Source organism: Lactuca serriola, chromosome 4, assembly GCF_051521515.1.
Source record: "Lactuca serriola cultivar US96UC23 chromosome 4, Lser_US96UC23_V15, whole genome shotgun sequence".
Lineage (NCBI taxonomy): Eukaryota > Viridiplantae > Streptophyta > Magnoliopsida > Asterales > Asteraceae > Lactuca > Lactuca serriola.
Genome location: NC_136411.1, coordinates 48,195,899 through 48,267,987, shown reverse-complemented (window position 1 = coordinate 48,267,987; position 72,089 = coordinate 48,195,899). Strand labels below are relative to the sequence as shown.

The 72,089-nt window shown below is 35.9% G+C and overlaps 2 protein-coding genes and 2 non-coding genes across 4 annotated transcripts; 2 read left to right on the top strand and 2 right to left on the bottom strand.

Moving 5' to 3' along the window:
• Positions 1 to 19,678: 19,678 nt before the first annotated feature.
• Positions 19,679 to 22,575, bottom strand: LOC145101515 (cycloartenol-C-24-methyltransferase-like). The gene is made up of 13 exons (XM_079038722.1): positions 22,411 to 22,575; positions 22,174 to 22,302; positions 21,774 to 21,840; positions 21,615 to 21,688; positions 21,376 to 21,516; positions 21,233 to 21,287; positions 21,089 to 21,136; positions 20,910 to 20,993; positions 20,647 to 20,763; positions 20,476 to 20,559; positions 20,236 to 20,361; positions 20,059 to 20,156; positions 19,679 to 19,927 (listed from the first exon to the last, which is right to left on the bottom strand). The coding sequence occupies exons 2-13, from the start codon at positions 22,254 to 22,256 to the stop codon at positions 19,876 to 19,878; spliced, it is 1,029 nt and encodes a 342-aa protein (XP_078894848.1). The 5' UTR covers positions 22,257 to 22,302; positions 22,411 to 22,575; the 3' UTR covers positions 19,679 to 19,875.
• A 35,340-nt stretch (positions 22,576 to 57,915) lies between these two features.
• On the bottom strand, positions 57,916 to 58,434 carry LOC145098336 (uncharacterized). The gene has a single exon (XM_079035974.1). The coding sequence runs from the start codon at positions 58,432 to 58,434 to the stop codon at positions 57,916 to 57,918; it is 519 nt and encodes a 172-aa protein (XP_078892100.1).
• Positions 58,435 to 59,363: 929 nt separating this feature from the next.
• Positions 59,364 to 59,470, top strand: LOC145103585 (small nucleolar RNA R71). Its single transcript, XR_013706668.1, has one exon. It is a non-coding gene; the product is annotated as a small nucleolar RNA R71 (small nucleolar RNA).
• A 7,400-nt stretch (positions 59,471 to 66,870) lies between these two features.
• LOC145103595 (small nucleolar RNA R71) lies at positions 66,871 to 66,977 on the top strand. Its single transcript, XR_013706678.1, has one exon. It is a non-coding gene; the product is annotated as a small nucleolar RNA R71 (small nucleolar RNA).
• The last annotated feature ends 5,112 nt before the right edge of the window (positions 66,978 to 72,089 follow it).

Here is a 72,089-nt window from a genome sequence, read left to right as displayed (position 1 = left end):
TGTGAAATAGATATTTCTATATATTTTTATATAAAAACATTTATATATATTTTATAAATTCTATATTTATACATCTTTTTTGGAAAAATGTGTTTATTTATAAATGCATTTAATATAAACTATGATATATTTTTTTATAGAAATATGTTTGTGTATATTGGAACTTAATTAAATAAAATACGTACAATGTCAAATTATAAGGACTTTTTTGCTTTTTTTTATTAAAATGACCAAAAATTAATAACACGGAGGGAATCGTTCTAAAGTCATATTTCGAATTGATAAATATTTTTGTTAGACAAAACTTAACTCGAATCAAATTAATTTAGTTATCTTCCTATAAACACATGTTACGCATAATATTAAACTAGAAAAACCAGAAATAATGACGTTACCTTAATTTAATAATATTATATTTAAACTGTTAAATAAGATTCTTTTGTGATTATATATAATAAATTGAATTGAAAGTCGTAACAACTATTTTTATTAATTTATGCAATAGTTTGTGGAATTTGTTTCATAAATATTCTAATAAACACATAAACTATTTATCCATTGATAAATATATTTAATTCAAGAATTATTAATAATATTAAACAGTATAAAAGTTATAATAAAGAATAATATAGTTCTGGCGTAAATCACCGTCAAACTGCACCAAGAATTAGTATCAATAGAATTCAAAATTTTCAAGATAAATCTGCAACCGAAACAATTAACAATCTCACTATTCCTTCTTCTCTCAGACAGATGAATAAAGAATAACTTCAGCCGGGCTAAAGAATCCTGTTTTACTGGACGCCTCCGCACCACCGCCACTGCCGCCGTAGATCGTCTTCATATTTCCACCGTGCGAATGGTTGTCCGCCGGTGGATGGTAGTACATCCGAGCAGTCTGTGGACAGTGTGAATGGACCCTGCAAGCGATTCTGAATGCATCCAAAATCTCTGTATACTTCCCCATCGCTAAGTTTTTCTCTCTCTAGAAGAAGAACAACAACAAGAGAGAGAAAAACTTTGGAAGAGAAATTGAAGAATTGAAATGGAATTGAACGAATGAAGAATCTAGAAAACTGGCCAAACGTCGGAAGAGCCCATAAAATTGGGGAGATTGCTTGTAGAGAAGGCGAGGCACGTTATAGTTTGGGGTTGGTCGTCTATTTATATATACACAAGCCGCGGCGTTTAGGGCAAGCAGTTTCTTTATGCTTTTTGAAATGTTTCACTTTACACCCTTGGAATATTGAATAGGTCAGATTCTTACCCTTGATTGTTTAGAAGCTCATTGTTAGGACAAGGTGAGTGTTGTTTTATGCAAAAATACAAAACAAGCAAAAACAAAATGGTATTAACTTTTTGAACGATTATATCTGTTTTTGGTTGTGAATAAATTGTTGTCATTGAAACGAAAAAAATATGTTTTATAAGTATAAATAATTTTAAACAAAAAAATATGAAGAATCGTTACGTTTTCAATATGTTTTCAATGTTTATAGATTTATATACGATCTTAATATCAATCGGGAAAAAGAATCAATGATTACAAAATAATAAGAGTTTAAATGTTTTTTTTTGTGAAAAAGGGATCAATAGTCATCATACGTAGCATCCTATATTTTGAATCCTGATTAAAGCAAATATAATTTTGTGTATTAGAAACTTAAAAAAAATGAGCAATTATATACAAGATAAAAATTATGGGTAAAAGATGTAAAATTATAACCAACAAATTAGATGTTAGTGTAAAATGAAAAATCTCACTTTTCTTACTTTTCTTCTTCTAGTATTTATTATTTTTTTTATTGTCAAGCAAAGCTACTTGGAGCTTCTAATCTAAACAAAATAAACAAAAGTTGTAGAAAAATTCATAAGGGATCAAACCAATGTTTGAAAAGTTGAATCGATCTAATGGTCTTTTCTCAGTTCAACCGACTCGACTGTCAGTTTAACCGTCAGCCTACGTCTAACGGTGATGTATGCCGACCTTCAAGTTGTGTACATTTCGGTTAACCTAATCAATCGAATTATTCAATTTGCTTTGGAAATGAACTGTTTTTTAATAGATTAAATGAAATTCAATTATCCAAGTTCAATAAATTGGTTCAAACTGTTTTTTATCCATTCTATCACACTGGTTCAACCTAGTTTTTGAAAAATATCACCGGTTTCGAGAAGCGTGGGAAGACGAAGACATGATTGTACACACATACATCAGTTGTTTTTATGATTTGAAATTCCATGATGTTTTCTTATTAACTATGATTTGGATTTTGGTTTATAAACACATGTTTTTAATTTGATTACAACTTTAATTTGATTACAACTTTATAAAATGGGGCATTTATCTTGATTTTAAGAATGAAAAAATATTATTGTAATAATTGGGACGTAACAAATAATTGTAACTAAAGTCGTCCCCACAAGGATTTAGATTAAAAAAATATGTTTGAAACCAATTAAAATGAGGAAATTTTGTTCATTCAGTGTAAGTGTAAAAGTTAGGGAAAATGTCATTATGACCCAATAAACTAACAATTTTTGTTTAAAATCTGATCTATTTTTTTGCATCTTAGGGATGTAAACTTGATTTTAACTTGTTAATTTAGGTAACTTACCTCCTACTACCGGTTTCCCATGCTATATATAAATAATATTAAATGATGTGGCTTGCTTATTTCCACTGTGGATTCCCTTTGCCTGCTGACATTAGGACCTAGAATTTAAATCACTTCAAAATTCAACCATAACCTATGTTTATTGTACTCCTCTATCCACCTTCATCTTCGACACTCTCCTTAACGACCAACCACCACCACAACTAATATGATCCCCCTCCCCCCCCCCCCCCCGCGACCAGCTTATCAACCATCGAAAAATCGATACCATTGACTATGCATCCATTACACATAATTGTATATGATTCAGAAAGATTTCAATTCTAGCCTTAGTTTTACCAGATCTGAAGGACGGAAACGATGGCGCTGATGCTTGTTGATCTGCCACCAACGACGGTCATGGTTGTTGATTTGCTACAAAATGAAGATGACGATGGTTGTGATCAACCACAAACAGAAACGATGGCGACGCTAGTTGTTGATCCACCACAGACAACAACAATGGTTTTTTATCCGCTATAAACGACGGTGACGATGGCTGTTAATCTGCCATAGATGGTGGTCGCTAAGAACCTAGTCATGGTCATGGGACAAGTATCAAAATGTTGGTTTTTGTTTCACCCCTTCACTTCCAAACAATAGGTTTATTGGTTTGGTTTTTCTTAAAGACGGTAGTGGTTTGGATTAATGTTTGATTGCAGATGATCTGAATTTTTTCTGGGCTTTTTAGTGTTATGGGTTTATTAGATTTTCAATATGTGTTCATAGTGATTGGTGGATGGTGGTGGGAGAGGTAGGTGTCCGATGGTGGTGTTGGTGGTGACCTAAAACTTTCATGTAGGTGTAGATTGATTCCACTACAAATCTTTCACGTCCTTCCCATAGAATCATTTATGATTAACGATTTTGTTGCAGATTGATTTCGGATAGTTGGAATTACCAAGTTGCATGTCTCTGATACCATTAATATTTTCTTCATCGTTGTTAGCTTCTGGTAGTTGTTAGCTTCAGGTGGTTGTATATGGTGGCTTCAGTGGTTATGGATGGTGGTGTTGAAATCATTTAATGAAATGAATATTAAACTTGCTGACTAGACTTCTTACCGGTAACAAGTTAAGAAATTCAAAAATAAGGACCTTTTAAAACTTAAAAATCAAGTATAAACCCCTAAGATGCAAAAAATAAGATAAAGGACCTTTTAAAATAGAATGTGTTGGTTTGTTGTGTCACAGTCACATTTTCCCTAAAAGTTATAAAGGAAGTGTACATGCAATGATATGACATCATGCTTAGGACATCTACTTCGCGACAGGAAAGGTACCATTGTAGTAGATTCCTCTAGACCTCTTATGAGGCATCATTGCCCGAACAGTTTTCTTTTCATTAATTTCCAATTATTTTCATTACTTTCCATTTCTTGTCATTACTTTCCAAGCTTTACACATTTTATACGTTAGTATCAAAATACTCATTTCAAAAGTAAAACATCTATATTTAAAAACATTTCAAACACATTTTCAAAACATTCGACCTTCCAAATTGTTCTTTGCTTTCAAAAACATTCTTTCCTTCAAGGCATTCATTTAAATTATCCTTTCCAAAAACATGTGACACTTTCATTTCATAACATTTCATATATCAAACATTAGTGCTTCATTATCATTAAATCATTTTTTCATGTACTCTAAAGTGGGAAAATTCCAACACATACTCACCTAATTTTCTAATGAAGGTTGCTACCCCCTTCTAGCTTAACTTCACTAGCAATCACCCCTTAGACATAACCTAAACACTATAGACATAAGTCACTAAAATGACCAAAATACCCCTCATGGGTTCTATTACTAAATTTTATTGTTTCATCTCATTCCTTATGTAAAAATATGAACGTAGGTGAAAATCGCGCGTAAATCTGAGTTCTTATGAAAACGTTATGAAAAAATACACGGCATTGATCAGGTCATTACACGCCTGTTCCACGGTCATGGAATGAGGTCTGGACACACTTAACTCTCTAATTTTCTCATTATAACACTTTGCTTTGCATAGTTCTTGAAGACCTTTTTCCTATTCACTTTGTGCCATTTTTATAGGTTCTCACACATGATTAGGAGGTGTTTTATCATCTTAAAACACTCCAATTAATCCATTAAGTTCTCACTAAAACCAATAAGGATATGATGATTCTTAAGCTTAAATGAAGGTTTATTTAGGCTAGTTTCCAATTGCAAATTCCAAATCTCCCAAAACTCCCAAAGCTTGTTCTCAACTTATTAAACACCCAAATGAATGTCGTTACGTACATGAAACCATAACCAAACTCATTGTAATTATCTAATTTGACTTTGGAATCCTTAATACCATTCCTTGTTCCCAAATTTCCCTTTTGGACAATAATTCCATTTATCAATGTAGGAATCAAGTAAAACCTTATTATTTGAATTCCAATCATTCTAAGAGTATCCATTCATGCTTATGAACTTTCGTTACTCATCAAATGTCCAATAATCAAGGATTCCATTGCTTTCATCACTATTTTCCCAAAATCTATTTTAACCCAATCTCATACATGATTCTACCATCATGGATGAGTTTGAGCATTCCCAAAGGGTTTATTGTTATTAAACATCATCTAGGTCATTGAATCCATTCCAATATAACATACAATCATGAAATCCCCAATATGACTTTCTAGGGTTCATGAGGGTTTTCACCTAATTAAACCCTCAAATCCATCAATAGAATGATTGGATTTAGGTTGAGATCATCAAAACAACGTAAGGGAGGTTAGAAACCAAAACCTTAATCAAGGAATCACATAAAAATTGACATTGGGGTTTAACCCACTGCATAATTTTGAATTTCTAGGTTACAAAGAGAATAAATTATACCTAAAGCCTTTGATTCATCATCCTTTTGCTTGGACATTCAAATCTCTACATGCATCGATCCTAAAAGCTCTTGAGAATCAAAATCGCCATTAGCTCTCTCCCGTTCTCTGAATCACGTTCTTCCTAAGCAAGTGGGAGAGAATACCATTAAGTAGCTTTGAACTTCCCCAACGTGTCACCTTTTCTCCCTCCATGCAAAAAGGTCTTTCAAAGTAACTCCAAACTAACTTAGAAGCTTCAACTAACTTCCAAAATGACCCCTCTCCATCCTAATCTTCACAAAATTAGTTCAAGTTATTAAGTTGGTCAAATCTCTATTCAAACATATGTTTCACCCGATTGTCAAAAATAGCCCTTTAACTTTTAACATGTTATTATTTTCACTTATAATTTTCTAAACTTCATATAGATTAATGACATAACTATCCCTTGGTGATTTATCCATATAAATCATCTATCATTTATTTAATTTGTTAATTTAAGAACCTGATCTTAAATTTTAGGATGTTACACCTTGTTTCCTTGCTTTATCTCATATTTTTATCTTTTGTTGAAAATGTGAGTCTCTTTACTTTCCAGGTCGTTCATATAATTGATATAGGTCGAAGATAAGGATCTCATAACCGAATGTCAAAGTTCATGCATCCTAATTGGGTTTGACTTCCAATATAAGTATACTTGATCGAATTGGCAGTCTGACAAACTAGAATGACGTTTGCATGGGATTGTTCGGGTTTTGCCCGGCTCGAAAAATATGCTTCTGATTTCACCAAACATAGGGGTTTAGTTGGTCATGGATTGGGCTCGGGAAGGTTCAACACAACTTCAAATTACACTCTCTTTTTTTAGCCATTGTGGACCTGCATTCTTATACAAATGGGCATGTACACGTTTAACTCTTGTTTGGATTCACCAACTTTTTCCAAATCTCCCGTCTTCCATTTGTTTTTCTTAGAATTTGTTCCTTACACCCCTTTAAGTCTCCAAACCACTCCAACCTACAAGCAATCCAAAAGTTCACTAATAAACATGTACAAACCTCAAAATACATAAAAAAAAAGAGTATGAAATCCATGAATAGATGCATAAATATGCATCTATCAGTTAGGATCCATTATGAGAGCTCATTTTAATGTTTTTTCTAATGTTTTTGCATCAATTTAATCTTTAAGCCATGAGTTTCAACATAAAGTAATAGTAAAAGCGTCTTACTCTATAGTAAACCTTGAAAAGCCATTATTGAAACAAATCCAAAAAGAGTTATTATTAAGATTAAAAATATGTTTTAAACCATAGATTTTTTTTAATATGGTTTCATAAGTTCATTTGTGGCTTGTTTGGTAGGAAAATGGATTATGAAGTTGTGGGAACTTCATGTTTGTCCCAAAACCGTAAAACTAGTCTGTACATGTGACATATATTGCAAGCCAACATAATTTTACATTGGGCGGTGTGTATTGTACGCAATGTTAGATGAAGGGTTACAATGAGTGTTAAATTGGTGATTGAAGGTTTACTATTTTTGTACATCAATGACTATAATAAATGAAAATAGTTCTTTACTTACCAATACTTTATATGTTTATTTTGTGTTGATTTTAAGATGTTACACCATAGTAGTTTACTATATTTATAAATTTTATAATTAGATACAACAGACAATATCATAGTTATTTTTTTCAAACACTGTTACACAAATAAAAGATACATCTTCTGGTTATCAACTATTTTTGTCACGCATATCCTTAGTCTGTTAGAAATATTTTAATATACATTATAGGGTATGGATTTCATATCAAAATATTTTAATAAGATAATCAACCATGTTAGAAATATTTTAAGGAAGTTCTACACTGATAGATTGCTAACACAGCCGCTCCAAAAAAAATTTGAGGCCCGGAGTAAAAACCAAAAGGACCCATACAATAAAAAACAAGTCAAATTAAGAAAATTAAAGCTAAATACATTGACTCATCAAGTCTCAGTTGTTCTACATAAAACTGATTAAGCAACATATCAACAATGTTAACATTCGTGTCCACTGAGAAAATATATTAGTTTTTATTGGTCCTTCACAACACTAGAAGTACAAGATGTCCCTGTAAATGCTTGAATAATCTCCAACACAACTCTAATTTTTTTAAGAACCATAATCTTGTTTTAAAACTATTGATTTCTCAGAGTTCTTGATGAAATCGATATGATATTATCATTAAAGATTAAATATCTTGAAGTAGCTTTACTAAATACAACATTCACTCCGATCTAGCTTTTGCCTTTGGGTGATGGACATGTGTTATTATCTATTTGTCAAGTATTATGATACACACTATAATAGAATACATTTCTATATCGGGTAATGTTCATCTTTTTATGCTTGTAAAAGGATATGTAAGACTTAGATTAGAATAAATAATCCAAGTTTCATGATCAATCATACAATTTGGCTTTAGAATTTTGACTTCTTTGTATACATATAAAAAAATAAGAAAAAAAGTGCAAAAATGTCATAATTTTAGGCCGTTAAATTGAAAAGAAAAAAAAAACTATGTTTCTATTATAATATATTTGGTGAATATTATTTACTGCTTTCCATCACCGTTGTTAGAAATAAGTAACTGCAAAATCAGAAAAGTAGATAAATCAGAATAAGAACAGATGTCAAAACTGTTACCCAAATAAGTTTATCAGACTCTTTTAGTATTGGAAGTTTTTTTTATCCCTTTATCTAGGTTAAAATTAAATTGTTTTCTGTACTTATAATTTTATTTTCTCTTCTTTGTAATATACACTTTTCTTTCAATAATGAAATTGTAGTCATTTTCTTTCTAGATTGTTATTAGTTTACATGGTATTATAACGTTACTCGATCCAATTTTTTTATTTGCATTTTGTAGATCGATTTGTTACTATTTGTTGAAAGATAAAACAATCTGTATTGTTCGTCGACTCGACACTGTTCATTGCTGTTATTATTCATTCGAACTGGCACTATTCATTGTAATTTTTTTATGGTGCCATTTACACATTTGGTCATTGCTTATTGTTGTTCTATTAATTTTCGTCGTCTTTCTTCATTCGTTTGATTGTTGTTTGTTCGTTTTGTACTCGTTCGTTGTGTTTATTGTTGGTATTTATCCTAATTTGCTACCAATGTTCATCTGTTTTGGTTACTATTAATATGTCTCATGGATCACCATTTCATTCATGTTTGCCAATGTTATGTCTACGAGTGTAGAGGATGTTGGTCATGTTTTCACCCCTCATATATAACTTATTAATGTCTATTATATTCCAACTCTTGCTTTAAACCTTGCTTCAATTAGTCAGTTGTTTAAAACTTTTTTTGGGTTTCTTTTCTTATTTTGTGTGTTATGTACATGATCCATGCTCCCATAGATTAATTGGGGTTGGTCATAAGATAGGATAAATATGTGTCATGGATCAACTTAAAGCTTCTGATATCGCTGCTACTAGAGTAGATTTGGCTTTTTTTGCTTGATTCATTCGCCTTCTGGTTTTTAGCTTTGATATTCTCAGTTAGGACATGTGTCAACATCATGGTTACAATATTTTAGCCTCTACTGGTGTTTTAGGGCCTTTAAGTAGTCATGATATTTCCGACTGTTGTGACTGTATACTAGAAAAAATGTTTTCTTTACTATTTAACAAAAACGTCACTCGTTCTTTTGCTTCCTTTGATCTTATACATTATGATGTTTGGGGTCCATACCCACTATCCTATAGAGGAGGTTCGAATTACTATATATGATATAGCCATAATTAGTCATATGATTTGGGCAATTATGTAACACCCTATTTATTTATTAGTTAAATTAATTAATTAATGATCGAATAGTGGCCCTAAAATAAATAATTATATATCAAAGGATGATCTCCAATAACCCAAATGCCAATTTTAGAGATTTGAGGGTTAAAGTGTAAAATCCGGACTTAATTGTAAGTAATATTGAAGACAGGGGCTGCTTGGTAACAATTTGGACTCAAAATGAAAGGAATTATGGAAACAAGCGATAACATGTAAATTTGGGATTTATATTGCAAAGATTTATGGGAATAGGGGTCAAAAATGTAAAATATGGACTGGGTTTCTAAGAAAATTGAGAAGGAGGGGCCAATTATGCCATTTTCGTTATAATTTGTATAGAGGCGGGATTTAAACCCGATGAGCTCTCTACCCTCCTGTTACATTGCCCTCATCCCTAACCCTAGCTGTAAGGTGGCAGCCACCCTTATACCCCCTCGTCTCCAGTCGTCGCTTCCAATTCCCTCGTCACCACCTTGCACCACCGCCATGATGAGCGTCGCTGCTGCTGCCCTTCAATGACGAACGCTGCTGCCATTGCTCCTTCTCTACCGTTCTGTTACAGTGCTACTCCTTTGCCGAAGACGACGCGACCCCCGCCGCCACCTCCCTCGTTTCCTGTTGCGTCTTCACAAGTCCGTTGCCGCCGTCGTCATGTTACTCGCACCTGTTCATGGCAGGGCTGTGTGGGTCGTTCCACATATGGGAGTGTGTTCCAGATCGTGTTTTGTGTTGTTGCGTTATTGGGTGCCAAAAAGGAATCACTGCCACCACCATGAGATGGCGGTTGCCGACGTGAAATCACCACTGTCGCCGCCTTGTGTCACATAATGGGTGGTTGGGCTCACTTTTTCAAGTAAAGGAGTGAAGAAGTGCATGTGCAGTCGATGTGTGTGTGGATGTATGGTTGGAGTCCTCAAAAAAGGCATCACCACCACCATAGGGTGCTGGCTGCCACCACGTGCCACCGCCGGCCGCCATTAGGTTGTTATACATGTGCTTGTATTAGTGTGTGTGTGTGTGTGTGATTATTTGGGGTTTTAGAATTGTAAAATGTAACCGGAAAGAAAAATAATGAAAAGAAACTCAAACCACCACCGTAGGGTGGTGGCCGCCGCCTCCGGCCGCCGTGTCGGGTGGCGGTGTGCTTTGCCTCGTTGTGATTGATTCGTTTGGGGTGCTAGAAACCCTAATGGGCCCAAATGAAGTCTAATGGGCTTAGTGAAAACCCTAATGGGTCTAATGGACTCAAATTGACCCAATGCAAATCCTAATGGACTTAATGATATTCTAGTGGGCCTAATATGCCCAATAAACACTAATTGACCTACAAACCCAACAAGTTAATAATGGGCTAGTATTTGAGTTGGAAAACCCTAATGCCAATAAAACCTTAATTTGGGGAATTAATCAGGACACACAAGAATTATTTAATAACTAGAGATATTAAATAACAACCATTGGCAAAATCTAATCTAAGCAATATTGGACTTAATGGATTAAGTCCTTAACGGGTTAAGTAGGACACTTAACCCTAATCATTATTTTATGAGAAACCCTAATTCCGCTTGGGGTTATTTTTGGGTCTTTCTATTGGGCCTTGATGATTGAGTTATTAATGGGCCATCCAAAGCCAAGCTATTGGACTATAATAATTAATGGGCTATGAGGTAAGACCCATATGAGGTGTTAGGCCCAATTTGGAAAATTAGGCCATAGATGGGCCATAGTTTGGACCTTAATGACTATATGATGTTGGGCCTCATAGTAAGACCATGTATAGGCTTGGGCCCAATTTGGAAAATTGGGCCATATGTTGGGCTTTGATTCCTAGTTGGCTTTGGGCCTATGGATTGGGCCTTGGGCTTGAATAAGCCAAGCCTGGGGTAATGTAGTAATTATCTAAGTATGTATTATGGTTATGTGTTGGGACCCAATTATTAATTGGGTGTTGTTTTGGTGTTGACAGTTCAGGAATTTGTCATCCAGCAGCTGGGGTTGAGCTTGCGAGACTTCAGCAGTGTGGGATTGTGTCTACGGGACTTCAACAGTGTGAGGTGAGTTACCTTCCAGTAGCGGTGGGTCTACGGTCACAATGCTGGCCCACCAGTAGGAGTTGTATGTTAGATGATTGTCTTTGTGATATTCATATAGGTTTGCTCCTACCTGATATGTTATATGCTGGCATGATATGTTATATGTGATAGTGGTAGTAGGGGAGAATAGTCCCCAAGTTCGGTTGTTAGGATCGGAGGGTAGGTCGGACACCCCGGATATGTCTGACAATATGTTATGATATGTTTATATGTCGGTATGATATGTTATATGTGATAGTGGTAGTAGGAGGGGAATAGTCCCCAAGTTCGGTTGTTAGGACCGAAGGGTAGTTCGAATACCCTAGATATGTCTGATAATATGTTTATGTTATGATGTATGTGATAGTGGCAGTAGGGGGTGGAATAGTCCCCGAGGTTCGGTTGTTAGGACTGATAGGTAGGTCAGCACCCCAGAACGGCTTGACACGGGTTGGTCAGCACCCCAGAATGGCTTGACACGGGTAGGTCGACACCCCAGAATAGCCGTACCGGGTAGGTTGGCACCCCAAAATTTCCCGACAGTATGTATGCTATGTGATTGTAAGGTATGTGGTATGATGGGGGAACTCATTAAGCTTCGTGCTTACGGTTTTCGGTTTTGGTTTCAGGTACTTCATGTTTAAAGGAAAGGAGCCGACTTGATCGCAGCACATCACACTATGTTTTCCGCACATGAGATCTTTGGGAATGCACTCTGATATGTTTTTATGATGATATGTTTTGATTAACTTATTTAAAAATGAAATTTTTGGCCTTGAAAATTGGGATGTTTCAAATTATCTTAATATGTACAAGCTTAATTAATACCTTTGAAGATAAATGATACTAATAATGCTTAAAAATCTAATTTTGTAGATAAATTTCTGAGCTAAAGAGATAAGGAAGAAACTGGAGCTGAGTGTAGCTGATAAGGATAAAAATTCAAAATTTGCCTAATTTTTTGAAGAGGTAACGCGAATTAGAAAAGAATGCGACGCGACCAAGCCTAAGAGTTTGATTCGGATAATTATACATGATAACCCATGATGCGACCATACACCTTACACATCACGCATTCTACGATTTCCAACAACTATAAATAGACTTTATCCTTTATTCCAAAGCATGTCAATTTGAAGAGATAAATCAAGCTACAATTTTTTTGAAGTCAGAGCCTTTTTAGAAGCTGAAGAACGCGTTGAAGCAAACATTAGAAGATCAAAGCACAAAATTTCTAGATTAATCATTCGGTTTGCATTATGTATTCTCTTATGATCTATTTTAGACAAAATTGCACAAATGGTCCCTATGGTTCGCTGGAAATTGTCACTTTGGTCCAAAAAGGTTTGGACTAGCACCAGAGGTCCAAGCTTTTCATTTTGTTGCGAATTTGGTCCATTTTGATTTTAACTTTTTTATAATGACGAATTTGTCCTTGATATTTACTTTTTTTTTATTACTTTTATATTACAATAAATAAAAAAACAAAAACAATTATTTTTTGAAATAACCACCAGAAAACAAAATTCTTACAATAATCTCTCTCTCTCTCTCTCTCACTAGGGTTGTGTTTGATAAACACTTAAACCGAAGAATATCTTCTAGGTTCGATCTGCAAAACATATACCCCATAACCATTGATTTTGAAAACCATTAGTCACCAACACCATCCTCCACCTCCATCTCCAAGTAGATTTTTCTGCCACTCAAGAACATCCCTCTCCATCGCGAGATCTAAAGCATCTCTCCTTCACCAGTCTCGTCACCTACCCAAAGAACCTTCACAAACGTCGATTGGAAAACCCAAAAACTCTGTTGTCGATCTGAAAAACCTCACCTTCACCGCCGACGAGAAAAACCGCACCTTCATCGCCGATCTTAAAAACCTCAAGAAACAATTCAACTTCGCATTCCCATATTCTTCAACTCACACTCTCATCACCAAAATTAGAGCTTCGATTGTTATTCACCATCACACACCTATAACATACATCAGATTAGGGATAGTTTTTGGTGAGATGAGAAAAAAAACCCGCTGATACGTCATGTCTCCGTCTCCAACCGCTCATACGCCATGCCTCCATCTTCAACGACTCTGACGTCTGGCACGAGAATGTCTTCGGCAACTCCGGCGTATGGCAACCGATATTGCTGACGTATCTGCCTAGATTGAGTGGTTCCTAGCATCATCTTCATCTTCCCCACTAAGAAACCTTCGACCATAAGTGTTGCAACCACTGTCATGAAACCCTAACGCAAATGTGAAAACCCTCAAAGGAAAATCCGTTTCTCTATCCTTCTCTATCTTCCTTAGAAAACCCTAGATCTTTCATATCTTCGTTCTTCTCTATCAATTATGGGTTTGTTCGATCGACGCACAAAAACCCTATCTTTCCATCTCCAATTCCCTATACTCTTTGTACTCTTCTCATTTGGACCTGAAACCTAAAATAGAAAGGGAAAGAGGGTGATCTTTGAAGTCTTTTAGTCTAAACCAACAGAAACTACACATAGGGGTTGCAAAAAAGCAAAGCATACATGTAGATGATGAACGGTGAATCGATGCATAGAAGGGTGGGATGCAGAACATGCTATGGTGGTTAATTATTTTCTTCAAATGAGTGATTTTTGTTAAAATGAAAGAAAAAAGGAATTGTTCTCTTATGCCAGAGAGAGAGATAGAGAGAGAGAGAGAGAGAGCTAGCGAGAGAGAGAGAGAGAAAGAAAGAGAAAGAGAGAGAGAGAGAGAGAGAGAGAAAGAGATTGCATATTTTATTTATTTATTTTTATTCCTTTATAAAAAAAAAACTATGTTACAACCCGTGGAAACCACGGATAAAAAGTTTATAAAACATTTATAATTATTATTAAGTGTTAAGTTTTTTTAAAACTTTTTGTATTGCTTATTTAAAATTAATATACATTTATAAAACATAATATAAAATTGAGTATATTGTAAATGATTTATAAAACAGAATATAAATTTGAATATAGTTCAAAGAGAAACACAATGAATAATATAAATGACATTGATATATAAATATAAAAAATAAAATATAACAAAAATGTAATAAAAACAATAGTTTGACTTTAAAAACTACAAATCATTTATAAATTTCTAAAAACGTCCTTATAAACAACATTGAAAGTTTTGTTTATAAGTATATCATCCTTATCTAAAATTAACAATTTCAATCCTTCTCTATTTTGAACTCTAGATAAGGCAACATACAACTGTCCATGTGAAAAAATAGGAACTTTGAGATACAAACCAACATTCGATAACGACTGCCCCTGACTTTTATTAATTGTCATTGCAAAACATACAACCAATGGAAATTGTCTTCTTTGAAATTTGAAGAGAATTTTTTTTTTCAGAAGGAGTTAAAGACATTCTTCGAATAAAAGTTCGGTTTCCAATATTACTTCCAGATATGATAACTGCCTCAATAACACGTTTGCCCAAAGATTTAACTTGTAGTCTTGTGCCGTTAAATAAGTTATTTTTCTGATCAATGTTTCTCAGTAACATAACTGGAACACCGACCTTTAAAATTAACTTGTGATTTGGAAAACTTGATGCTTTAAGACCATTTAAAACATCTGCGGAGTATAAATTGGAATCAAACTGATCATGAACAAACTCAGATTGACAGAGATTATCTGAACTTAAATATTCTACTTCGTCTCCAGGAAACAATGATAACAAACGATCATTTATTTGTTGGACAACTTCATTTTTTATAGCAAACTAGCAACAAAATAGAAATTTTGAAACTGTGGTGCTAGTCCAAACCTTTTTGGACCAAAGTGTAAGTTTTAAACAAACCACAAGAACTATTTGTGTAGTTTAGTCTTTATTTTAACTATGGGCTAATAGCTCTTTAATTTTGCTTAGATCTAGATGAACCATTTTGATTCTATGGTTTGATTAATTAAATCAGATTTATTAGTTTATTATTATTATGTTTGTTTGATTGAAAATCATTATGTGTTTAAGTTTAATTATCTTTACCTTTGGTTGAGTTGATAGGATTTAGAGTATCAATTGATTGTATGAACCGGAATCATAACTAATTTATGATAATAAATTGTTAGAATTAGTGATCAATCAAATCTTAGAGTAATGTAATAGTAATTAAAGACTAAAACGTTTAAGATTGTTTTAAATTATCTTTCTAAGCAATTAGTTTACTGTCATGACCATTAAAAGTGGCTATTAGATTAAATCTCTTATAAATCAAACATACAATTGGTTATAGAATTAGTCTATTGCATGATCATTGGAGTAACTATTCTTTATAATTATTAGTGTTAGTTCTTTGTTATCAAGATTGCTAATCAATATAGATATTGGTAATAAACAACATAAATCCATATTACAATTTTGTTGATCAACCGTAGGAAAAAAAAAAAAAAGATTCAAATCTGAGTAGAAGTACTTTATAATACTTTTTAAAACATAGTTCTTTTGCTATCATTACTAGTTTAACTTTCGTTTAATTTAATTTTAAAAAATCTCTAATTTAATTATATTGTTTTAGATTAATTAATAGTTATTTTTTTGATTCGTAATCATAAATGTCCCCCTAGTATACAATGTATTAGATCACTACTAGGTTTCGTCTCATAAGGGTAAATTTTCTTTTTTACTTTTTATTTTATTTTGCATCATGGAGCAATTACTAAAAAATTATGCAACTAGTATTATTCCGACATCAAATAAATATGGTGTACCAAATTTTAGTCCCAACTTTGATGTCACTACTGATGTAACTTCGTGCATTTATGCGTGGATATATATACTAATAAGTGAGAAATATAATGAAATAAAAGTTAGAAGGTGAAGTTGGATATGATCCAAGGTTGAATGGTGTAAAATGTTGGTTTCTTTGTAAAGAAATGAGCAATACCATTTGGAACCTTGTTCTGAAGAATTAAATATCATCAAAGACTCTGGATGAGTCAGAAAAAAAAAAAAGCTTTTATCGTTATTATTAATTTTTATTTTTAAATAAAAATATATATTAAAACAAATTGGGCCCTTAGCCCTATATAGCTGTGCATTTTGCCCCACTCAACTTCTCATGTTTGGAACTATGTTGCATTTTCTAGTGGCACAAGTTGATAAAAATATATTTTAAAATTTGGATGGGTAATATTACGTAGACATGCTATATATATCATGTTGGCTACCAACCTACCACTAATTATGGGATTAATATCGTGCATGCCAAACGGCAAGCTTTATGTTTCTTATCCGTGCGTGTTTCAACAGCATCCACAATTTCAAACTTAAACGGATTCTAAAAGCTAAAACATTGTAATTAACGTTACGTGATTCCGACTAATAATGTTATTCTTGTATATCTTTCTTTTTATATACCATTCTAAGAACCAATACTTTGCGATTAAAATTCTAACTATAAACGCAAATAGTTATGTTTCTTTATGCTTCATATCTGTTGATCGATACCTATTTTAGGTCACGGAAGGTAGGTGCCGATCCACATATCATGGATAGAATATAATACTATGATAAACTTTATTCTATAATTATTATTTGGTTAGAAACTTAGAATATAATAATTCTAAAATAAAACCTCAAAATTAATTAAAAGTTGGTATGCTGATGTGGTTCATGAATCATGATCTCATTTAAATGAACCACACAACTTGATCCTGTACATAGTAGATCGCAATTAGATTCATGAACTTAATGGATGGTCCCACATGAATAATTTGTCTTAAAAAAATTAGGTAAGTTTTTTCTAAAAAAACCTGTAAGATCTTGCAACCAGTTTGCGAATTATCTTTAATTTTGTTAATTTATTTTCCTAACAAAACCTGTAAATCTTGACTTTTTAGGTTTCGCACCAAATTTGTGAAAATTTGTTTTTGCAAGATATGATAAATTTGTTTATGAATACCGTCATTTGATTAAAATAAAATCACGCCTTCAAACATAAATTTTCCCATTCGAAAATGAATTATTAAAACGAAATATTTGAAATATTGCTTTTAGTGAAAGATTATAGGAGAAAGTTAATGATTTGGAGTATGCGACCTTAGATTTGATAAGTTCTTTCTTGGACTTGCTGGAAAGTATAATGCATTTCGAATTGGAATAATTTGGTAATGAGAAAGTTACATTTAGGAAATATCATATGCATTTTCTCTTTTAAACATCCTGAATTCGATAATATTGTCAAGCTACTTGATGGTGATGATGTGAAAAGATTTATAGAAATTATTCTTTATATGCTACCACAAGTGGTGACACTATTTATCGTCGATGGTGATGGTAATCGTGGAAAAGAATCATGTTAAACAACTTCTTTTGAGTATATCTTTAGGTGAATTATGTATGCTTGTAAAAATAAGCAATCGAGTAAGTACTTTTTTTCATATCTTACATTTACGTTTAGTTCGTAGTTTTAGCAAAGAAAAGAAAAGAGGGGGAAAATGAGAGGAAAAAAGAAAATAGAAAGGGAAAGAAAATAATATTTTTGTGTTTCCGAGTTTGAAAAAAATAAAAGGAAAATAAACATTTAAGTGTTCCCAAATTGAAAAGAAAGAAAAAAAAAATTTAAGTATTATTTTCAATATCAATTTTTTTCCTTCCAAATTGGAAGGCAAGCTAGGAGGAAAGATTATCCCTCATTGTTTTTCTCCTAATTTCAATTCTTTATATTGAAAAAACTCAGGAATATCAATTTTTTTTTTCTTTCCTTTTAGTTGTATAAATTTCTATCTTTAAGTGAGACTCGTAAACTAAGTGTTAGAATAAAACTTTTAAAAAACAAACCCAACCCACCAACTCAATACAAAATTACCAGGTTAGGTTGATAGTTCTAGTTCATCTAAACATTTTAATTAAATCAATTGGGTTAGGGTTAATATTCTCAACCCTATTTCAATCCGTCAACCTTTTTATATATTATATTAATTTTATTTTACATTTAATTTAATATCAATATTTAAGAGACCATGTCAACCTTTTTATATATTATATTAGTTTTATTTTACATTTAATTTAATATCAATATTTAAGAGACCATGTCAACAAACATTCTACTTGATCCATATTGCATTCAAAATTTGTCCATGAAATGGACCCTTCAATATGGCCCCATTGAGACCTATGAAATACCTCAACCTAACCTTAAATCATTGCTTCAATGCACCAAAGCAAATGTAAATGCATTTGGACATCCTTTTTTTCGAAGACATGTTTAATTCACTTGCACACTTCAAGCTTCGTTGTAGTTTTAGGATTGCATGACTAGTTCCGGGATTACACGACTTTACTGTAATACATGACATAATTAATTAAAATAAAATTTTGTTTTTCATAATCCATAAACACATACATTTGGGTTGTGGCCTTTTCCCACATACCTTCATATTTGAAATTGTAAAGGCGTTATCTTTTTACAACTCCTCATGTAAAACCCTTGCAAGATGTGAGGTTACCTTAGACTTTTTGTGCATTGGTGTTCGAAAAAAACTTAGATGTGTAAACTTTTACCAACCAAGTTTGCAAGTATATATGCTCATCTACTAGAGTTTTTACCGTTCAATCATCTTCTTCATTGGACCTATAAACAAGAAGTACATAACGACAAGTGCTTTCTTTCGAAATTATTAGGTTGAATTTGCATTTAACTTTACTTATGGTATCAACCCCACTAGTCAACTCATGCACCACACCTCTACATTTTACACTAAACCTTGTCTTATAATTCTTTACACAATATAGGTCTCCTATTTGTTTGAATCGACTATAAATCAATTAATTCTTAGACTACTACCATCATCACTACCATGATGCTCTATTCCTCGTTCAAATTTTTTTATCACACCATATTCTTTATCTATGTCACCAACATGCTTTTATATATATATATATATATATATATATATATATATATATATATATATATATATATATATATATATATTATGTTCTAAATTAAAGAATTGATCATAATCTCTCACCTCTTTCTCAATGAGCACATTTTCATTGTTGTATATGAAAGGTTTTGAACATACTAATACATAACATATATGGTAGTGGAAGCATATTATAATTTTCAAGTCAAATGTTCAATCTAAACCTACAAGGATCCAATGTTCATACTATTATTGCAACTACAAGAAAGTTAAGATTTACATACATCTTTGTTGGCCAAAGATCTCCTTGCTTGTGATCTTGTTCTTGCCATTTTGATTGGATGCAATGAGAAGTTGATAAACATGAAAAAGTACAACAAAGATGAATCATTCCAATTGAATTCTAAGATCAATCATCAAAAAACAAGCTCTACCAAACAACAAACTTTCAAGAAAATCACAACCAAACTACCACTGTCAAAAAAAGAACTACATCCTCCCATAATTTTCACCATTAAAATTTAAAAACATAATAAATACACACTACCACTTGAAACAAAAACACCTCTCTATTCAGGCTTTTTAGCCAAGAAGAAATACATTGGTGTAAAAATCTCCTTCCTGCCACAAAACAAACAACAAACAACAAGATTTTATTCATCTTTTTTTCAAATTCCCTTTTTTTCTTTCACTTAATCATATAAGGATATTAAACTAAAATGTAATTAAAATGTAAGTAAATAAATTCTCACTTTCCACCAGCAACAAGCCCTTCTGCAGCTTTCTCTAAAAAGGATTGAACCCTTTGGCTTCCTTTAGGAGCAAGTCCCACATATTCAAGCGCTATCACCTAAAAATAAATCCAAAACAATTTCTTTAAATTAACAATTTTTCAAGATAACAATTAGTCCAATTATAACAAATCTTACCATATTCTTTGTAATAAAACGTCCAGCAGCAGTTAAACGAAAACTACTAAGAGAGAAATGACTCGTATCCAAAGGCAAGAACCAAGGAACAGGTGAATCTTTTGCAAGATCTTGCTCCCATATAACCTTAATTCATACCCACAAAAATAAAAAAATTAATCATTTTCTTTTAAAGATTAGGTGTGTTGATAATAATAAACTTGTAGTTATTATGTTGTTGGATTCTACATTTCAACTCACCTCAAAACCTGCTTCTTTTAAAGCTGCAAGACATTGTCTTGTTGACCTTATATCTGGAAGCCCATCACCAATCTCAATTTCAGCCTACAACCATAAAAATTCAATTTTTAAAAATGGGTTTATTTTAAAATTTCATAATATGATAATTTTATGGTATTTGACTTGGTTTACCTTGATTTTTTGGTGTTCTTGGTTATTCGGGTCAAATGCATCAGTCATGCACCATTCATATGCAGAAAATGATTGACCAGGCTTTAAAACTCTATAGATCTCTTTGTAGCATCCCACCTTATATCAAGACATACATATATAACATTATATATATATATATATATATATATATATATATATATATATATATATATATATTATAAAATTTTAAATGCAGAAATATAGTAAAATTGATATTGATTAAATAAACAACATTTATATACCGCATCTGGAGCATGACAAGTAGCCTCAATTGCATAAACTGCATCAAAACTGTTATCAGGAAATGGCATCTTCATGAAGTCAGCCTGTAACATTGTATATATATAACAATTAATAATCATGTCATATCATATGCTTCAAAACTATATACCCTTTTAAATAAAAATATAAAATACAAGACCTTTGTAAAGTCACATGTCTTGTCTACTCCTGCAACACGGTTCAATGCCTAGAAATTATAAAAACCATAAAAGATTAAAAGTTTTGAAGAAAAGCTTATGATACATTCTACTATTGTAGTACATAAATAAGATGATTTATTTACCTTTCCTCTTGATATCTGATATTCATTGTTGTTTATGCCCATAACAGATGTTGAGCTGTGAGAAGCAGGGAACAAAGTCAAATAGTCAAACAGAAAAAGCAGCATTATTAGACATGAGTTATGAGAGTATAATATTAGTTTACCTAAATCTAGCAATTTCCCTCAATGGTCCACCAATTCCACATCCTACATCCAACACCTTTTGTCCAGGCTTCAAGCCTAGCTGTAATGCAAGAAAATGTTCATGTCTCTTGATGCTCTCTCTAAGTGATTCTCCTTTCCATCTGCATAAAAAGTTGGATGTTGGTTGTTGGATTGGAGATAAGGTAATAATGTAAACACTAAAGACTAAAGAATAAGAACAAGAATATAAGATATTAACCTTTGGGCAAAATGGAATGATTCTCCCCAACCATATTCGTAGAAGCTTGTGACTAGATCATAATATTTGTTAACCTGAAACAGATCAGAATGTATAATTAGAGAGATTATATACTTGGATCAATAGAAGCATTCTTATAAATCAGAAAGAATTTCTCACCATATCAGTGTAGTTAGCCTTTCTATCTTCTTCCACACCTCCAAAACTTGCATGATACTTCTCATACCTATGTTAAAATCAAGAACGAACGAAAACCAATATTTAAACAGAGTTGATTTCCGCATTTGTAGATTCGAGGAAGATCTCTATACTTGCTAGTTGCTACATGCAAGATGCATACGATTTCGATGGAAATTGAAAGCAACATTATTGTATATGACTATATGTTGTACAATTGCTTCATATAGTTTGAGTTTTAAATTGAAAAGGTTGAAATCAATTTGAATTGTGAAAGAGCATTAAGTTATGTGGTACAGATCTCGACATAATTACATATACACCTAACAACAGCGACTTTAAAAAGTTGAATAGATTCAGCAGTTTATAAAGAGAAATATACTTATCAACGGCGGAAAGGACGTCATCTTTCTCAATTTTGCCACCGAGTCCCGATGCAAGATCAAATGCTCCAGCTTTCGACATGTCTAATCGATCGTCACTTGGTGAACAAACAATGCCTGATTGAGATCTGATGAAAACAGTTCACGACATCAAGAAAGGTTGCGTTATATAAAGCAGAAAAGATGTAGACAACACATACAGAGAGAGAAGAGAAGGAGAGAGAGGGAGATCTTACGGGTGAAAAGGCAGGATCTAAGATGAAGAGCAAAAAGGCTAATGAGTTTTGATAAATGAAATGGGAGCGTGAAGAGAGTCAGGAGACTCTGTAGAACAGCGAAGAAGAAAGTGTCGTATTCGAAAAAGGATTCGCCAAATCATCTTACGAACGTGGTGCTGATTTGGCCGGCATCCATCCTTGCACCAATCCACTCCACTCCACTCATGACTCAACTCTAACTTTTTTTTTTTTTTTTTTTTTTTTTTTTTTTTTTAAATTTAAAATTTTAATCTTACTTAGAAATAATTGAATCCTATTTGGAATATGAAATTTTTGGATATGGATTCCAAAAGTTTTAAAATTTTATTTATTAAAAATTAATATAGTCGGTTTTAAGGTGGAGCCCACATTTGAAGGCAACCTTCCACTTGTCCATTTTTTTGGTTTGCTCACCATAGAGTTCTTCATGATAGTGGGGCTCAATATCTTAAATCATCACGTGATGATCTACATCATCCAAAGTTGACACCACACGGAAGTTAGATGTCAAGTGTTGCGATAGAAGAGCACTTGGTAAATTCAGCTGCCATTGAGATTGATTCTTTAGGTGGTGGTTGTGTAGGAAGAACATGAAGGCGGTGATGTTGATAATGATCACATAAATGACGACGACATAGAGATCCAAAAGATTAACGTGACACACAACATATTAAATCGTAGAGAATTATTACATGACAAAGATTATATCAAAAGAACGGCTAATTTCATCATTACAACTATAAAACATTACTAGCTGAGATTAACATAACCAAAACCGGCCCAAAGGCGGGGCAATATGGGCCACGACCTACTGGCAGCAATGAAATACGGGTCAACATATTTTATGCAACTCTTATGCGCATACATTTTTTGGGGCCCAAAATAAATTAAGTCAAACTTAGTTCCTCAATATCTAATAAGGGAGTAACGGTGGAGAGGCGGTCTTTAAAATTATAAGAGGAAATATTAGTAAGTTTTCTTTATCCCACGTTGGTGGAGGAAAAACTTTTAATGAATTTATTAGATTATTCGCTTGATAGGCATTCCCTTGATAGACATTCAAATGATTTAGTGGATCAAAAGAATGGGTCAAACCCATCCATACGTCTAGCTTAGCTGATGTCGTGAATGCGTGAAATGGCACAATTTAGGCGCGTGTTTGGCACGACGCATCGGTCGCTGAGGTTTGACGAGCTTTTATTTTTGACAAGTTCAGGTCAAGTCGGTTTGACCGATCCGGTCAAACAGTTGACCATCGTTGACTTCATGGAAATCACGTTGGAATATTCTGGAAGGCCCATAAGACGATCCAACTCGCCGAGTTTCCCCTTAAGTCGGCAGAATCGGGAAAAATCGATCCAACTCGCCGAGTTCTTCAGGAAACACACCTTTTAATCAATTAAGTCATCATTCTCGAAACCAGGGGCGGAGGCAATATAGGGACTACCAGGTGTGTTTTCTCTTCCAATATTTTTCATTTTACTTATATACTATTAGTTATAATTATAAACCCTATTAATTACTTTTAGCCCAAAATAAAAACTAATCCCAAGCCTAGCGCCCCCCCCCCCCCCCCCCCCTCTAGCCCAATTTCCTTAATATTGTTGTTGGACAATTATAATTTGCATATTCAATAACAAATAAATCAATTACAACTTGACACCAGTTAAAAATCATCTGCAATTGGCAACAGGACTATATTGCAAATTATATTCACCTCACTTTCTTTTACAAACTTCTAGTTCAAGAAAAGATAATTTCTAATTATTACTTTACTAGTTAATACATATTTATGTTATTTTTTACTTATGATTAACATTTTTTTTGGCGATATAAGTTGTAAATTATGATTAGTTGATTAGTTTCAAAATTCTTATAATAATAGGGTAAACCATGTGTAATAAAATAATTATTGAATTTTTTTTCAAACGAAAAAAAAAATAATTATTGAATTCTTGAAAAAATCGATGTAGTTCCTATTTATACCATTTTTTCTTTATCATTGTCTCTTTCAATTTTACAAAGTCGATTATGTTATTTGAATAATTTTTTTTAATATATATAAGCCCTTTTATCTTAAAATCCTAGCTCCGCCCCTGCTCGAAACTAAGACGTCCGTCACTCAAATCTTGACTAAAACATCGACTAGAAAGGTAAAGTTTCCAACTTTATCCTTAAGAACCATCCTAATGGGTGTAGAACCCAAACCCTAAGCTTAAAAAGGTTAAGGCTTAAACAATAAGCACTTATTCACCAAGACAAAGCCCCAAAATATAGATATGGTCCTTAAAGACTGCAAACACACATAAAGTTTCCAACTTTACTCTCAAGTATGCTTATAAGAGGCTCAAATGATCAAAAGAAGTCATAATATGGACTTAATGCATGCATGAAGCTCTTAAGACCATAAAGTTGGCACCTTTATGCCAAAAGAGCTCAAGAGGACCACTGATTTGGAAAGATAGCACTTGGGACGACCTTCAACCCCACCAATCACCCAAACATGGCCAAAAGCATCTTAACTAACCCAAAAAAGAGATCTAATCAAATATTGAGCAAGGTTAGAACTTTATACCAAAAATATGTTGGAAATGATGCAAAGAATCAAGATCTTTGATGCGTACAAATAGCTAACCTAATTTTACCTACTCTCCTACTAGCTATTCGACTCAGGGCAGTGTACTCCTCGCAAATAGTATAGCACAAAAGTCGGGTATCGAACACAGGGAACATAATCAATTATTTAACCTACTTAGTATTAAATTAATCTAAAATTCTAACAAAAGTAAAATGGGTGTTTATCTAATTTTGCAAGTTTAGATGAACTTAATTTATCAATAACTATTCAATCAAATTATAAAAACACTTATGTTAGTTTGAATCCACTTTCCCTAAATGGTTTAAATATTAATTATGACAATTCTCGTTGCTTACCGATTAAAATATTATTAGCAATTCAATTCCAAATTTACTAATATTCAATTAATTCATGTAGAGCTATGCATGGTCACACATAATTTAACACACAATCAATTATTAAATAGGATTGGAGTTATGTAAGATTGAGTTAACAAACACAATTGTGGTCAAAATATGAGTTCTCCAACACAACCAAATTCAATACTTCAATTTCTTATCTAAGATTAGTTCGATCTTAGCTCTAATAATCTAATGTTCACTAAATTACTAGGTAGTCAAATTCATGCAGATTAATGGTCATTAACTACACAAAATATGAATTAAAGCAATCAAGTATCAAATTAAGCATGTTAGGTATAAAAAATCAAACACAAGACATTAACCAGCTAGAAAAGTCTAAATTATTATAAACAAACCATGAGTTCCAGCTTTATCTAGCTAACAGAAGCAGCTAGATTTAGCTACTCATCAAAACAACCACACTAACAAACTTCATAGTTAAAGACATAGTAATATATCAAACAAAGAATAAACTATGATCTTCTTCTTCTTCCTTGGTTGAAATTCTGGGTTTTCTGGCTTGTAATCCTCTGAAAAATGATTTATGCAACTCTATTCTTCCCCAAAAAAACCAACCCTTCAACCCGTAAGTGTTGAAGATATATATACTTGTCATAAAATTACATTCGACATCGTGGATGTAACATCCCAAAAATCATGACCGAAAATTTCTTTTAAAAACGTTACGAACCCATAAATATTAAAACATTTCAATCATACTAAAAGGGTTTTATAACAAATCAGAGTATCTTTTAAAAACACTTGTTCATTTATCAGAGTAAACATCCCAGACTACACTTCTTGGTGTGTGCCATGCGATCATCCCGAGCCCTTCCCTCCGCTACCGGAAGTACCTGAAACAAAAACTGAAAAACCGTAAGCACAAAGCTTAGTGAGTTCCCCAACCTACCACATTCCATGCATATTTATTGATCCAAACATGCCATATACAACCGTGGGCACATAATCACATACTGGGCCCCCGCCCACTGCATTGGGACTCGCCCACCATTGGACCACGTCCGTCATCAGGCCCCGCCTGGAATCAGGTCCCACTTGGCATCGAGCCCCGTTCGGTATACAGATCTGTTTCCTTTAGGCACTGCCTGTCTCTGGGCCTCGCCCGCCATACTCATACATATGATCAAATAACATACTGAAACATACATAAACATTCTCTAACCATACTCTGATCTAAGGCCTCGCCTAACTTGGGCCCCGCCCTTGGTCCGCTACTAAAGTAGTGGAACCCCATCCACACTCCTACTGGTAGTGAGATATGGGCCCCCGCCCACACTCACATCCCTACCAGACACATACAAGTATCACGAAGACAACAAGTATAATCTAACGCACTACATAAGAATCTTCCTCGGGAATACCTTGACATCGGACCCCCGGCCGGACCCTCGGTCCAAATCCTATCATACCGACACATGCAAGAATCACAAAGACCTCTAGCATCCTAACATCCCTCGGGCCTCGTCCGACATCAGGTCGTAACCCGGAACATATATCAATAAGTGCCTAGGACTAACCCTCGGGTCTTCCTTCTATATATAAGCATAAACATAAACATGAACATAATGGGCCGACATTGTGGCCGTAGACCCATGCACACAGTGAGCAGACTCACCTCGCACTGCTGAAAACTCGCTGAACACTTCTGACTGCTAACCGGCAACTTCTGAACCGCTGAACCTTCGTCTTCCCTAACTATCAATACCCAAAATAAAAATTAGACCATAATAATCCCAAAGTCAACCATGGTCAAATTCAACGGTCAAAGTCAACATCCAGTTGACTTGACTTGCCGATTTGGTTTACCAACTCGTCGAGTCCATACTCCTCCAATCCCAAAACAACCCCAACTCTACTCGTCGAGTCTAGCAAGAACTCGACGAGTTCTCCTTCAACCATGCCAATGGGACCATCTGTGACATCCCCATTTTCACGGCCAGAAAAGACCGATTTCGTTTATGCTTTGTTTGAAAATCAGAGTAACATTTTAAATAAAAGTGTTGCGGAATTTGTCCCAAAACAAAATATGATAAAGATTTATCAAAAGCATTTCCATAGAAATGTATTTCATTAAAAGACTTGGGATGTCATGTTCGTACAGATCAAAAGCATAAACAGTAAAATATAAGCCTTACTACATTATTTCATATCTACAGGCCTATATCCGTAATCCCTCGTCCAAACATCATATCTATGCTCAAGCGCCACTACCTGTAATACATAAAACTGAGTGGGTCAGGCTTAGGAGCCTGGTGAGCACATAGGGTTTTCAACCCACAATAAATAAGTTTATTAATTTCATCAATCAACAATAACCTGATTACCCGTTCCCGTTATCCTCACTTTACGTCCCTAAACACCTATCATAAGGGACCTAGTCTAAGGATCACCATCGGGATGGACACTACTGCTAAGGGGATTCCTTAACAATAAATGTCCTAAAGGCAACCATGTGGGGGATGGAGTACACCGGTGAACACATCGTTCACAAACACCTACAGGTTGCGAGCCTGCTAGTGTTCCACTGGACTGTCTAAAAGAGTCCGTGGTCATCATCCATACTCTGCTAAATGACAGAATCAACAACATCAACATCGAGGCCTCTCATCATTTTATCACACATCACCTATTACATCTACCCATGTTTTACCCCAACATTTTCATAGATATAAAATACATATACAGTTTAAATCATTGAAAACATGTATAACAATGTTCATCCAGCATAGATAGCAAGTATTCAGACAATATGCACACATAGCACGTAATTTGTATAAAATACTTCATATCTATGTGTAAGCTGAAAGTAACTACGCACTCACCTGGTAAGGTGGTGACTCGACACTCGGACAGCTCTTCGTTACTTCTTAAAACAATTTTTCCTTGACCAAAACCTAGTATTAATACCACTAGAGTTTAGTTTTAACGTTAATCGCGACTAATTAATAGTCTAGCTATTATTACTATTATATAAGCGTTAAATAACACTCAATATAACTCATAATAATAGCCCAAATAATTATTTTAAGGTCCTAATAATGTTACTAAAATTAAATAAAAGCTATATTAAATATAGTATAGGCGTAACTCACTTACAGCGGGTTTTTATTAAAAATTGGGCTTCGCTGGAGCAGCGTTTCCGAGCCGAAAGCTTTTCTTCTCGGAGCCGTCGGGCGCTCCGGGGCTTTCTTCTCGTGATAGGGAGGTTCCCTAGACTTGGGGGGGGGGGGGGGAGGTTTAAGGAGGTTAGAGAGGAGTTAGAGAGAGAAAGAAAGGTTTGAAGGTGTGAGGAAAAAATGAAGAGTTCATCTCTTATTTATAGGAAGTGTATAGTAAAGTAGTCTCCAAGGTTCGTCCGTAACTTTTGCATACGAGCTCTGTTTTTGTCTGTCTTTTTACCGTTGAGTTCCTATTAATGAGATCTTCAACTTTCATTTAGACCTCGTTAGCTAATTCTCATTCTATCTCGGATTTACAAAACTGTATCGAATTCGCCGCGCTCGAAAAGTAGAGACTAAGCTTCGTCCATAACTTTCGCATACGAGCTCCGTTTTTGTCTGTCTTTTTACCATTGAGTTCCTTTTAATGAGATATTCAACTCTCATTTAGACCTCGTTGGCTAATTCTCATTCTATCTCGGATTTACAAAACTGTATCGAATTCGCCACGCTCGAAAAGTAGGGACTAAGCTTCGTCCATAACTTTCGCATACGAGCTCTATTATCGACGTTCTTTATATCCATGCGTTGGTATTTAAAAGTACTACAACTTTCATTTAGATCCCGTCGGCTAAAAATCGACCGATCTAAAATTCAGATTTCGGGTTGTGTATTACTATGCTAAATCTTAGAAAAATCATAATTTCCTCATACGAAGTCAGATTTGGGCGTTCTTTTTATCGATGTTCTTAGTTTAACATATTCTACGACTTTCGTTTAGAGCGCTAAGGCTAAATCTCGCTCTATCGTAAATTCACTATTTACGCTTCCCGGTATCGTGTCGGTTCTGTCGCGAAACTTCGACGGGTCATAACTTCTTCGTTATAACTCGGATTTCGGTGTTCCTTATATGCACGGAAACCTTGAGACATATTCTACAACTTTATGTAGAGATATCGGGATTATCTCACACTTTAATTTTGACGCTCATTTTTATTCTTTATTAATTATACATTTATAATTAAATAATAAACACATAAACACACATAATTCACATAATACTCAAATATTTTATCTTTATTACTTCAAAAAGAGTTACAAGAGTTGACCTACACTATTACATTGATAAAAATGCTTAGCCCTGAAACCCGGGCGTTACAATTCTCTCCCCCTTAGGATGATTCCGTCCCGGAATCATGCATCAGCAAACAGATGTGGATAGCAACTCATCATGTCATCCTCTGTTTCCCAAGTGAGATTCGGCCCATTCGAATGTTTCCATAGGACTAGCACCAATTCGACCATCTTGCGTCGTAACTTCTTAGTCTTACGGTCAACAATTGCCTCATGCTCTTCGATCAACCTTTTATTTTCATCCATCCTTAACTCTGAGATTGGAATTATGTCGGGAACATCTCCCGTGAATTTCCTCAAATAACACACATGGAAGGTGTTATGAATACCATTGAGTTCTTCGGGCAATTCCAGCTTGTAAGCTTGGTTCCCAATCTTCTGAAGAACTTTGAACGGTCCAATAAACCTTGGACTCAACTTTCCTTGTTTCCCAAATCGTATAAGTCCCTTCCACGGTGAGACTTTAAGCAAAACGGAATCCCTAACTTCAAACGTCATTGGTCGTCTTTTCTTGTCAGCATAGCTCTTCTGACGATCCTGGGCTGCTAACATCCTTTCCCTAATCACTTTCAACTTCTCAGCAGTCTCATGGACTATCTCGGGGCCCATAAACTGCTTCTCTCCGGCTTCAAGCCAACAAGACGGCATATGATACTTCTGCCCATACAAGGCTTGATAAGGAGCCATCTTGATGCTCGAGCGAAAACTATTGTTGTAGGAAAATTCTACCAGAGGTAAGTGCTCGTCCCAATTCCCTTGGAATTCGAGGGTACATGCTCTCAGCATATCTTCCAGCGTCTGAATCATTCTTTCGCTCTGACCATCAGTTTGCGGATGGTAAGCAGTACTTAAACACAACTTTGTACCCAACTCCTCTTGTAGACTCCTCCAAAACCGTGATGTGAAACGACTATCACGATCTGATACAATCGTAAGAGGGACACCATGAAGTCTTACAATTTCCTTCACGTAAGCATTTGCGAGCTTATCCATAGACCACTTCTCGTTGGCTGCTATGAAGTGTGCACTTTTGGTGAAACGATCCACCACTACCCAAATCATGTCGTGTCCGCTCTTCGTCCTAGGTAGTTTAGTCACAAAATCCAAGGTGATGTCTTCCCATTTACCCATGGGTACAGGTAAAGGTTCTAAACTCCCATACGGTTTTTGATGTTGTGCCTTGACTCTCGCACATGTCACACACTCGGCCATATACTTCGCAACATCGAGCTTCATCGTCGGCCACCAGTAGTAGGGTTTTAAGTCCTTATACATTTTAGTGCTACCGGGATGAATTGAGTACATGGTCTTATGTGCTTCTTCCATCAGAAGATCTCTTATTCCTCCCGTCTTAGGTACCCAAATTCGATCTTGGAATATCTTCAATCCTCGACTGTTTGTACCGAACACTAACGTTCTTCCCAAACGTTCTTCCTTTCGGTCATTCTTCTCTAAAGCTTCTTCGTGAGCTTTCCTGATACTTTCCACAATCGTCGAGACGACTTCAATTCTTAACGCTCTTGGCCTTTTCCTTTCAAGATTGACTTTCCGACTGAGAGCATAAGCAACAATATTTGCTTTACCTGGGTGGTAAAGTATCTCACAGTCGTAGTCCTTGAGAAGTTCTAGCCAACGTCGTTGCCTCATGTTCAACTCCTTCTGGTTAAAGAGATACTGGAGACTCTTATGATCAGTGAAGAGCTTGCACTTCGTGCCGTAGAGGTAATGCCTCCATATCTTTAAGGCAAATACTACCGCTGCCAACTCATGAGTGGGGTAGTTCTTTTTGTGCTCTTTCAATTGTCGAGATGCGTATGCTATCACCTTTTCTCTTTGGGTCAGAACACAACCCAACCCGACTCCTGATGCATCACTATAAACCGCAAAGTCTTCAACTCCATCGGGTAGAGAAAGTATCGGTGCTTCACATAACTTCTTCTTTAGCTTCTCGAATGCCTCATCGTGCTTCTCACTCCACGTATACATAGCTCCTTTATGGGTTAACGCTGTTAATGGAGCAGCTATCGAAGAAAAACCTTGGATAAATCGTCAATAATATCCGGCTAATCCTAGAAAGCTTCGAATCTCCGTGGGACTTTTCGGACGTTCCCACTTCATCACAGCCTCGATCTTTGCGGGGTCAACCTTTATTCCCTCCTGGTTAACAACATGACCCAAGAATTGGACTTCCCGTATCCAAAAGTCGCATTTGGAGAACTTTGCAAAAAGCTTCTCCTTCTTCAACACTTCTAATACTTCTCGTAGATGCTTGCCATGCTCCTCCTGGCTTTTCGAGTAGATGAGAATGTCGTCGATGAATACTATCACGGATTTATCGAGGAATGATTTACAAAACCTATTCATCAAATCCATGAATGTTGCAGGAGCATTTGTTAGTCCAAATGACATAACCAGGAACTCATAGTGTCCATATCTTGTTCTGAATGCAGTCTTCTTAATATCCTACTCTCTCACCTTCAGCTGATGATATCCTGACCTAAGATCGATCTTTGAGAAGTAGCTCGAACCTTGCAGCTGATCGAATAGGTCGTCAATCCTCGGTAATGGATACTTGTTCTTCACCGTTGCCTTATTCAGCTCTCGGTAGTCTATGCACATCCTCATGCTTCCGTCCTTCTTCTTTACGAATAACACCGGAGCTCCCCAGCGTGATGAACTAGGTCGAATGAAACCGTTGTCTAACAGCTCCTGAAGTTGCATCATTAGCTCCTTCATCTCCGTCGGTGCTAATCGGTATGGTGCTTTTACTATCGGTGTTGTTCCTGGTAACAAGTCGATACGAAACTCCACTTGTCTATCAGGTGGTAATCCGGGAAGATCTTCGGGAAAGACTTCCGGATAATCACACACAACCGGTATATTCTGTACCTCTTTCTTTTCTTTCTTAGCATCGATTACGAATGCCAAGTACGATACACATCCCTTGGACAAACATTTCCTGGCTTTCATCAAGGAGATGATTCCAGAATTCACTCTGCGTTTATCCCCATACACCATAAATGATTCCTTTCCGGGTGGGTTCACCCTTACTATCTTCTTTCGGCATTGAATCTCAGCATCGTTGGTGCTAAACCAATCCATACCCAAAACAATGTCGAAATTGTTTAACTCTATGGGTAATAGCTCTTCGTGGAATTCGTTTCCGTTTAGGTCAATGACGATGTTCCTAATACGATTACTAACAGGTACGAATTTGCCACTGGCAACTTCTACAATCAGGGCATTATCTAGTTTTTCTACAGGCAATGCTAATTTCCCACCAAATTTATGCGACACAAAGGAGTAGTTGGCTCCGGAATTAAATAGTATATTTGCAGGCAAACCATTTACAAAAAAGGTACCTGAAGCGACGTCTGCTACCTCCTTTGCAGCCTCGAGCGTCATCTGAAAGGCTCTCGCCTTCAGCTTTGGTGGTATGTTGGGTCTTCCTGCCTCCTTCTTCTTCGGGCAGTCCTTCAAAATGTGCCCTTCTTCATTACACCCATAACAGGCCTTCTGGTTGAGGGTGCATTTATTGACATAGTGCCCAGGCTTTCCGCATTTGTAACAAGTGACCCCTCCGTCACACTTCCCAGTGTGCTTTTTCTTGCACTTGCCGCACCATTTTGCTTCGACTCCTCCTCCTCTCGAACCAGACTTCGAGAATTTACTCCTCTTGCTGGACCTTGAAGATCCATCTAACATCCTTTTCTCTCCTACCTCATATCTCTACAGACCTTCTCCCTTAACTAGGTCGCTACATTCTTGGCTGCTCTAACGGTTGTCTTCAAAGTAGTTGCCATTTTGACCACTGGGCCAAAGTCTGCTGACAATCCATTAGCAAACCTCTCTATCTTTGAGAGTTCGATAGGCACCAAGCCGAAGTTTGAGACGAGAATATTAAGATAGGGAAATCTTTACTTACGATAAACGTTTAAATCCTCCTCGAAACATTTACATGCTAGTTCTAATATCGTAGTCGTACGTTTAGAATCCTAAACACATAAGGTTTCCAGATCCGGTCGGCAACAGACCATAGATCCGAAGAAATAACAGCATATCATGCACAAAGCATTTAGCACATAAAAGCATTTTAGGCACAATTCCTAAAATAAGCTAGTGCTCACACCTCACAATCATAGCTTAGCATTCAAAGTTTAAGTCTAGAAATCCTACAAATTCCTAGTTCACTTAAACTAATGCTCTGATACCAACTGTGACATCCCCATTTTCACAGCCAGAAAAGACCGATTTTGTTTATGCTTTGTTTGAAAATCAGAGTAACATTTTAAATAAAAGTGTTGCTGAATTTGTCCCAAAACAAACTATGATAAAGATTTATCAAAAGCATTTCCATAGAAATGTATTTCATTAAAAGACTTGGGATGTCATGTTCGTACAGATCAAAAGCATAAACAGTAAAATATAAGCCTTACTACATTATTTCATATCTACAGGCCTATATCCGTAATCCCTCATCCAAACATCATATCTATGCTCAAGCGCCACTACCTGTAATACATAAAACTGAGTGGGTCAGGCTTAGGAGCCTGGTGAGCACATAGGGTTTTCAACCCACAATAAATAAGTTTATTAATTTCATCAATCAACAATAACCTGATTACCCGTTCCCGTTATCCTCACTTTACGTCCCTAAACACCTATCATAAGGGACCTCGTCTAAGGATCACCATCGGGATGGACACTACTGCTAAGGGGATTCCTTAACAATAAATGTCCTAAAGGCAACCATGTGGGGGATGGAGTACACCGGTGAACACATCGTTCACAAACACCTACAGGTTGCGAGCCTGCTAGTGTTCCACTGGACTGTCTAAAAGAGTCCGTGGTCATCATCCATACTCCGCTAAATGACAGAATCAACAACATCAACATCGAGGCCTCTCATCATTTTATCACACATCACCTATTACATCTACCCATGTTTTAACCCAACATTTTCATAGATATAAAATACATATACAGTTTAAATCATTGAAAACATGTATAACAATGTTCATCCAGCATAGATAGCAAGTATTCAGACAATATGCACACATAGCACGTAATTTGTATAAAATACTTCATATCTATGTGTAAGCTGAAAGTAACTACGCACTCACCTGGTAAGGTGGTGACTCGACACTCGGACAGCTCTTCGTTACTTCTTAAAACAATTTTTCCTTGACCAAAACCTAGTATTAATACCACTAGAGTTTAGTTTTAACGTTAATCGCGACTAATTAATAGTCTAGCTATTATTACTATTATATAAGCGTTAAATAACACTCAATATAACTCATAATAATAGCCCAAATAATTATTTTAAGGTCCTAATAATGTTACTAAAATTAAATAAAAGCTATATTAAATATAGTATAGGCGTAACTCACTTACAGCGGGTTTTTATTAAAAATTGGGCTTCGCTGGAGCAGCGTTTCCGAGCCGAAAGCTTTTCTTCTCGGAGCCGTCGGGCGCTCCGGGGCTTTCTTCTCGTGATAGGGAGGTTCCCTAGACTTGGGGGGGGGGGGGGGAGGTTTAAGGAGGTTAGAGAGGAGTTAGAGAGAGAAAGAAAGGTTTGAAGGTGTGAGGAAAAAATGAAGAGTTCATCTCTTATTTATAGGAAGTGTATAGTAAAGTAGTCTCCAAGGTTCGTCCGTAACTTTTGCATACGAGCTCTGTTTTTGTCTGTCTTTTTACCGTTGAGTTCCTATTAATGAGATCTTCAACTTTCATTTAGACCTCGTTAGCTAATTCTCATTCTATCTCGGATTTACAAAACTGTATCGAATTCGCCGCGCTCGAAAAGTAGAGACTAAGCTTCGTCCATAACTTTCGCATACGAGCTCCGTTTTTGTCTGTCTTTTTACCATTGAGTTCCTTTTAATGAGATATTCAACTCTCATTTAGACCTCGTTGGCTAATTCTCATTCTATCTCGGATTTACAAAACTGTATCGAATTCGCCGCGCTCGAAAAGTAGGGACTAAGCTTCGTCCATAACTTTCGCATACGAGCTCTATTATCGAAGTTCTTTATATCCATGCGTTGGTATTTACAAGTACTACAACTTTCATTTAGATCCCGTCGGCTAAAAATCGACCGATCTAAAATTCAGATTTCGGGTTGTGCACTACTATGCTAAACCTTAGAAAAATCATAACTTCCTCATACGAAGTCAGATTTGGGCATTCTTTTTATCGATGTTCTTAGTTTAACATATTCTACGACTTTCTTTTAGAGCGCTAAGGCTAAATTTCGCTCTATCGTAAATTCACTATTTACGCTTCCCGGTATCGTGTCGGTTCTATCGCGAAACTTCGACGGGTCATAACTTCTTCGTTATAACTCAGATTTCGGTGTTCCTTATATGCACGGAAACCTTGAGACATATTCTACAACTTTATGTAGAGATATTGGGATTATCTCACACTTTAATTTTGATGCTCGTTTTTATTCTTTATTAATTATACATTTATAATTAAATAATAAACACATAAACACACATAATTCACATAATACTCAAATATTTTATCTTTATTACTTCAAAAAGAGTTACAAGAGTTGACCTACACTATTACATTGATAAAAATGCTTAGCCCTGAAACCCGGGCGTTACAATTCTCCCCCCCTTAGGATGATTCCGTCCCGGAATCATGCATCAACAAACAGATGTGGATAGCAACTCATCATGTCATCCTCTGTTTCCCAAGTGAGATTCGGCCCATTCGAATGTTTCCATAGGACTAGCACCAATTCGACCATCTTGCGTCGTAACTTCTTAGTCTTACGGTCAACAATTGCCTCAGGCTCTTCGATCAACCTTTTATTTTCATCCATCCTTAACTCTGAGATTGGAATTATGTCGGGAACATCTCCCGTGAATTTCCTCAAATAACACACATGGAAGGTGTTATGAATACCATTGAGTTCTTCGGGCAATTCCAGCTTGTAAGCTTGGTTCCCAATCTTCTGAAGAACTTTGAACGGTCCAATAAACCTTGGACTCAACTTTCCTTGTTTCCCAAATCGTATAAGTCCCTTCCATGGTGAGACTTTAAGCAAAACGGAATCCCCAACTTCAAACGTCATTGGTCGTCTTTTCTTGTCAGCATAGCTCTTCTGACGATCCTGGGCTGCTAACATCCTTTCCCTAATCACTTTCAACTTCTCAGCAGTCTCATGGACTATCTCGGGGCCCATAAACTGCTTCTCTCCGGCTTCAAGCCAACAAGACGGCATATGATACTTCTGCCCATACAAGGCTTGATAAGGAGCCATCTTGATGCTCGAGCGAAAACTATTGTTGTAGGAAAATTCTACCAGAGGTAAGTGCTCGTCCCAATTCCCTTGGAATTCGAGGGTACATGCTCTCAGCATATCAGGATTATCTCACACTTTAATTTTGATGCTCATTTTTATTCTTTATTAATTATACATTTATAATTAAATAATAAACACATAAACACACATAATTCACATAATACTCAAATATTTCATCTTTATTACTTCAAAAAGAGTTACAAGAGTTGACCTAGACTATTACATTGACAAAAATGCTTAGCCCTGAAACCCGGGCGTTACACCATCTTCAACCGACTCGTCGAGTTCACCCTTGAACTTGTCGAGTTCATCATCCACATTTGAATGTGTCTAGTCTGTGACTCACCGAGTTGTATGAACAACTCGTCGAGTCCAGCTTCATAAACTAAGGAGGCTGCCTTAGACTCGTCGAGTTCTTCCTTGAACTCGTCGAGTACGATGAACTTCATGACCATTATGGGCTCGGGCCGACTGAGTCCCTTTCCAAGCCCAACTCATACCCTTAACAGAAGGGTTTTTAGGGCAAGAGCTAGCCTAACTCGGCGAGTCACTGACTCGCTAAGTCCCACAACTGACTTGCTGAGTCTCTCTATGTCCAACACTATTCAGACGATTTTAGACAAGCTCAAGGCATCCAAGACCCATATCTGGCCTCTTATGGTCGGGATATCATACAAAGCTGCTACCTTTGCACCCTTGCATGACCCTTTTTGCTCAAAAGTCCATAATAACCACTTAAACTTTGCATGGGGAGTTGTATTGGCATAAAGCTTCTACCTTTATGCCTTTACTACTCTAAATACTCCCAGATTTGAAAAGTTATATCTTGGGGACATCCAAATCCCACAAGAAATCATTTTTGGTCCATAAGCTTCATAAATAGGTCTATAAAGAGATCTATAAAACTAGAAGTCAAGGAAGGAACTTGATTACCAAAATCAGCAGAAATTGGAGTGAATCTTTTGGATCTACTCCTTCCTCCTTGACCTTCCAACCTTCTTCTTGTTCTTCCAAGCTTCAAAATGCTTCAAGACTCACAAAATGGCTGATAAACTCAAGGGAGACTCTAGGGTTTCGTTCTGAACTTGACAGGGTATCAAGGGGGCTGAAGAAGGGTTGTAATGTTCTTTAAATAGGGTACAAGTCCCGCATTTAGGGTTTTCCCAAAATTTGGCCAACTCGTCGAGTCAGTCTTTTGACTCGTCGAAAAGGTCACTTATCTTGCGACCAAATTCGCGCTCCTACTTGTTGAGGCACCCATCTACTCGACGAGTCACTTCCTCATCTTGAGGTATTCTTTCCTTTCTAGGTCTTTTGAATTCAGGGTGTTATAACTCTCCCCCACTTAAACTAGACTTCGTCCTCGAAGTCCGCCATGATTAACTACGTTACCATCCGGTTACCACTTTACCACTAGCTACACACTCCGCCCATCCGATCCAAACCTTGAAGATGTCATCTTCAGAATAACCCCGATCATTACTACCTTCGAGTACAACACTTTTACCCAACCGGTAACCTTACCGATACTCCTGTTACACTTACCCTTGATACACAAGGGGTTTACCCTTTTACCCTGCATTGTCACTGGCCTTTCCAAGGCACTTTCCACTAGCAACAAACCTTCCCAATCTCCTTCGAGGACCAATCTTTTGCTGAAACTGCAATCCCGGCCACTCCCAGTGCCGACCATCATACCAATACTCACGGAATAAACCTACATACAATGCTCCAATACAGAAAACTCCACCCAACGTGAGAATTCAGACAATCCTTCGAGTAGCATATCCCTCTCTGCTACGTTTAAGGCTCAGACGAGAACGACATCACCGAGCCAAATCATTTACTCTGAGATCATTTGATTCCGCAGTGAGCAACTTAACATCACCCGATCAGCTCACAACTTTTCGCACCAAATCCCTTACCATCATTCCTGCCTGAAGTCCTGCTGACTCCCATCCGCCAACCGGATGAACCAAGACCACCATGGTCCCAACTGGTCTACTATTACCCGAAATACCGGTCCCCCACTGGTTACCGGACACAAGCACATTCTGTCAGTCGCTCCCAGCGACTTATGAAGATACCACGACTACCTGAACTGCTCTACCAACCTAGCCACAGGCCCGATTTTAAAGGGGGGGGGGGGGAAAGAGGTGCAGCCGCACAGGGCCCCGAAAAAAATAGGGTCCGAGTTTTAATTAAATTATATATTTAATAATTAAATATATATTAGTTTATTCAAGTTTTTGCATAAATCTTGTGTAGCTCAATTGGCATAAGCACATTCGCATCCTCTTCTTTTCAAACAAGCATACAGGTTCCATTCATGTCGACATCATTTTAACGTTTTTAATTCACTTTATAGTTTTGGCCCTTATTTTATACTATATAATTCATAATCAACCCTTCCTTTAACAAATAAGTTTTCAAAAGTTACACAATTAACCCTTGAACTTTTTATAAAATTCCATATGTTCCTTTTTAATTAATTTGTTTACTTTTAAGTTTTCCATAACGATAATTCACCGTCTTAAGTTTGTTTATTGTATATATTTAAAAATTATATTTAGGGCCTCATTTTTCTTCTTAGCACAGGGCCCTTAAAACCTCTGAGCCGGCCCTGAGAATGAGAATGAGATAATGACCTAAACCACAACTTCCAACACTATAAATACACGGGTCAGATGCAATCCATGGAGCAAAGATAACGCGCGGGCCTTTTTTCCAAACCTGTAAAAAAAAACTACAAATTATATCATGAACAATATATATGAACACATCTTACCCTTTTCACATAATTCATTGTTTATTTAGTCATAAAAAATGTTAAGTTTACAATACAATATTTCAATCTTTTAACATACGACACTAGAAGAGGAATCGACCTCTACATCTCACTAAGGCCACAAAATGAAAATTTGAACTAAATCTGATATAGGATCTAATATATCATATATGAATGTATATTTAAAATTATGTAGATTTAAAGAAGTTCGTTTGGTTTACATAAATGTTTTTGAGGTAAAGGTTAGGACTAATTGATATTTGCCCACAATCAAAGCAAAATATAAGAAACTAATGGAATATATTAAAAGGTGACCTCTCTACCTGTAACACATTGTATTTACGCTTGGAAATTACCAATTCAATGTTTACATGATTTTGATTGGTACTCTTGGAAAACATATTTATCATTCAGACCTTGGAAAACACATGTTCAAGGAAATTACAATTTAGGCTTTCCTTAATATCTTTTTGCTTTTCTTTTTGTGATAGTATTGTTTATAATATTTTAGGGATTGTACCCTAATAAAAGAAATCACTGATTAGTAAGTGTCTGTTTGGTATGATTTAATGGACAACGTAATGGAATGACCAAGGTAATGAAATAGATCACAACATTTTAATGTCAAGTTTGGTTTGCTTGAAAGAATGTAATTAATTTTCAAACATATTGTTTTTTTTATCAATAATATAAACCTAATTAGTGTAAAATACTATTGATAAATTAAGCAATTTAATGCTTCATTTAAAACTTACAAGCAAGTTTCTAAAGAAAAAAAAACACTTTTATTAGAATATAGTTTAATGGGTTTTGGAGACAATTGGTCAAACACATACTAACTTTACGATTCCTACTCTTAAATCAATCAAACGAGTTGCTAGTCACGGAGTCAACTATAGCATCCTTCTTCATCTGTTTGTTTCCAAAAATCACAGAATTTCAGTACTTCATAACACATCCATGAACATTGTACCAATAATCACATCAATAGCCATCGTCTTACTCTTCGAAATCAGTGATGAGTCCATCCACGGAAAAGAATTAGCAATCGCCTCTAAAGTCAGGCAAGAGACACCTAGCTATCGTGTGATTACATTCCAAGTCCTAGTCTCAATCTCACATTTCACAAATAATTGGTCCTCTATCTTTGCTTGCACCTGGACATGTACATGTACACAGGGCATAAAATAGAAAGGACATTTTCACCTCTTTTGCCAACGTTAATAGTAGTCGGCAATCTGTTCAATAATAGTGTCTAAACAAAAATGTTCACTTTCCTAGGAAAAAAGTTCACCTTGTAGGCATACCTCCGTCTTGAAACAAGTAATCGAGTATATATGTCTTATAGTATCACTAACTATAAACATATCGGTATTATCGACATCTTTCATACACACATTAATATTATAAGAATAAAGACTCTAAATCCTCAAACTGGACAACCTCTACTCCTCTTCTAACTGGCCGTCTCCAACTCCACACCACGCATCATTTTGCCACAGGCCCGGTTTTAAGTGGGGGCAAGAGCTGCAGCCGCACAGGGCCCCGATAAAAATAGGGTCCGAGTTTTAATTAAATTATATATTTAATAATTAAATATATATTAGTTTATTCAAGTTTTTGCATAAATCCTGTGTAGCTCAATTGGCATAAGCACATCCGAATCCTCTTCTTTTCAAACAAGCGTTTTTAATTCAATTTACAGTTTTGGCCCTTATTTTATACTATATAATTCATAATCAACCCTTCCTTTAACAAATAAGTTTTCAAAAGTTACACAATTAACCCTTGAACTTTTTATAAAATTCCATATGTTCCTTTTTAATTAATTTGTTTACTTTTAAGTTTTTCGTAACGACAATTCACCGTCTTAAGTTTGTTTATCTTATATATTAAAAAAATATATTTAGGGCCTCATTTTCCTTTTTAGCACCGGGCCCTTAAAATCTCTGAGCCGGCCCTGCCCAGCCACTCTTGCTCTAGAAGATCTAGGATCCCCGATCCCCTACCTTACCCTAAGGTCTCTAGCAGATCCCACCTGTTGCTAAAAGAACATGGGCCTCGCCCACGGGTCTCACCCATCTATACTTCAGAGTGGCCTCTCCCACAGGTGTCACCTATCCAGGGCTATGCAGACCCACTCCTCCTCTGATCTCAACAAGCTAAAGATTTCCTGATTCTTATAATGCTAAATCGGAGATATGGCCCCCCACCTACAGTCTGCGAACTAGGAGATACGGGCCCCCACCCATACTTCGCTAACTAAGCTGTTAATGAATGCTATAGGTTACCCGCAGTCTTACATCACTACCCTCATTGACTCGTTGCTAGGGAATGTTGTGACTACCCTGCAACCATATATCCCAACTAAACTCGCACCTGCCGAATGCTCTCTGACCTGGTTTTCATGAACTAGCCATCACCTATTCGCGAAGACGCGAACTCAAGGTTGGAAAGTTTTCCCCAACTTCCAACCAAACTGCTCCTCAATACAAACAGCCACTTGAGTTGCTTCCTTCCTCACCAAGACTGCGGAACCACCCCAGTCTTGCACTTACTTCTGTCTCTGGCCCCACGAGTGGCTCTCCCCGACTTCGATTCGTCTAGCTCCTCACAGCTCATAACTTTGGAGAATTACCAATTCTCCCTACCATTCTCTGGGCACTCTGCTAAAAACCTAAGCTTAACATGGATGGGGATATAACCGATCCATTCCTAAACGACACCTTCTCGAAACTAGCGAGACACTACCAAGCCCCACTCATGCATGCTACAGTTACTGCATCCGAATTAACCTACTCTAAAGGAGATGACCTCTTATTTCATTCTAAAATCCAAGGTATGCGGATGGCATATAACTCAATCACAAGCAGGCCACAAAATTCCGAAATATCATTATCAATATTGATAAAGATCCATAACGATGAAATCATACCATAAACTGATAGATAAATGAAAAATACATACATGACGCATCGGCTGCTCACACCTCATCTGAAACCAATTGAGCTCAGCTGATTGCATGCACCACACCCTTTTCTCTTTTTAAGGTTCTTTTCTTTTTTTGAAATCCTCTTTCTTTTCAAAGTTCCTTTTATAAAAAAAATGATTTTCCTTTGAAAATTTCCTTACCAAGCCCTCAGTTGGAGTTCGGTCACACCGGAGAGTGTGCCCGTGATGGGTTTTAGCCACAAGAAGATCCTATGTGCTCATACAAACCCTAATGCTTGGATCTAGGTTTCTCTATTGTACATGCAATTCATCCAAGACTATAAACCCTAGATCTAATATATGATAATCAATTATAACATATGAATTAGGGTTTAGATCATACCTTGATTGTTATGTAGCAATAACAATCTCAAATCCTTCTTGTATTGACTTTAGAAAGCTTAGAGTCACAAATGTCACTCCTCCATGGTTCACAAACACCAAGAGCAAGAGGATGAAGAGGAGAAGAGAAGGAGACTGCCCAAAATGTGTGGAAACCCTAGAGAACCAGTTCCTTATGTTTTTGGGGCTTAAGGGTTCCTTAAATAGTGAGGCTATTAGGGTTATCTAACAACGAAACCCTAATTTGGATGCTTAGGCCCTAAGCAACCCATGAACCCCTTTCTTAAAGGCCTTTGGATGATTTCTAATGGGTTTCCCCATAGAATTTGTCCACCCCTTTAATATGGAGTCCATTAGCTCAATATTCAACTATCACACAATTGATAGTTCTAGTCCCTTAAGTTTAATTAATTTCTTTTAGGCACAAACTTAATTCTTATTAATTCTTGACTAATATTAATTAAACAATATGATTTCTCCTTTAATATATTATTCTCATAATATATTAATAAATCATAGTTAATCCTTTCTCTCCATAATTCATCCTATCAAGTTGCTTTGGTGAATGCAACCCAAAAGGACCATGCACCATCGGGTCAAGTACATACCAAAATAGTTATGGACTTAGACACTAATCCAACAGTCTCCCACTTGGATAAGTCTAATAACTATTCTGCGTATGACTTCAGATCCTGATCTACAATCGTAGCTTTCCAAAGCCGCTGTCACCTCTGATCTTATCAAATATGCGTGTCCTTAGATAAGGGATCATATATTCCTCCATTCTAGATATCGTATAGACTGAGACATGGATCTAAATCATTCTCTCTGTCTATGTGTTGTTTCCCGAATTCAGATTTATGACGACTGACAACAGACTACAATTGAACACATCAATTTAGTCCCGGCTTGGCCAAGCGCTTAGGTGCCATCACTAAATCATCGAGGGGCCCACAGATATCGCTTTTATCCTACTTTGGATAAAAGGAACGGATAAAATTTGACTCAATGCTCGCTTGCACTCACTCACCAAATTACACACAACAATATGTTTTATAACACCAAGTTACTGGTGCGTTTACATATTATCAATGTGCAACCGATTCGCAAGATACAACTCACACATCTCGGTTTCAAGAATATAAGATGTTATCGTCTCACCAATCACTCGTGATGAAATCCATGAAGTGATCCAAGTGAGCGTGGGTTTAATCCAATGCTCAAATCATATTCATAAGCACTCATAAACGTTGCAACAAACATTTGCTTATGTCCAACACTATTTAGACAATCCACACACCAATTCATGACAGTCTTCATTCATATCTACTTCCAACATATGAATGACTGTGGTCCGTTCGAATAATTTGACTGTTCTGAACCAATTAAATTATTCAGGAAGTCAAAACATGCAAGGTGAAACACAAGGATAATACTAATCCCATATGGCCTCAAACCTTTGAGTATAAATAAAACACCTTTTATTTATCACCATATCGATTACTCATTATTTGTTGTTTCGGGTAATCAACTTCTTACTTAAATTATTACCACACTTGTCCCATGCTCTTAGCATGCACACAACGTTTACCTATGGTTCTTACTTTGTGAAATAGATCAAATGAACACATTTCCAATCATACTCATTTCATAACTCCCAATCCTTTCTACAAGTGAAAGAATATCAAATTCTTGCCACTTATAGAATATGCTAGATTCTAACATTTTATGCAATGATCCTTCCGTAATATCACTGCACTAAAGTCACAAGGACTATTGCCAATGAAATTACAAAGTCCTCTATCGGAGATTGTTACAAGACAATTCCATAGATGTGATGTCTCTCACTCAAGGTACATTCCTTTGAACATCCTTTTGCATAAAAGTTTCTAATCTAGACATAGATTCTCAATATCTAACTCCCAATATGGAAACCTTTCCATACTTACCATTTGACAACTCATTCTTAATAGAATCTTATCTATTCATAATAATGTCGATATGATTCATCCAATACTATACTTCTAACTACTCACAAGCGACCAATCCTCGGCAAACTTTGGATTGTCCTTTGATAGTTGTTTAATTATCTTAGTCAAAACCGATTCTTGTCCTTTTCCCTCTAAATGCGCTAGACATTTGGAAAATTTTAGAATGGTCAAATATTATAGCATTTGCAATCATTCATATACCCGAAGCGTATGGGACACGATGCATAATGAAGATTTAATACTTTATCAATCTTCTGCCATAATATTTTATGTGCTACATTCTCACATTTTGAACTATGAAGAGGAATGCCGTAATCATAATCGAAATTTAAGAACACACTATGTATTTTTGACTAAAAAATATTAACATTCCACAACCTAAGCTTTTAGATTTGAAATGAAGCATAATATTCTCTCCCTTAATTATAGCAAAACAACTTTACATCCTTACTACTTTGCAAAGTATGACTCTTGTTTTCTATAATTAATATTGCTAACTTGCAATACTTTCCTTAATAATCATACAATCAAAACATTTATGCTCCCACTATCATGATGATTATTATAAACATAACACTTATGCTCCCACTAGCTTTGACATATATTCTGAAACCAGCTTAACTTCCAGAAAACAATACTTATTGATTTTCTTAAGTTCATGTTTCTAATACCTAATGCTTTGATAATCCTTTATCTAAGCTTATACACCATTCCTTTAGATAGCTCATATGTTTGTCTAAACAATTAAGACTAATTGCCAAATCTCACAATTCGAATCATGGAAAGGGATACCGTAACCATAATCAAATTCGAGAATACAATTTCACAGTCACTATTTTCTTAAAATCTCTTTTAGTGAAAGTATTTCCTCACAGTCATTTTCATGAAGGAGGGAATCTTATGACACTTAGATTTTAATGGTGTATGTGTTCCTATTCATGTGAATTTGTCAAAACCAAAGTTTGCGACAAATCCAAACTCTTATGGACCGAACTTTCTTAATCTTGAACTCTTGCCTTATGGTAACACGGCTGCCCACCATGTCTTCCAAGTAGTTAAGCAACTCACCCTTTCTTATCAATGTACTTTTCATTGATCAAGGTGCTTGCCTTTTATGCATTCAAATGAGAACTTATAGAACTTACATGCATAATTAACTCAATTGGAACGACACAGAAACAAGATAGTGTCAACACGATAGGTTGTAAACCTCAACTCGTGTGCTAGTGATGATTGATAAGGTTTATTCTTGATTAGTTCTTGAAACTTTTCAAGACCATTAAGACTCCCACTGACTCCTTGACATATAAGATTCTTTTGTCAATAAGCATTTCTTGACAAACAAATATTCAAGAGTTAGTGTAGCTTTTATCAAGACAAAACACTTCATAAATTGGTCCTAGTTGATCTTTGTCTTATCCAAGACATCACAACTTTCCAATTTCAAATGTTCAAGAATAAGAAAACCTTTTTCCAAATTCTACATTAGATGAATGTTATAAACCTTCTTAAGACTTGTCACTCAATGTCACAATCTTAACTCTAAGATTTGGTTTTTGGAACGAAGTATGATTGACTTCTTGATTTAACCATTTCTTCAATTCTCGATTCCTCTTCTTAGACATACAATTGCACAAAGATTCACTTAGAGGATCAATTGAGATATGGTTCTTAATCATTAAGACCTATCATTGAGCATAAAAGGTACTCTCCCTTCTTCTTAGAATAGAGAAACTTTTATCTTTCTGCCTACTTGATTCTTCTTATTCGTTCTGCTATTGATTTAAACCTTTTCAATCAATTTAGAATTACACTTAATCTTATAATTATAATCATATTTACTAAACCTTTAGTGAATCATGACGAATATCTTTGTTACTCTTGCGGTGGACTTGATCAACACACAACTTTGTGTACTCGATCTCCTAGTCCTTCACTTGACACTTTGTCAACGAATTAGTCTAATTTCCAAATATGAAATTTCTCATTCATCGTGCAACCAAGTTGCATGATTCCAAATTTCTGTCCAATTGAAACTTGGATGATGAGAAACTCTCCCTATTTGGTAAATTCTCGACATTTCCACAATTATCATAATTAAGAATCACATCCATTTGTTGTAGAAATATGCAAACATCAATTTTTCATAACGATTTTATTGCAAGGAAATAAATAAATAAATAAATGAGTCAAATCAAAATTTATTTTATTCATAAAAGCAGCGGAAAAAATTTGTCCTTACAATGCAAAATCAACTGAAAAACTATGTAATCAAATATTCCCAACAATTCTATCATAACTTTCTAAGCTCTAATCTTCGAATCCATGTGATCGAGATCCATCTCTTCATGATTAGACTCATTTTGCTTTTCCATCAAGCTTCCTCTCTTTTCACTGATCCTGCAAAACATTCAAATGCAATCTTATCACATCATGTATTAAGAATCAACGAATAGGAACTTAATGGAGTTAGATAGTGGATTTTACCTAAAGCACAGCCATACTCTTTGACTCTCCCATCTTCTGGACTCTTCAGGCTCTTAGGGCAGACTTGTATCCAACGCCCTTTCTCTTTGCAGCAAATGCAGGTTGGTTCTCCTAGAACGTACTCGGAAGCATGGTTGGTTGACTTTCCCAACAAATACGCTCCATTGCTTTGCCAAATCATTTCTGATTCAGCAGCAATGAGCATGTGAGTTAGGTCAATGAGTTTTTCGTGATGATCCATCATATAATACTTTCTTTTGAACTCATTATATGATTCGGGAAGTGACTGCAGAACCCAGTTCACAGCCAACTTATCCGGGAATGACGCACCCAACATTATCAACCTATCGATGTGTGATTTCATTCCTAGAACGTGGGCACACACGAGTTTACCATCTTCATGTTTCATTTCCAATAGGGCTTTAGTGACATTGAACCTTTCAATTCTTCGATCTTATGGGTTAAGGAGAATAACGGGAGGAGGTGGAGGAAGTGAAGCATGATTTCTTGTTCCTCAATCGAATCGTGGAATATCATCTTCATGTGGAATGCTTGTTCCACGAGATTTGGGAAGACCATAGTTGTCGTACTTTGACATCTACGAAATGGGAGAAAAAAAAATTCAAGTTAGTTGATCGATTGAGTCCTTAATAAATCAGCCAAATGAGATATTAAGGCTAGGACCCAACACAATATTCCACAACTCGGGAGAGGGATGCCGTAACCCTAATTGCAGAACATTTGAAGGTAAGTGAATGACGATTTACTAATTTTCCACCATGAAAAACGAAAAACAGATTAAGTCTTAAATGTATTGAAAACTCCTAGATCCTTTGAGATTCATTGAACCTTTTCAATGGCATGTTTAAATCTCGATATGCCCCTCTAATTTGCGACTGGGATGCCGAGGATCACAAAGCGGGTGTGAATAACCATGCAAATCTACATGGTGCCCTCACATGTTACACTCACCTATTCGATGTGCCGTTTAACCACACACGCTCCACCGAACTATGACAAACATTGAGTCACCCTTTGCTACCATTGCTTAGAACCATTTAGTGTGCCGGTTAACCACACACGCTCCACTAACGTCTTCGCAAGGGCACAAAGTGTAATTTCATGGAATTGCATCAATTTACTTTTGCCTAAAGTATCTAAGATTGGGAATTTTGTAAAAAACATTTAGTTACTTTTGTACTTCATTATACTTATAATGGAAGGTTTCTGTCCTATCTTACCCGTTCGGCTAACGACCCTCCACTAGTCAAGAGTGCGGTGGGTAAGAGTGGATACCCATTCAATCGCCAGTTTATAGGTAATTTCTTTAAACACCCCTTATAGACCAGCTTCGTGAATGAGGCCTACTAACTGTAAGACTGACTTTTACTCATACATATATATAATGTTAGACTTTTAATGTTATATATAGTATAGGGTGTATTTTACACTTTTAAAATACTAGGTGGTCAAATTTAATAATTATACTTTTAATTTAATTAAATTGTAAACCAAAACTTTATGGATTTATTAAATCTCTTTTAATTATACACTTTAATTAATTAATAAAACCATAAGGGTGTCATTTGAACTTTTCAAAACTATACTAGGGTTTTAGAATTTAACATTTCTAAATTAAACTTTTAATCAACTTTTAAATTCCAAAACTTGAGGGCAAGTTTTGAAACATTTCAAAACATTAGGGTTTAACTTATTTAAATTTCAAAACCAAAACTTTCAACTTCTAATTTAAACTATAAAACCTAAAGGGATTAATTTGAAACTTTTCCAAACTTTGTCAAGAATATTCTAGATCACATAATTCAAATAAGACAATTAACTATAATTGGTGGTTATCTAATTAGATCTAGTTCAAATTCTTGCAAGATAATGATCAAATAATTTCCATAACTTAACATTTATCAAATAAGGTAACAATTATCTAATTAGATGACCAAAATCTTTTATTTTGACAAGGATAATCATAAGGAATCAATAAAATTCGAATTTTATTAATTTTAAACAATTATGGCAATTATCCTAAGTCAAAATAGGCAAAACTCCCGAAACAGCCTCCTTCTGACGCTCGAACTCGCCGAGTAGGAGCAACTCGCCGAGTCCACATTGGAACTCACCGAGTTCATCAGGCAGGAAGCAAAAAAACGATTTTTGAAGCTTGAACAAATAACCAAGGCATCAATACAATAGAAACCAATCAAGGCTTTGTTACCACTGATGGGTTTTAGCCATAAAAAGATCCTATGTGCTCATACAAACCCTAATGCTTGGATCTAGGTTTCTCTATTGTACATGCAATTCATCCAAGACTATAAACCCTAGATCTAATATATGATAATCAATTATAACATATGAATTAGGGTTTAGATCATACCTTGATTGTTATGTAGCAATAACAATCTCAAATCCTTCTTGTATTGACTTTAGAAAGCTTAGAGTCACAAATGTCACTCCTCCATGGTTCACAAACACCAAGAGCAAGAGGATGAAGAGGAGAAGAGAAGGAGACTGCCCAAAATGTGTGGAAACCCTAGAGAACCAGTTTCTTATATTTTTGGGGCTTAAGGGTTCCTTAAATAGTGAGGCTATTAGGGTTATCTAACAACGAAACCCTAATTTGGATGCTTAGGCCCTAAGCAACCCATGAACCCCTTTCTTAAAGGCCTTTGGACGATTTCTAATGGGTTTCCCCATAGAATTTGTCCACCCCTTTAATATGGAGTCCATTAGCTCAATATTCAACTATCACACAATTGATAGTTCTAGTCCCTTAAGTTTAATTAATGTCTTTTAGGCACAAACTTAATTCTTATTAATTCTTGACTAATATTAATTAAACAATATGATTTCTCCTTTAATATATTATTCTCATAATATATTAATAAATCATAGTTAATCCTTTCTCTCCATAATTCATCCTATCAAGTTGCTTTGGTGAATGCAACCCAAACGGACCATGCACCATCGGGTCAAGTACATACCAAAATAGTTATGGACTTAAACACTAATCCAACAGCCCGAATCCCTCAAACCAAGGCTCTGATACCAACTTGTAACATCCCAAAAATCATGACCGAAAATATCTTTTAAAAAAGTTACTAAACCATAAATATTAAAACATTTCAATCATACTAAAAGGGTTTTATTACAAATCAGAGTATCTTTTCAAAACACTTGTTCATTTTATCAGAGTAAACATCCCATGCTAAACATCTTGGTGTGTGCCATTCGATCATCATGAGCCCTTCCCTCCACTACCGGAAGTATCTGAAACCAAAACTGAAAACTATAAGCATGAAGCTTAGTGAGTTCCCCAACCTACCACATTCCATACATATCTACTGATCCAAACATGCCATATACAACTGTGAGCACATAATCACATAGTGGGCGCCCTCCTGCTGCATTAGGCCTCGCCCGCCATCGGACCCCGTCCGTCATCAGGACCCGCCGGGCATCAGGTCCCACCTGGCATCGATCCCCACTCCGTATACATATCTGTTTTCCTTAGGCCCCGCCTGTCTCTGGGCTTCGCCCGCCATACTCATACATACGATCAAATAACATACTGAAACATATATAAACATTCCCTAACCATATACTGATCGAAGGCCTCGCCTAACTTGGGCCCCGCCCCTGGTCTGCTACTGAAGTAGTGGAACCCTATCCACACTCCTACTAATAGTGAGATACGGGTCCTCGCCCACACTCACATCCCTACCAGGCACATACAAGTATCACAAAGACAACAAGCATAATCTAACACACTACATAAGAATCTTCCTCGGGAATACCCCGACATCGGACCCCTGACCCGGAAACATACTATTATCAAACGTACTTCGGGATTACCCCGACATCGGACCCTCAGTTTGGATCCTATCATACCGACATATGCAAGAATCATAAAGACCTCTAGCATCCTAACATTCCTCGGGCCTCATCCGGCATCAGGTCGTAACCCGGAACATATATCAATTAGTTCCTAGGGTTAACCCCGGGTCTTCCTTCTATATATAAGCATAAACATAAACATGAACATAATGGGTTGGCATTGTGGCCGTAGACCCATGCACACAGTGAGCAGACTCACCTCGCACTGCTGAAAACTCGCTAAACACTTCTGACTTCTAACCGAAAACTTCTGAACCGCTGAACCTTCGACTTTGCGAACTATCAATACCCAAAATAACAATTAGACCACAATAATCCAAAAGTCAACCCTTGTCAACCTTGGTCAAAGTCAACATCCAGTTGACTTGACTCGCCGATTTGGTCTACCAACTCGTCGAGTCCATACTCCTCCAATCCCAAAAGAACCCCGACTTTACTCGTCGAGTCTAGCAAGAACTCGACGGGTTCTCCTTCAACCATGCCAATGGGACCATCTTCAACCGACTCGTTGAGTTCACCCTTGAACTCGTCGAGTTCATCATCCACATTTGAATGTGTCTAGTCTGTGACTCGCCGAGTTGTATGAACAACTCGTCGAGTCCAGCTTCATAAACTAAGGAGATTTCCTTAGACTTATTGAGTTCTTCCTTGAACTCATCGAGTACGATGAACTGCATGACCATTATGGGCTCGGGCCGACTGAGTCCCTTTCCAAACCCAACTCATACCCTTAATAGAAGGGTTTTTGGGGCAAGAACTGGCCTGACTCATCGAGTCCCACAACCGACTCGCCGACTCTCTCTATGTCCAACACTATTTAGACGATTTCAGACAAGCTCAAGGCCTCCAAGACCCAGATCTGGCCTCCTAAGGTCGAGATATCATACAAAGCTGCTACCTTTGCACCCTTGCATGACCCTTTTTGCTCAAAAGGCCATAATAACCACTTATCTATTGGCATAAAGCTTCCACCTTTATGCCTTTACTACTCTAAATATTCCCAGATCTGAAAGGTTATATCTTGGGGACGTCCAAATCCCACAAGAAATCATTCTTGGTACATAGGCTTCATAAATAGGGTTATAAAGCGATCTATCAAACTAGAAGTCAAGGAAGGAACTTCATTACCAAAATGAGCAGCAATTGGAGTGAATCTTTTGGATCTACTCCTTCCTCCTTGATCTTCCAACCTTCTTATTGTTCTTCCAAGCTTCAAAATGCTTCAAGACTCACAAAATGGCTCACAATCTCAAGGGAGACTCTAGGGTTTCGTTCTGAACTTGTGAGAGTATCAAGAGGGCTGAAGAAGGGTTGTAATGTTCTTTAAATAGGGTACAAGTCCTGCATTTAGGGTTTTCCCAAAATGAGTAGGTCACTTATCTTGCAACCAAATTTGCGCTCCTACTAGTCGAGTCACCCATCTACACGACGAGTCACTTCCTCATCTTGAGGTTTTCTTTCCTTTCTAGGTCGTCTGAATTCAGAGTGTTAAATTGGAATAGGGCCCCACGTCGTGGACTTAGATGAATCCTTATCGGGCAAAGATTTCAACTTTGCGCGTACTCATCTTCCATAATTTTCTTTTCCACGTCGTGTAAGTGATATACACGACATGGATACAACTGTTTTCATGGGTTTTCTTCTCTTTAATCTTCCAAGCCTCCAAAGTTTCTTCTTTTGCCACTTTTAGTCCCTATTCTTCAAAATGACTTATTTTAGTTGCAAAATACAATTTAATCTTATAAGTACCATTATTCAATGCAAATAACCAAAAATATGTATAAAAATGTATTCAAATATTGCCTAAAAGTATGTATAAATATAACAATATCAAAATACCCCACACTTATCCTTTGCTTGCCCTCAAGCAAAACTATTTTTTTTTTAAATTCAAACTTTCATCACTAGCATCACATAGAACAATCCATATCAATCTCAGCTATTATACCTAGACCTTAATGCGTATATTTGTGTCTAAATCTCCTAATAGCTTCCCAATCTTCAATACTCACATTTCTTATGAAACTTCACCCCTTATCTTATATGATACTCATTTCTGCAACCCTCCGAATCAATCCTTAGAATTCTTTCTTAACCTCAAGGTATTTTTGGTTAAGCTACCCAAACATACATAATCTATAAATTAAAACTTTAGATACCACAATGGAGCTCTTGAAATTCTTCACTTTCTTTGAGTATTTTCTCTTTGATTTCTTTGAATTCATCACTTTTTTGTTTGATTTTTGGTATCTTCAAAGTTTGATTCATTGGAATTTTGATCTTTTGATCTTCATACTTGATAGCTCCAAAAAATTTCAACTTTTGGTAATCTCTCTCTCTCTCTCTCTCTCTCTCTCTCTCTCTTTTCAATGTCTAACTTTTTTTTCACTCAAATCCTACATGCTTAAGCAAGGGAACTTAACTTTAACCTTTATTAGCTAAAGATATTAGTCTATGTGCAATGACTACATAAGCTTTCCTGGATAGATTTTAGGTTTAGGCTGCAAAACATATTATGCCATATAAACTACCAGATTACCTTTTCATATCTCATGGCTTTTCACTAATACTTGGGAAGCCAAAAATATACTATAACATGTATTGGCTCAATTAAACATTTAGGCTCTCATTGGATCATCCCACATAACACTAGCAACTTAAGTCTAAACTAATTACTACTAGATTCAATTTTTTAGAATATTATTTCAAATCCATTTTTAAATTTTTCAAAATTTTGGAATTTTTAAAATTTTCTAGCAATTTACTTTTTTGAACCCCTAGCCCCACACTTATTACATACAATGCCCTCATTGTATGCATAAAATAAATTAAAAGCAAGAAAAAGGAGAAAAAGGAACACACTCCCCTAGGGTAAAAGTGGCGAGATCGATTTCTTCATGTGTGAGTAACTTAAGCATCTTAAACTTGGACTATCTTCAAATATGGAACTTGGAATTTCAAGAAATGAGACATGTAAATGTGCCGAAAAATTTTGATATCGAGACTTCAATCTTTAACAAATGTGGTGTAGAAAAGCTTCAAAATATAATAGACCAACATAGGAAAGCATACGCTACATGGAATTGTGTAGAAAAGAAGAAAAAAAATGGAATTTCTACATTCCACGTGGTGGTGTAGAATTACACGACGTGGTTTTGAATAATTACATTTTCTGACATTGCATTTTGAACTCAATCCACGACGTGTAGTTGGTGTCCACATCGTGAAAACTGGGCATCACATAAAACTTTTCTTCTTTAAATAAGTGTATGTGGACTTGTGTCTTAACATATTAAGTACCTTATGAACTGCATATATTGTGACTCTTTCCTAACTCGCTTCTCTCTCGATCAACCTTACACTTATCTAAGATTGTGGGTCTCGACTCTCGACTCTAAATGACACGGCTAATCGTGTTAATGCTCTCATATCTCTAAGGATCCTTAGTCGCGTTTTTCTCTAACCAACTCTGAAAATAACAACCAAAAGAAGTAAACAAGAAACACAACAATTTAAATAGTCGTTACACAACCAAATTCAACTAAAATCAAAACAAACAAACCAAAAATAAACTAAACAAAATAAAAGAAATAAAAGGATAAACTAATCATCTTCTTCATCATGATGTGCTCCACTAGTTTCGACACCATCTCCTTGTCGCGTCCATAATTCTTCCTACGTTAGAATGTACGGGCATTGGGAGGCATTGTACGGGGTCGAACCATATTCATATGTGTAAACATGGTTTTGAGAATTTGATTATTGTAAGTCACTCCGCCACTAAGATTGTCCAAATACAAACCAACCTGGCTTTGAAACAGGTCGGTCAGCATACCATCCTCAAACAGTTGGGGTGGTGGTTGTGGTTGTCCCCTCTCTCCTCGACCTCTCACATTCCTTCGCCTTGGCCGAGGTTGTTCTTCTTGTTGCCCAATTTGTTGGTCTTCATCCTCTGGGGGTATCACATAAACTCCTCCCACATTCACTACAACTCGCATGACACCCAAAACTTGGATAGTTCTGTCACTATCTTGAAAGTGCGTGAGATTCCTAATAAAATTAGGAGTTAAGGTGCCATAGGACCGGGCAAGTCGGGTGACTAGATGTCCACCTGTGATGTGACTACTGGGTCTAGAGTTAGTCACCTTTCTACCCATAAATCGTGCAAGCATATATGGAAGATCACAAAAAACACCGGGGGTGATTATGCTCCACAAATAAAATAAGTTTTGAAGAGGCACTTTATCTCCATGATTTTTATGATTTATCGTGAAGGTAATGAAGAGGTGCAAAAAACAATACACGGGATTCCAAATCTGCCCTTCGCATGCATCATTAGAATTGTACTAATGATTTAATATAGTCCTACAAAACAGGACATCAAAAATCCTAGAGGTGAAGTCTCTAACACATCCCTGCAAGAATAGAACAAAAAATGGTGAGAGGGTCTCCTCCTCGGTATAAAGTCCCATGCGTCATACGAATTCCCGAAGACTGCATTCACGATATACGCCTCCCAATCTAAAAACAAGTGCCCGATTGTAATTCGGATCGGCGGTTTTATCCTCAAAACTCACGGTGGAAAAGAACTGCACCGATAATTCTCGGTAGACGGGTTCTTGAAGAGAAAATAGATTCCTCCACCCGTTGCAAGTAAATAAAAAGCCATCCCCCATAAACACTTTCGTCCAATATCTCTCCAATTCCGTAATCATACCAACCCCACGTAACCACGCCCAATCCACAATGGTAGCAACGCCAAACTCACAGTTATATAACCATCCCAAACGATTTTCATAATTATTCAATATTGCACGAGAATTATTTTGCAGAAACCGGTATAGCAGGTGAATACTCGCCACATCAATAGGGTCTTGTGCTTGAGGAACTGCCCTTCTAGGACCCAATTTTCCTGAAATGACCAACAAAAAACAAAACAAGCCCAAAACAACCAAGATATCAATATATAAGGCGAAACAGGAAACCGGCCGCCCAGTTTCCACGTCGTGGGTTTCATCTCCATGTTGTGGAACTGGTCCAAGATGTGGTTCTAGAACAGACTATCTGTGGTCAAAATCAACCACATATCTCACTTGGGGTTTGTTTATTTCATTAATCTATGGCCTTATATCACACATGCATTCGAAATTAACCATCTAATGGACTCAATTTTGAGTATTTCCTCTCTAAAGAAACCCTAACTACCAAATGCATAAAATGTGAAGAAAACTATAAATTTTGTGGAAGTAACACTTACCAGATGACGTTTGAAGACAAAGGGTGCAAGAAATTTGGAAGAAAATGGTAGAAAGTAGCAGAAAATTGAGTGTGGGGTTGATCTTCTTCGTCCGTGTGCATAGTAAATAAATACAGAATGGTCAAACTCTTAAATATAAACTGGTCCCCCCATCCGTGTTTTTTAAAGTCCACGTCATGGGTCTGAATTCCACGTCGTAGGCTTGTACACTGGGCCTAAACTGGTCGGGCTACTCTTTTTTCCACGAAGTGGGCTTTTAACCCACGACACAGAATTGAGATTTTAATTTTGAAATGTCCATTTTCAATAAAAAGACCTTAATTTATTTATCATATTTTTTTTAAAACCCCACACATGATTTTCACTAATTCCTTTAATAATTAAAACAATTAGATGATTAATTATCCTACAACTAAACTAAAATGCAAAAATTAAACTAAGTTAAAAAAAACGAAAAGAAAATTCAAACCAAGCTCGGGTTGCCCCCCGATAAGCGCTTCTTTTTGTTGGAGTCTTGAGCTGGACTCTGTGCCACTTTATGTTGAATTAGTCGGAGTATCCATCACCAATTTCACCTTTTGCTCCTTCCATTTCCTTTTATACGCTTGGTCTCGTCTAAGATACACCTTTTTGGAATTTTCCTTTTTACCCTTTACATCTCCTTCTTCGAGCTTTTTTTGAACTCCCTTATTTTCCATATGTTTAAATTCTTCGTTTTTAAGTTCCACGGGCACCATCCTCTTTTCCTCAATTGAACTCTTTAATTTAGAAGTAACATCCTCTTCATCACTGGACACCAATTCTTCACTATCTTCACTCACCCAAGATATTGGAGTTTTATAAGCAATAACTTCAAAGACCATAGGAACAGGAGCTCTCGGTTTGGTGCAGTTGTCTTGTCAAATCTCTTCTTCCATAAGCTTTTCTAATTCTTCAAGTTCATTCTCTTCATCTACATTGAAAACTTCATCTTGAAATCACTCCCTTGGAAACCATCTTCTACTCCAAAACTAGCTTCATCATCTACCACTCTCAAGGTAAGCTTGGATTTGCGAATATCAACCAAAGATAATTGGAACATTATTGTCTTTTTTCATGTCCATTATGACAAATCAATTGGAAAAATGAATTTTCCAATTTTAACTAAAACATCTTCAACAATGCCTCTAGGATATGTCATTGAACGATTGGCCATGTGAATTATCATTCTTGTACCCTTCAACCTTTGAATATTGAGATTTTGATAAAATGAGTAAGGCATTAGATTTATGCTAGTCCCAGAATCAGCTAAAGCATAAGTCTTCAAGTTATTCCCAAATTCACATGGAAGAGTGATGCGTCCAGGATCTCCCATCTTTTTTGGTAATTCTCCCATAATTACTTTAGAACTTTGATAATTTAGAATTACCTTGGAATTCCTTTCTAATTGCTGGCGAGTATTGATTAACTCTTGCAAAAACTTGGCATACTCGGGAACTTTAGATAACGAATCAATGAAAGGGGTATTTATTAGAATACCCTTCACTTGTTGCATAAACTTCATATGCTCCTGTTCTAGTGGATGGATATTGGCTCGGGAAGGAAACGGTAAAGGAGCACGATAATTAGGAACATTATCCATTTTTTTTCTGATCAGACCTATTCCACGTCGTGGAAATTGAATCTCCAAGTCGGGTATTTAGTGTTTCAGCAAGTTTACGTTCTTCGAGTTTGGATTTCTTTGGCTTTGGTTCGGACTGATATGGATCAACTTCTAGTGCTTCAAGGAACTTATAAATGGTATCCTCTTTGGTTTCTATTACCATGACATGTGATTGAGGCTTTTTCTCAAGGATTTTTGGAGATAATTTATCTTGTACTAGAGTAGTTAGTTGACCTAGTTGGACTTCAATATTTTGGATCGATGCTTGGTGATTTCTTAGCAAGGCTTGTTGTTCCTTCATGATATTATGATGTTCCCTTATCACTGCATCTATTTCATCATGTCTTTTCTCGGAAGCCTCTATAAATCTATGTAACATAGATTCAAGATCAACTTTTTTCATGGGAGGTGGTTGCTCTTTTTGGTAGAAGCCTTGGTCAATCTGTCTATACTTCTATTCTTTTTGCTTCTTGTATTCGTCATATGGTAACCACTCCCTTTTTGGTTTCCTCCAATTTTCATCATACTTGTCCCCACTTGAGTAGCAAAATTGTGCCTTTTTATTTCCTTGTTCATCCAAGTGGCAATCTTTTATTAAGTGTGGACCATTGCACCTTTCACAACCAACTCTAGTTGCATGAATTGATTGGTCCATCTTGGTCATTCTTCGATCCATGGTGTCAAGCATGGCTAGTACAACATCCATGTATTCAGAATTTCCTCCCCCAATCCCTGTAGCTCCATCATGTCTTGGATTATGGTATTCACGAGAATGCTTTGAGAACTCTTCAATCAACTCCTTTACTTCACCCAGATTTTTCTTAGTAAGTGGTCCTTGAGAATCAAAGAGTTGCCTTCTCATGTCATTCACCCCGTCATAAAAGATAGACACTTCTTGTTGTATGCTAAGGTCATTTTGAGGGCAGTTTCTTAGTAACCCTTTATAATGCTCCCGTGCCTCATAAAGTGACTCACCCGGTTGTTGCTTAAAGCTGTCTATTACTTTCTTGAGTTTAGATATTACAACATCCCTCTTCATAGTTCGAATTTTGAGAACACAACAAATAGGAACATTATGACAATATTATAGCAAGAAGCTGATAAAGTATCACGTTTTTCATTATGAATCGTATCCTATATGCTTCGGGTATAGGATCGATTTCATATGCTGTAATATTCGACCGTTCTAAAATTTTCCAAATGCCTAGGGTATTTAGAGGGAAAAAGGGAATAGAACTGGATTCGACTAAAATAATTAAACAACTGTCAAGGACAATCTAAGGTTCGCCAACGATTGGTCGCTTGCGGACAATTGGAAGTATAATCATAGATTGACCATAATGACATTATTATGAATATATAAGATTCTATTTAGAATGAGTTGTCATATGGCAAATATGGAAATGTTTCCTTATTGGGAGTTGGACGTTAAGAATCTATGTCTAGATTAGAAACATGTATGCAAGAAGGATGTTCAAAGGAATGTACTTTGAATGTGAGACTTCATGACTATGGAATTGTCTTGTAACAATCTCCAATAGAGCACTTTGTAATTCATTGGCAAAGTCTCGGTGACTTTGGCGCTGTGATATTACGAAAGGATCGTTGCATAAAGTGTTAGAATCTAACATATTCTTGTATTGGCGAGAATTTTGTATTCTTACACTAATTGATTACTATTAGGAACTGTGAAACGAACATCATTGGAAATTTGTTCATTTGATCTATTTCACAAAGTTAGGACCATAGGAAAACATAGTGTGCATGCTAAGAGCATGGGACAACTGTTGTTATGTTTCAAGTAAGAAGTTGATTAACCGAAACAACAAATAATGAGTAATCAATATGGTGATGTAAGGTCAAACCTTGAAATATGATAATGTTTAAAACAGACCTCAGCATCAGCGAATATCTCAGTGTCAGCATCAGCGTTTCAGTAGCTCAATTTGTAATAGTTTAGTCAGTGCATTGTAACAGATCTTGTATTTATCTTGTTTCCATAGTTAGCCTAATTAGTTAGCTGGCATATCCCTGATTTATAGGGATTGTCTAGAATTGCAGTATATAATCTTTTGTATAGGTTTGTGAAAGGATCATCTTTCACAAACCCTAATCGTTGCTTTGTGCACACAACAATATCTTTGTGAGATTATCCTTCTTAGTGAAAGCTTTTCTTCGTGAATTCTTCTTATTCTTATTTACTGTTATTGTTTGATAAATTGATTGATCTCAAGGCCTTTTCAATTGGTATCAGAGCGGGTTTCTTTTATCAAACAAATGGCTTCATCCTCTTCTTCTTCAAACTCATCAAATCATCCTTCTGCTAAAATTCCTCTGTTTGATGAAACAAATTTTGCTATGTGGAAAATAAAGGCTCTCTATGCATTAGAGTCGGTAGATGAAGACATGTTGGACATCATCGAAAAAGGTCCATATGTTCCGATGTATCAGCCCCTGAAAAACAACGTTCTTGATGGTGCCATGAAGAAAACACCTAGAGAAAACTGGATGGCAGATGACAAAAGAAAGAATGGTCTTGATGTTCGTGCTCGGGCTGCAATCAGATATGCTTTGCCATACAATATCTTTGGGCTGGTTCAGAATTGCATCTCAACAAAAGAGATGATGGATACACTGACTGTATCTTTTGAAGGCACTGAAGAAGTCAAGGCTACTCAAATAAATGATCTAAACAGAAGGTATGAGGAGTCATCAGATGATGAAGTTAAGTGTCTGATGGTCAAGATAGAAGACACTGATGAATGTAAAATCAACAATAGTTCATTTGATGCTGATGCAGTGGAAAATTCCAGGAAGCACAACACTGACTCTCCTTCAATGTATCAGGTTCAAAACTTTGTTTCATATTCAATGAATGAAAAAATCAAAATGTTTGAGTATTTGGGTGCTCTTAATTCTAAGAAGAATCAAACCATAAGAGATATGCAAAATCAAATTGATCTTCTTAAAACTAAACTATCCTTAAAAATTAACATTATTAACACTACTCAGGAAGCACTCAGAATTACTAGTTTATCAAATTCCTCACTATCTGCTGGAATTGATAAAGTTAAAGATCTTTTGAACAAAGAACAAAATGTTTTAAAACTTTGGGCTAAATCTCACAAAAATGCTAATTATGTTATTTCTGCTCAAATAACTCACTCATGTGAGAAAATCCTTGGGGGAAATTTTGCTGAAGCAGAAAATGTTTTTAAATCTCAAGAAAAGGAATCTGAATTTTATTCCATAAATGAATTAAAAGATAGTTTCAAAAACACATTTATCAGCAACACCTTTATTAATCAGAGTCTCGTTGATGAACACTGTGTTACGGACTCTAATGGTGTTACTGAGTGTAATATTGAAATTACTGGAATTGATCCTACTTCTTATCCTACACATCTTGTGAGACCAACTCCTCTCACTGAAAATATTATCGCATTTCCTATCTCAAACGGAGTGTTTCATGCTGTTCATGAACAACTTGAACAATATCCTGATTGCAGTGTTTCAGTACATAAGTCTAAATCTGATACTGATGTCAGCTCCTCATCCATCACTGATTGTAGTTCTTCTGACACTGAATTCTTTAGTAATTCAATGTTAAATAAAAGAACTCAAAGTTCATTTGGTAAATCTTTCAAATATAAATATGTTAAATATAAACATTTGCTCACCAAGAGGAACTTTGGTACTAGAGTTTGTTACAGATGTGGTGATACCTCTCATAAGATCAGTGAATGTTCATTTGATAAATCATCTTTAAGAGCTGATAATATTAAAGTTAGAAATGAAAAATGGACTCTTAAGTCAAATTCTTTAAACTGTCTTCTTAAGGAGTGTTATAATCTAGTATCAAATAACTTTGTGAATGACCCATCCTCGAATGGGTCAGTGTGTTCTAACTAGTTTCTCAGCACTGCAAGGTCAGGAGCATCTTTGGTACTTAGATAGTGGTTGCTCAAGGCATATGACAGGATCAAAGTCTCTCCTGGAAGATTATGTCAAGAAAACTGGTCCTGTAGTAACTTATGGAGAACTTGGAATGATTACTTTGTAATTAACTTTGCTAATGTTTGGTGTTGTGTTATAAGCTGATGTATATCGTGCTGATGATGATATGCTGGTGATATTTGCATACTAAGTGCTTGGTTTGATCTCCTATCTTTCTCTCTTCTTTAACTCTTCTCAACTAAAGTTGAATGATTCACTGTATTAAACCATACACTGATAACAACTTGAAACTCTTTGCCGATGGTTAGATCAAAACACCAAGATCTATCACACGCAACTATCTCTTCTTACCAATCTTACACTGATTCCATGATTCAGTGTGACAAAACACACACTGATGAGAATCTAAATATCTTTGCCGATGGTTAGATCAAAACACCAAGATCTATCACACGCAACTATCTCTTCTTACCAATCTTACACTGATTCCGTGATTCAGTGTGACAAAACACACGCTGATGAGAATCTAAAAATCTTTGCCGATGGTTAGATCAAAACACCAAGATCTATCACACGCAACTATCCCTTCTTACCAATCTTACACTGATTCTGTGATTCAGTGTGACAAAATACATGCTGATGAGAGTCTAACAGTCTTTGCCGATGGTTAGACCAAAACACCAAGGTCTATCACACACAACAATCCTCTCTTCACCTTCTTCTCACTCAGTGTCTAATGATTCAGTAAGAAGCACCACTCACTGATAAAGACTCAACACTCTATGCCGATGGTTAGATAATTAAACCAATATCTATCACACGCACCAACCACCTTGCTAACCTTAAACAAGCAAGTTGTACCTTGAATTGATGACAGACTATCTGTCAGCATGTAACTTTTCGTGACACTGATCTCGGCGCTTCTGCAGACACTGAATATCATTTCCTCTTCAACGACACTAATGCTGAAATACAAGCTGATCCTAGTCAAGAAGGTGGCCATACCTCTTCTGTCACTGAAAGGATTCGTTTAGCTCATGGGGAGCCATCTGCTCGGGGGAGCAACCATCTCAAGGGATGCCACCATCTCAGGGGGAGCAACATCGATCACAAGAAATTCCAGGCACTCAGCTCATTCAAATATCGGCCTCAGCGTTTAATGAGCTTCTTATACTGACTCGAGACATGAGTCAGCGTCTTCTACGCATTGAGGCTGATGTTCATCAGCTTAAGGTAGTTCTCTTGCATACTCCTTCCTCCAGCCCTCAATCTGATGATGCTCAAAAAGGGGGAGATACTGATACTGATGATGATGATGCTGATGATGATAATGCTGATCATGATAATGATGATGAAAATCCAAAAGAGAAAGACACCGAACATACTGACAACTCCTTAGTTCAGACTGAGCCACCAAAGCAGATGCCCGAGTCTGACTTTGTGAAGCCTGATAGTCCTGCAGATACTGAAAAGCGTGTTGAAGACAGTGAAGCATGATGATGAACAAGACGATGACTGTCAAATACTGGATATGAACTTCATTGATCCCTTTATTCCAGTTCAAGAAGAAGATTCAGATGATCTTGATAATGAATCGCAAAGGCCAGACATAAAAGTCGTTGATCCCACTGTTGATCTCATTATTCCGGTCCAAGGAGAAGATTCAGACGTTGCTAGTGAAGATTCTCATCCGTTATCTCGCAAGCGAAAGAGGTTTGAAGACGTTCTTAAACGACGAGTGTGTGGTGATAAGATCATCAAAGTTAAAGCTTCCAAACCACGAAATGAGAAAATTCTTACGTTGCTGATCACTCGTCAAGGTCCTCAACATTCATACACTGAAGTTGTCAAGAGGGATGAGCTGATCAAGTATGGATATTCTGAATGGATGTAACTACTCGAACTAGCATCCAAGCAAACCTCAGCTCACTCTTCGGAACTGACTTGTGCTCTTCATCTGCTGATCAAGAAAGTTCAGCGTTTGGATCTTGTTCCTAAAGAACGACCTCAGCATCAAGGCCAAAGGTTATCTGTTCCTAGAACTCGAAGAACCAAGTTTCAAGTTGATGGTGAAGATGTATTGGTTCTGGACTTTGGGGCTGGTGGAATAAACAATTCTCTTCCTATTAGTGTTGACCCGGTTCAACATAAGTTTATCTCAACTCCTGAACACGGGATGTTTTATCTTGATAAAAACAGAAAGATGTGTTTTCAGCGAACTGCTGAGATCCCAAAGGCTCCAACCACTCATCTCGTTGGCTTAAGGCAAATGTGCATGAGTCATCAAGATCTCTCTGGAGTGTTTCACATCCTTATTGCCATAGAGCTGCTGAATAGAAGACAGGAGTTGCTGGATAGTCCTTACTGGTCAGTAAAAATAGAAGCTGAAGCCGAGTATGAAGAGTTCCTGTCCAGAGGTGTTTTAATTTAGTTTGTTTTGAACATCATCATATTGGGGGAGATTGTAAGGTCAAACCTTGAAATATGATAATGTTTAAAACAGACCTTAGCATCAGCGCATATCTCAGTGTCAGCATCATCGTTTCGGCAGCTCAGTTTGTAATAGTTTAGTCAGTGCATTGTAACAGATCTTGTATTTATCTTGTTTCCATAGTTAGCCTAATTAGTTAGCTGGCATATCCCTGATTTATAGGGATTGTCTAGAATTGCAGTATATAATCTTTTGTATAGGTTTGTGAAATTTTGACCCTTTCACAAACCCTAATCGTTGCTTTGTGCACACAATAATCTATTTGTGAGATTATCCTTCTTAGTGAAAGCTTTTCTTCGTGAATTCTTCTTATTCTTATTTACTGTTATTGTTTGATAAATTGATTGATCTCAATGCCTTTTCAGGTGATTAAATAAAATATGATTTATTTATACTCAAAAGTTTGGGGCCATATATGATTAGTATTATTCTTGTGTTTCACATTGCATGTTTTGACTTCCCGAAAAATAAGATTATTCAAACCATCCACAGTCGCCCATACTTTGGAAGTAGGTATGAATGAAGACTGTCATGAATCCATTTGTAGATTGTGTAAAGTGTTTCGACATAGCACAAGTTTGCTGCAGAGTTCATGAGTGCTGTTATAAGATTAGAGTATTGGATTAAACCCACGCTCACTTGTATCACTTCATGGATTTTATCACGAGTGATTGGTGAGACGGTAATATCTTATATTCTTGAAACCGAGATGTGTGAGTTGTATCTTGCGAGTTGGTTACACATTGATAATATGTTAACGCATCAGTAACTTGGTGTTATAAAACATATTGTTGTGTGTTATTCGGTGAGTGAGTACAAGCGAGAATTGAGTCTATGTTTATCCGTTCCTTTTACCCAAAGTGGGATAAAAGCGATATATGTGGGCCCCTCGATGATTTAATGATGACACCCTAAGCGCTTGGCCTAGCCGGGACTAAATTGATGTGTTCAACTGCAGTCTGTTGTCAGTCGTCATAAATCGGAAATCAGAAAATAACACGTGAACAAAGAGTATGATTAAAATCCATGTCTCAGTTCATACGATATCTAGAATGGAGGAATATATGATCCCTTATCTAAAGGACATGTTATTAATAAGATCAGAGTTCGACAGCGTCTTTGAGAGCTACGATTGCTAATCGGATAATACTTGCATTTATGGTTACTAGACTTATCCAAGTGGGAGACTGTTGGATTAGTGTCTAAGCCCGTAACTATATTTTGTAAGTATTTGACCCGGTTGTGCATGGTCCTTTTGGGTTGCCTTCATCAAAGCAACTAGATAGGATGATTTATGAAGAAAGAGGTTAATTATGGTTTATTAGTATATTATATGAATAATATATTAATAGAGAAATCATAGCTTTTAATTAATATTGGACAAGAATTAATTAAGAAATTAATTATGTGGCTAAAAGAGATTAATTAGACTTTGGGGACTAATATTGTAATTATAAGATATTTGCATTCTGGGCTATGGATTCCTAAAGGGAAGGGAGTTGGACGAAATCTATAGGAAGCCCATATGATTTTTGTCCAAGGGCCTCTAGAGAGGTTTCATGGTTTGCTTAAGGCCTAAGCAGAGAATTAGGGTTCTCCTGAAACCCTAGCAGCTCACACAAGTATAAATAGACCCCTAGGGATCCCAAAAATGTGGCTAAGTATTCTGGTAGAGATCTTGGATGGTTTTGGTGCTCCTTCCCTCTTTCCAATATCATCTCTTTCTTGTGGTGTTTGTAAACCATTAGAGGAGTGACATTTGTCACTTTGAGCTCTAAGGACACGAGATTCAAGCCATTCTATAAGAGGTATTCATCTAGATCTGTTCTTACATGTTAATTTCGATATTCATATGCTAGATCTAGGGTTTATGGCTTTGGATGATTATTGCATGTTCATTAGACAAACTAGATCCAAAGCTTTAGGGTTTGCATGTACACCATAGGAATGATGTAGTGCTCAATTCCCATCAATTTTGAGGGCAATTTCTTAGTAACCCTTTATAACGCTCCCATGCCTCATAAAGTGACTCACCCGGTTGTTGCTCAAAGCTGGCTATTGCCTTATTGAGTTTATATATTTTTGAGGGTGGGCAGAATTGTTCCAAGAATTACCCACGCATCTGTGCCCAAGTAGTAATTGCACCAGGTGGAAGTGCTTTCAACCAGTCTCTTGCAGCTCCCTTAAAAGTAACGGGAAGCATCCTTAACAATACAGTCTCTCTTGGAACATTCAGGACATTGAAATAATTCGCAATGTCATTGACTTCATCTAAATGCTTATAAGCATCCTCATGATCCTTCTCAGAAAATGGTGCATCCTTAAGTGCAGTAAGAATGTGCCCCTTCAACTCGAATGTTGTAGTAGCGGGAATTATAGGTTCCACAAAACTAGGACTAGAATCGTCTCTTATCCGCTTCTTATATGCCCCCATGGACATATCCGCAATGTTTGCCATTTCGTTTTCTGGCTCGTCTCCGCGTTCGCTTTTCTCTAATTTCAATTCAGGTTTAGACTCGTATTCGGATTCTTGTGGACTAGGTATTTGATGAAGATCTTCAATTTTACTTTTGTCCTTCGAAAATGTACTTGACTCTCCCACGTTCTTCCCTTTATTCTTTCCATATACTAATTTAAGGTCTTTAAATGGTGAGCTCTTTTGTGGTTGGTCTTCTTTCACATTTTTATCCATCTTTTTGTGAAGGGCCGACTCTGGATCTTCAAGTGGTGGTACCAAAGGTTTCTTGGAACCTCTGGTCATGAACTACTGCAAAATAAACAAAAATAAAAACGTAAATTTGATCAAAAACTAAAATTAAAAATACTAAAAATACCTTTCAAACTGAACCCACGTCGTGTACTTAAGGTCCACGTCGTGGTCTCTGATCTGAAACAAAAATTAATGCAAAAAATTAACTTTTTGCAGGTTTTACCCCACAAAAGGGTCGATTAACTTAAAGCAAATAAATTAACAATCAAATAGTCGTTCCCCGGCAACGGCGCCAAAAACTTGATGCGTACAAATAGCTACACCTAATTTTAGCTACTCTCCTACTAGCTATTCGACTCAGGGCAGTGTACCCCTCACAAATAGTATAGCACAAAAGTCGGGTATCGAACACAGGGAACGAAATCAATTATTTAACATACTTACTATTAAATTAATCTAAAATTCTAACAAAAGTAAAATGGGGCTTTATCTAATTTTGCAAGTTTATATGAACTTAATTTATCAAAAACTATTCAATCAAATTATAAAAACACTTCTGTTAGTTTGAATCCACTTTCCCTAAATGGTTTAAATATTAATTATGACAATTCTCGTTGCTTACCGATTAAAATATTATTAGGAATTCAATTCCAAATTTACTAATATTCAATTAATTCATGTAGAGCTATGCATGGTCACACATAATTTAACACACAATCAATTATTAAATAGGATTGGAGTTATGTAAGATTGAGTTAACAAACACAATTGTGGTCAAAATATGAGTTCTCCAACACAACCAAATTCAATACTTCAATTTCTTATCTAAGATTAGTTCAATCTTAGCTCTAATAATCTAATGTTCACTAAATTACTAGGTAGTCAAATTCATGCAGATTAATGGTCATTAACTACACAAAATATGAACTAAAGCAATCAAGTATCAAATTAAGCATGTTAGGTATAAAAAATCAAACACAAGACATTAACCAACTAGAAAAGTCTAAATTATTATAAACAAACCATGAGTTCCAGCTTTATCAAGCTAACAGAAGCAGCTAGATTTAGCTACTCATCAAAACAACCACACTAACAAACTTCATAGTTAAAGACATAGTAATATATCAAACAAAGAATAAACTATGATCTTCTTCTTCTTCCTTGGTTGAAATTCTGGGTTTTCTGGCTTGTAATCCTCTGAAAAATGACTTTTGGAACTTGATTCTTCCCCCAAAAAACCCAACTCTTAAACCCGTAAGTGTTGAAGATATATATACTTGTCATAAAATTACATTCCATGTCGTGGAATAGGGCTCCACGTTGTGGACTTAGATGAATCCTTATCGGGCAAGGATTTCGACTTTACGCGTACTCATCTTCCAAAATTTTCCTTTCCACGTCGTGTAAGTGATATCCACGACGTGGATACAACTGTTTTCTTGGGTTTTCTTCTCTTTAATCTTCCATGCCTCCAAAGTTTCTTCTTTTTCCACTTTTAGTCCTTATTCTTCAAAACGACTTATTTTAGCTGCAAAATACAATTTAATCTTATAAGTATAGCAAATAACCAAAAATATGTATAAAAATGTATTCAAATATTGCCTAAAAGTATGTATAAATATGTCAATATCAATCTTGAAGGCTCCAACTTGAATCACCACCTAGCACCAAGTTTCTCTTTCTTCCAAGGGCTTCAAACACACCAAAATACACTCTCAAAGGGCTCATAACACTAAAAAAGGCTTTAGGGTTTTGAGATTAGGCTAAGGAGCTGTGGGGGCTGAAAATGAGGCCAACACCTGAGACTTAAGGTGTTTCAATAGGGTGCAAAATCCTAAAATTAGGGTTTTCTCAAGAGTAGCCAACTCGCCGAGTTGAGACTCCTCAACTCGTAGAGTTGCCTCAAGAAAACGCACGGCCAAAACAACTTCAACACGTCGAGTTGGGGCTTCCAACTCGATGAGTTCTTTAGGAAAAAATGCAATACTTGAATTAAATCATACCAACAATAAGGCGTTACAAATACAAGGGCCAAAATTTCATAATTGAAACCCAAGGGATGAATTGAAAAGTACCTGAAAACCCAGGTGTTACAATTATGTTAAATTTTTTTTTCTATACATATAAATACCTATTATTTTTTACACGTCATTTTTATTTTTCTTATCTTTTTATTCAATATTACAACAAAAATTTTCATGGATTCGTTTGATTTATCCTCCGATGACGATGATATGTTCATCACCACGGTGTTGGCGTATTACATTAATAAACTGTAAGAAAAAAATGAAGCCCCTCTACTAACAAGAAGCTCGATATTAAACAGAAATCATGAGGAAGCACACAAACGTCTATATTGTGGTTACTTTGCGGATAATTATATGTATACAAGTCAAAAAGATTTCAAATGAATGTTTCATTTGAGTAGGAATGTGTTTGTACGGATAGTCAACGCCTTAGAAAAGCATGTATGGTTTCTTTTATATTTATACATATTAAATATATCTTTATACCAAATAAATACATATTTTTACATAAAGTCGTTGATATTAAAGACACACATTAACACGAGTGAGTTCGACAAGACTTGACAGATCATCTATACGATGTTAATGATGATGAAAAGTAATGTATTTAGATAAAAAAGACAATTTGAAAAGATTTCAAATACCAAAGAGAATTGATTACTTTATTGTTTCAGTGGTCATGACACTTATTCAATTTAAAAAGTAGATTTGAACAAATGAAACATTTTGAATCTATTTTGGAAATTTTGTTTGATTGATCAAAATTAACTTTTTTATTTGAAGATTAATTAAAAAATATTGATTGAATCTTGAATTTGTTTTGACTACAATCATGACTTAAATATTGATGGAAAATATTTATTTATAGAGTTATAAATTTTGCAGGAGATTTGCTGCATGAAACATATAAAAAGAAAAGTCGGTGGAAGATTGATAGTATCAAAAGGTAGGAGGATATTTAATTTCTCTATTGTAATCAAAATTTTTGAAGGCCTATATTTTAACTATAATAAATTAAGAAAGATTTAATGAGTTAGCAATTTTAAGTAATGAAAACTGATTCCTATTGAGTGTTGAGTATCCTAAAATAATTGGGTGTTTGCTTCAAAAAAATGCATGAAGAAAACCTTTTAGATGATTTTTTTTTCCAATTTGTGTTTTTATTAATATGAATTTTCGTTGATTAAAAAAGTTACTCATTTTTTTTATATGTTTTATGTATAAGGGGTACAACCAAATGGTTAATATTATTTGAGAAAATTACATGGATGGTTCTTGTAGTTAGGGGTTACTTGCATACTTGGTCCCTAAAAATATCTCCTCGAAACTTAAATTTATTACCAGACCGGTCCTTAATTTAACGTGTCCGTCTATTTAGCAGTTAGAAACCCCCATATATGGGGATTTTTTGTCCTTTCACCGTTGCAATGACTTTAAAACCCACCTATTCTTTCTTTTTTCTCAATTTCTTCTTCTTATTCTCTTAATCTCTGGTGCATGTGATCGAAGACAAGAAATATGATGGTGGTTTGCAATTGTGGAAGTATGGTTATCATAAGGACTTCCCACACTAAGAACAATGCCAATATTGAATATTATGTTTGCCCGAAAATGGTATTGTATTGTCAATTTTTTTGGGTAGTTTTCAAATGTAACCCTAATGTGCTAGGTTAGTGAAAGTTGCATGGACCAATGAGTGGGTTTGAAAGAAACTTGTAATCATAAGCCATGACCTTTCTTGTTTGAAGACATTGTGTTCACTAACATAGATTTTGACTGTCCAATCATTGTCATGCTTCCGCTTATTAGCTAAATAAACCCAAGGACAATTGTTTTCCTCGTTGAAAATTTCCAGTAACTAAAAATAGTTTCTCTTGTCGTTGACATGCTTTCTTCTAGGAAAACTAGTAAACTTTGCACCATGGTTTAATATCATGCAAAACATTATCGGATGATCACCTATTCAACGAATGCAAACATAAATGGATTAACAATCGATTAGGGTTGTTGGGTTTGAGGATTAATAGCAAATGCAAACATAAATGGATCAACGATTAACTATGTAGTTGGTGTAATCTTACCATATTCAAAACAAACTTTTGCTTCATCCATTGTATCATGTAACTATGTAGTTGGTGTAATCTTACCATATTCATATGATTTTTTATTGTAGATTGTCAATTTCATCATTTTGTTTGTGAGTCGATTAATGTAAAAGTTTCTAACTAACTGAATGTTTAAGTTATTTAAATTTGGTTAGTTTTCAAATGTAGTCTTACATTTTCGATGTGAATGCTTTGGTTATTTGAATGTGACAGTTATCTAGTGTCGTGTTCAATTTTTGATGTTAATGAAAAATGTTTCTAGCCCAACGGTATCAGACGTTGTCCTCCCTCTTTGAGGTTGAGGGTTCAAGTCTTGTCAGATACATAAGTTGATTTAGGAGTAG

Coding starts and splice junctions, on each gene's coding strand:
- LOC145101515 (XM_079038722.1), bottom strand. CDS start 22,256: ATGTCGAAAGCTGGAGCATTTGATCTTGCATCGGGACTCGGTGGCAAA. Junction 20,994..21,088: donor AGACATGTGACTTTACAAAG/GTCTTGTATTTT, acceptor ACAATGTTACAG/GCTGACTTCATGAAGATGCC. Junction 19,928..20,058: donor GGGCTTGTTGCTGGTGGAAA/GTGAGAATTTAT, acceptor GTTTTGTGGCAG/GAAGGAGATTTTTACACCAA.
- LOC145098336 (XM_079035974.1), bottom strand. CDS start 58,434: ATGGATAATGTTCCTAATTATCGTGCTCCTTTACCGTTTCCTTCCCGA.